General features: G+C 38.2%; 6 protein-coding genes, 1 long non-coding RNA gene and 2 other non-coding genes across 29 annotated transcripts; 5 read left to right on the top strand and 4 right to left on the bottom strand.

Annotated features, from left to right (window-relative positions):
- The first annotated feature begins 304 nt into the window (after positions 1-304).
- LOC103699773 (uncharacterized) lies at positions 305-7,241 on the top strand. The gene is made up of 6 exons (XM_089929943.1): positions 305-391; positions 512-562; positions 657-755; positions 1,049-1,108; positions 3,744-3,865; positions 5,982-7,241. The coding sequence occupies exons 1-6, from the start codon at positions 305-307 to the stop codon at positions 7,081-7,083; spliced, it is 1,521 nt and encodes a 506-aa protein (XP_089786069.1). The 3' UTR covers positions 7,084-7,241.
- A 2,838-nt stretch (positions 7,242-10,079) lies between these two features.
- On the bottom strand, positions 10,080-17,923 carry LOC103699765 (4-hydroxy-tetrahydrodipicolinate synthase, chloroplastic-like). 2 transcript variants are annotated; one of them, XR_015976399.2, is made up of 4 exons: positions 17,571-17,923; positions 13,278-13,355; positions 10,159-11,162; positions 10,080-10,121 (listed from the first exon to the last, which is right to left on the bottom strand). XR_015976399.2 is itself a non-coding variant. In XM_008781771.5 (3 exons), the coding sequence occupies exons 1-3, from the start codon at positions 17,669-17,671 to the stop codon at positions 10,235-10,237; spliced, it is 1,107 nt and encodes a 368-aa protein (XP_008779993.1). In that variant the 5' UTR covers positions 17,672-17,923; the 3' UTR covers positions 10,080-10,234. The 2 variants fall into 2 exon arrangements, 1 of the variants encoding a protein (XP_008779993.1); XM_008781771.5 differs by having other exon boundaries at positions 10,080-11,162.
- Positions 16,332-17,745, top strand: LOC149768109 (uncharacterized). Its single transcript, XR_016399903.1, has 2 exons — positions 16,332-16,396; positions 16,969-17,745. It is a non-coding gene; the product is annotated as an uncharacterized LOC149768109 (long non-coding RNA).
- Positions 17,924-19,066: 1,143 nt separating the features above from the next.
- Positions 19,067-25,329, bottom strand: LOC103700111 (bZIP transcription factor 29-like). The gene is made up of 5 exons (XM_008782083.5): positions 24,829-25,329; positions 23,499-24,722; positions 23,247-23,379; positions 23,042-23,126; positions 19,067-19,903 (listed from the first exon to the last, which is right to left on the bottom strand). The coding sequence occupies exons 2-5, from the start codon at positions 24,665-24,667 to the stop codon at positions 19,659-19,661; spliced, it is 1,632 nt and encodes a 543-aa protein (XP_008780305.3). The 5' UTR covers positions 24,668-24,722; positions 24,829-25,329; the 3' UTR covers positions 19,067-19,658.
- Positions 25,330-28,581: 3,252 nt separating this feature from the next.
- On the bottom strand, positions 28,582-37,056 carry LOC103699751 (ribosome production factor 2 homolog). 7 transcript variants are annotated; one of them, XM_089929693.1, is made up of 10 exons: positions 36,891-37,030; positions 36,021-36,068; positions 35,735-35,817; positions 31,385-31,529; positions 31,195-31,269; positions 30,871-31,074; positions 29,787-30,032; positions 29,456-29,698; positions 29,096-29,161; positions 28,582-28,995 (listed from the first exon to the last, which is right to left on the bottom strand). In XM_089929693.1, the coding sequence occupies exons 5-10, from the start codon at positions 31,261-31,263 to the stop codon at positions 28,876-28,878; spliced, it is 948 nt and encodes a 315-aa protein (XP_089785819.1). In that variant the 5' UTR covers positions 31,264-31,269; positions 31,385-31,529; positions 35,735-35,817; positions 36,021-36,068; positions 36,891-37,030; the 3' UTR covers positions 28,582-28,875. The 7 variants fall into 7 exon arrangements, with proteins under 7 accessions (XP_089785819.1, XP_017696384.3, XP_088574608.2 ...); XM_017840895.5 differs by lacking the exon at positions 35,735-35,817 and having other exon boundaries at positions 31,371-31,529; XM_088718482.2 differs by lacking the exon at positions 35,735-35,817.
- Positions 37,057-39,551: 2,495 nt separating this feature from the next.
- On the top strand, positions 39,552-39,642 carry LOC113462082 (small nucleolar RNA R38). Its single transcript, XR_003384305.3, has one exon. It is a non-coding gene; the product is annotated as a small nucleolar RNA R38 (small nucleolar RNA).
- A 144-nt stretch (positions 39,643-39,786) lies between these two features.
- On the top strand, positions 39,787-39,872 carry LOC113462087 (small nucleolar RNA snoR20a). The gene has a single exon (XR_003384308.1). It is a non-coding gene; the product is annotated as a small nucleolar RNA snoR20a (small nucleolar RNA).
- Positions 39,873-42,073: 2,201 nt separating this feature from the next.
- On the bottom strand, positions 42,074-49,737 carry LOC103699691 (barley B recombinant-like protein D). 14 transcript variants are annotated; one of them, XM_088718476.2, is made up of 5 exons: positions 49,160-49,737; positions 48,716-48,837; positions 44,862-44,912; positions 44,538-44,688; positions 42,074-43,358 (listed from the first exon to the last, which is right to left on the bottom strand). In XM_088718476.2, the coding sequence occupies exons 4-5, from the start codon at positions 44,604-44,606 to the stop codon at positions 42,372-42,374; spliced, it is 1,056 nt and encodes a 351-aa protein (XP_088574602.2). In that variant the 5' UTR covers positions 44,607-44,688; positions 44,862-44,912; positions 48,716-48,837; positions 49,160-49,737; the 3' UTR covers positions 42,074-42,371. The 14 variants fall into 14 exon arrangements, with proteins under 14 accessions (XP_088574602.2, XP_088574603.2, XP_088574600.2 ...); XM_088718477.2 differs by having other exon boundaries at positions 49,232-49,737; XM_088718474.2 differs by having other exon boundaries at positions 44,538-44,662; positions 49,160-49,736.
- A 4,543-nt stretch (positions 49,738-54,280) lies between these two features.
- Positions 54,281-55,205, top strand: LOC103699681 (uncharacterized). Its single transcript, XM_008781686.6, has 2 exons — positions 54,281-54,504; positions 54,607-55,205. Exons 1-2 carry the CDS (start codon positions 54,379-54,381, stop codon positions 55,072-55,074), a joined length of 594 nt encoding a protein of 197 aa, XP_008779908.4. The 5' UTR covers positions 54,281-54,378; the 3' UTR covers positions 55,075-55,205.
- Positions 55,206-59,984: the final 4,779 nt, after the last annotated feature.

Genomic DNA, 59,984 nt, shown 5'->3' with positions numbered 1-59,984 from the left:
CCCGGCCATCGGCTTTTTGCAGGTCCTCCGGAGGACGCCGCACGCCGACGGACCGCCACCGGCCAACTCACGCCGGAGCTCCCCCTTCTCAACCACTGGTCGCCCCCTGGTCCAATTTCCAGCAACAGTTGGCGCTAGAGGAAGGGACCGAGTCGTGGCCATGAAACTAAGGAGCAGAGGAGTCTCTGATACCTCCCGGCATCATGCTCCAAGCCCCGGACGCTTAGTCCAGAATCCACCACCAAGACCTCCGGCAGATCAAGTTCCACAAGTTCAACCCAAGCACTTCGACGCGCTTTAAGCGATGTTTACACAAGAGGAAATTAAGCGACAAGCTGATGTTTACACAAGACAACATAAAGAACAGCAGGAAGTCATCAGTAAGCTTCAGGTTTGTAGACTATTCTAATAATATTTATGTGATTGTAAAACAACATGTAGTCATACCAGTGAAGATATATTATAATATTATATATAAACAGTTACTTTTTTCCCCTCTATGCATTCTCAGGAATCAGAAAAAGAAAGTCGTTTGCTTGTGGAAACACTAAGATCTAAACTGGTAACTGCACTGCCTCCCACTTTCTTTTAACTTAACTGACATCCTGTCATGTTTATGGTACTGTTTGTAGTAATCATTTTCTTCTCTTAAATAGGAAGATGCAAGGGAAAGCCTTGTGATGTCCGAGAAAAAAGTGAGACAACTGGAAGTCCAGGTTCAAGATGAACAACTAACCTTAGCTAACTGTAGAAAGGTATGCTGAGCTGCATATAACTTTTATTTTAATGAGATTTGGAGATAAGCATGAGAAGGAATACTACTTCAGCACTCCAATTGATTTTAATTACTAATAATAAAAATTAAAATCATTTTTTGAAAATTTGGAAATGAGACAAATTTTACTCCTTGGGAGACATTACTTGAGCCTTGTCCTGATAGCAGACCTGTTCACTTTAGTGGCTCAAATAATTTATTGTTGCTAATTGTAGCACTATCTACTGTCAAGGGAAGCCTCATGCTCGGTTATTTACTTCTATTGTTGAACAGAAATCAGAAATGCTGGAGTCTGAATTAAAAGGACTGAAGAAGGAACTTGAAAGTGAAAAGGTAGACATGGTATTTTGTGAATATATTCTCGTCTAAGGATTCTGATGGTACAGAGTTTTCCTTTTTTACTGATTCATATAAGAATTTTACAGAGTTTTCTTTGTAAGGATCCTTTGAAATGGTAAGAGGTTCATTTTAAAGAAATATTACCTCATGCATGCATATGTAAACAGTTGCATGCATTTAATAACACCTGTCTGTTCTCTCATTGAGTTGGTCTTGGTATCACTGAATAGCAGAACCAGCAGGTTATATCTTATTCAATGATTTGATTGTCCAATGGAACAGCATGCTCTGAGTGCTGTAAGATGTGCAGCATGTCTACTCATGATATAGTGAGCCATGGTCCATGTATTATGTGATTCTTGGATGGGATGTGTATTATGCATTTCTCTGGATTTTGTAATTGTTCACCAGGCATAAGAGCTATGCCAGTCCAGTATATTTTTCACATTATATGTGAATATAATTGGCAGTCAGACATCTGTTTCTTTCTTTGTTCTCTTGAACCATTAAAAGAGATCAAAAAATTCAAAAAGTTATGACAGAATAAACAAACAAATCCAGAAAAATAAGGAACGGTGCATTCTTGTTTTTTAGCATTGAAAATGGACCATACACAGATATCATAAAAAAAGAAACAGAATGGTAACTTTATAAAAATTGGGGGAATTAAAACATGAAAGATGCTTTCTTTTCCATGGTTTGCTGTTGAAATATTAGAAGAAAAGGTGAAATTGGACAACTAATGGAGATTGGAAATCGGAAGCTTAAAAAATACAGAAAGTAAATAGCAGCAAAATAAAGGAAATAGGAAAGAAAAATCTGTCTTTACTAATGGAGATTCCTTTCTAAATTCCTCCTTTATTCATATACTCTTACTTATACCTGCCATGACTTTGTCTGACACAGTTGGCTTTCTGAGGCATGCACCATTGCTTATAACTGCCCCATACAAATTTTCCATCTTCATGGAATGTCCTTTCGTGAATGGAACATAACTACATAGGTAGGATATCTACTTACCAATATTGTGTTGTCATATTCTTAAAATAGCATATGATTGCACTTTCGGCTGGATCCCAGTAGACTTATCCAATTTTATGATTCAAAGATATACAAACATGGGGAAATTGCCTCCCGCTGTTCTTGCTCCACCCATGGTCTCAAATGTGTCACCCTTCAAGTTTTGTTTATCAGCTTTACAATGTTCTTTCAGCTGCACCTTACAAATATAGATGTCTGTGTAACACAAAGATAAGAATCATAGCTGTAATCTTCAAGCTTCATCTTATTGATCTTTCTTTGCTGTGCATTCTTTAAAGGCTCCATGTGTTGTTAGGTCTTCCCATCCTTTCTGACCATACTGCATTTTCCAGCCACTCCTTACAGGAGCCTTCTTGAATCTTTATTTCATGTGCTGATACACTATCATATGGTTCTTCAGTTTTTATCAATTTGTTTTCCCACTCTTCTGCTCCCTGTGCACCACCCCCTGACATGCATACTTTTAGACTCTATCCTTAGGTTTTACCAGGCATCTACCTTAGTTTTTTCATCTCCACTACTCCCATCCTACATGCAACTCAAGGAAATCTGTTAATTCTAGTTCTGCTGATGGCCTAATTAACCATGTCCCCTAGTTGACCCTATTATGTTCAGGAGGCTATCAATGTCAATGTTTTAAATTTTGGTATTAGGGCGTGTACTGGTACCTAAATGGTATGTTATGATATGCCTCCATAGTGATACATGGTACACTCGGGGAGTTGGAATAGCACCTATACTATGTGTTGGTGTGGTGGCATACTGAGCCTTTACCAGTAATATACCAGGTTGGTACAGAACACCATGCATCACCCAGTATCTTTGACACTTAAAAACCTTGATCAAAGTAATTTACATTGTTTATGATTTTTAGATCTCATTGATGCTTGTTTGTATTCATCTTTATTCATCATCTATTGTGTCTGACTAGTGAACCACTGGAAACCAGTCTCATCTTCTGCACGCAAGTTCTGATCTAAGTTAAGATTATCCTCAAAAGTTGATGGTTTTAAATAGCTCGATCTTACTTCTTCGAACCAAAAAAAAAGAAGTTAGATTTTGCTCATGCTTGTGATCTATTTTCAATGTGAATTCCATATATATCAAGTTTTCCATTTCCCATTTCCTAAATTATGACCACAATATGATTTTTCTTCCTCGAAGCTGATTTCTTTTTGTTTCAGGTTAGTCAGCATTCATGATTTTTTAAAAAGAAAAAATCGATGGAAAGAATTGAAAACATGGAAACAGCCTCTCCCTACGTGGGGGTAAGGCAGCATACATTCAACCCTCTCCAGACCCAACAATATATGGAGCTTCATGCATGGGGCTGTCCTTTTGTATTCATGATTTATTTAATGAAGTATTTCATGCTTCTATTTCTTGTACTTCTAGATACCAATACAGGCTTGATATCTTATATCAAATGCCTGATACTTTGGTTGTATTGGTCATTTGCTGCTTTTCTTGTGTATATTGAGATGGATTCTTTTTTAGCCACATCATGATATAGTACAAATCGAGTAACCTTAAGGCCTAAATGCATTTCCCTTCTGTGTCTGAGAATTTTGTATGTTATTCTTAGCAGGTGGCCCGAGAAGAGGCATGGGCAAAGGTCTCAGCCCTTGAGCTTGAAATAGCTGCTGCGATTCGTGATCTTTCTATTGAGAAACAAAGGTTCCAAGGAGCGAGGGAAAGAATAATTCTGCGGTAATCATAGAAAACATTTTTGTTAAAAAAAAATGGATACAGATTTTGTTCTTCACAGTAGTAACATTTTGTTTCTAAATCTGCATCCATTTTTGCACATACAAGTAAAACAAAACAAGATGATAATTTACATAATATGCTTGCTTTTGAGACAGTAGTAATGCATGCTAAATTTGTTATAAAATTGAAGTGCACAATGAAGTTTAGCTATAGTTTTGACACATTCTCTTCCTATTATTTCTATTACAGAACAATGGGGGACATATAAACTGTGGTACAGCAGTAAATAGAAACTGTTCAAATTTGTCTTTCTTCATTCCGGATTTCTTATAATCATTAGCTCCTATATCCTTTTATTATCTAGGTGAAGCATGGCTTGAACTGATGATGATACTTACCATATTATATTATAGTTGCGTGGAAGCACGATCTTGGCTCTCTTTTGTTTATTTGAACTGTGAATCATGTGTTTCCAAAAATAAATGACAATGCAAGCTAATGCTTTCATGCGTGCTAAGAATTTTCATATGTGATGGATGCCAAAAGTCATGAAGTAGACCATTGTACCCCAGCTGCTCTAATGAGGTTCCAAGGTGCACTGTTATCCTTCTAACAGCAAATTTTAGTAGAATTTTGTTCCGCCCTACAATTGTTTTCTATATTTTGCACCCAGAAAAACTTCAGATGTGTAATTGTTATTGCATTTTTATTATATACCTTTTTTTTTGGCACTGATGACATACTAGCCAAAATACTTCTTAGTTCCTATTATCAAAATATTTTTCTGTATGGACTTAAAACACAATGGAGCCAATCTGTAGTACTACTTTTACTGTATGGTCCGCTGAACCATAATTGATATATCTAAAACCAGTCTAATAATACATGGAATTTGATGTATGTTGACGTCCTACTGATGCTGCCTAGTATTTTGCGTACAATGGCAATCACATTCTTTTGTGAAATCAGGTGCTAATATGAGCTATGATAGTTTGACCCATGGAATGCCGTACCGGTACGGGCCGGTACGTACCGGTCCGGTCCTAGACCGGTACCGGAACTACTAAAAAACCGGTATTTCTCGGTTTTTTAGCCGAACCGACTGGTACGCACCCGTACCGGCCGGTTCAGAGCCCGTACCGGCCGGTACCGGCCTCGTACCGGCCTCATACCGGTGCGAACCGGCCGGTTCGCACCGGTATGATTTTTTTTTTTTAAGAACCACAACGCCTCGCGCTGTGGTTTTTGAAACCACCGCGTACCGGCCGGTACGGTACCGGTACCGGCCGGTACGTACCGGACCATACCGGTCCGGCCGGCCACCGATACGCCGACCGGTACCGGTACGGCGGACCTTGGTTTGACCTATAACACTTATATAGCTTATACACACACACACATACAGACATGCATACTTCATTTGCTGCACGCACACACACACATATATATTAATTGCATCTCTACCTTGTTTGCTGCATGATCTGCCTACTGGCGGTGGCCGACCGGTACCGGTACGGCGGACCTTGGTTTGATCTATAACACTTATAAGGCTTATACACACACACACATACAGACATGCATACTTCATTTGCTGCACGCGCACACACACATATATATTAATTGCATCTCTACCTTGTTTGCTGCATGATCTGCCTACTGGCTGGTTGCAATTTTTAATCATTGATTCTGACATAAGTTAAAGAAAAACCATCTGTTGTTGAATGGACCTATGATACCATTTTGTTTGGTGAACTTTGATGTCTGCCTCACCATAGAATGGTTGTTTGGTCTTTTAGTAAACACTGTGCATGTTATTTCAATTTTTGGGTTGTTAGAAATGATTTGCTAGAAAATGATATTTTTCTTCTCTTTGGTATAGTTAATCTCAAATGAGTCATTCGAAGAGTGTCTCAGTTTTTCTTTTACATATGTAGAAATTTTACTGCTAATTACATTTGGCTTTTTTCTTGCATATAAGATTTACTTTAGTCCCTCTGCGACCCACTTATGGCTAACATAAAGGGTGACCCTATTGCTTAGGATATTTGGATTTTTTCTCTATATAATAAATTACATTGTCTCCTCTGTATATAACCTTCTTATGGCTGACATCCAGGGAAACCCAATTGCGTGCTTTCTATTCAACAACTGAGGAGATTACTGCATTGTTTGCGAAACAGCAGGAACAGCTGAAGGCAATGCAGAAGACTTTGGAGGATGAGGATAATTATGATAATGCATCAATAGGCATTGATCTGAATGAACCAGCACTGAGAAATGTAAATGTGGCATTTGTCAGTCAAAGAGAAGAAGCAGCTCAACCGAGCAACAAAACAAGAGAAGCTTCCGGTGCTTCTACTCCAAAGAATGCCCAAACCATGAATGACAGTTCTGATGATGATGCCAGCACTACAGAGAAGCATGATTGTGACCTGGGAAGCCAAGATGGCAATACCCAAGATTTAGAATGCACGAATGCAGATCGATTGGTTAAAGAATTTGGTCCAGACATGTATGGTGTTAGCCCAGCAGTGGTTCCTGATGGGGAGCCTACAGACACTGAGCGAGTTCTTGGAACAGAAAGCCAAGCTGGTGATGCTTGCTTGGATGAACGAAACACTGCCTTGCAAGAATGCGGCAATCTGGGAGGAGACACGATGCAGCTTGATGATGAAGCCCAGGTCCAGGAAAACACGCAACCTACTGGGAAACTTGAAGGCCTAATTGGTGGTTGCTCCAAGTCAAGACTGGAGGATGCAGAGACTGGTACAATCAGGACTGCTGATCTTTTGGCCTCTGAAGTTGCTGGGAGCTGGGCAGTGAGCACAGCTCCTTCTGTCAATGGAGAGAATGAATCGCCATGGAGCATGGGTGATCCTGGAGCTGGTGGCGAAGACGCTGGAACTGCTGCTGCTACCGCTGCACTGTTGGCTGGCTCTGATGGCCAGGCAGCAAGGAGCCAGAGGAATGGTGTTGATGCAATCCCCAAGCTGAGAAAGGAACATCAGGTGCTGAATGCGATGATTGAAATAATTGCCCCTGATTTTAGGAAACAGTTCCAGGGTGGCAGAGGGGGAGAGAAGAATGAGTCCATGTCTGATGCAGAAACTGAGGGTAGCAACAATGGTGATGCATCTAATAGTAATACGGAAGATGCCTCCGAGGATGGTGCTGCAGATGATGACAATGAAGTGATGATTGAAGATTCTGTTGGGTGAATATGAAAATGGAGATGAGACAATGGGCAAGGTAATCATGGTTCAGGTAGGTTTTTTTTTTTTAATTGTAGATATGTGAATAAATTTTTGCCATATATGTAGTTGTCAGAAGGCAAGACTTTTTTTTTTGCAATGAAGTGAAATTTCTCATGCTTTCAGTGGTGTGTTTTGGCTCGACATAAGATGTTCCTAACCATTCAAAGTGAAAAATGGTGATGTATGAGCTGCAATTTTCAAGTATTCAAGCAATTTCAGATCTTGATAGTCAGGTTTGCTGGCTGATCAGATATGTAACAGCTCTAACCTAGGTTCATTTCTTTGGGCCCAAGCAGAATATATCTCGGTTGTTTAAGAATATATTGCCCCGGATTTGAGCTTTTGTTTGCTGTGAAATTATCATCAAATTTCTTCTCCTTGCTGCTTGTGATTCATGAAACTAATTCAAGCAGAAGGAATATTTGATCAATCGCAGGTTGCATGAACTGGTGGAATGTACTATTTTACAAACTTTTTTGCAATATGTATGTTATGTTTGTGTGTTTTACGTATGTAAGAGGTGCTCGTGATATAGTGCGAAGCAATCAAAACTTCAATAAACCAGTCCTAGGAACTCGGTATTTGGCTGTGCTCCGTATGTATATATGTAGGTACGAACATACATACATACATATGTAGGTATGTATATATGTATGTATGTATGTATGTAAAAGGGTGTTCTTCGAATGGTGCGAAGTCGGGCACTAGGATAATCTGCAATGAAAGTTGTGAAGCCATAAGTTTTTTTAAAAATGATCAAACATCAATAAAACATTGTTTGCCATGGGAGGGCAAGTGCTTTAAGAACAATGAATTTGGTTGTCTTTCCATGGACGCTCAGCTGTTGGGTTCGGTAACAAGGGTAGCCTACCTGCTTGCCTGATGGAAGTTGAAAATGATTTTCTTTTGGAGATCATGGCTTAACTAGGTCTCTAAATTCCAAACAAATCAGTACTATTACCTTATGCTACCATTCTGATGTAACAGTATGATGGAGTTGTAATTTTTTCCCAATTATCAAGTCAGGACTATCAAGTATATTCGAAAAATTTCCATGCAAGTAAACATGATTTCTGCTCATCTTTTACCCTTCTCATAATTTTTGGTATGTTTTTGGGTATATATATATAGCTCTATTTAGCAACATTCGAGTGGGTCTCCACTTAAATTTAGTTAGGTCTAGATTGGACAATAGGGGTCTCATATTGATGGTCCGAGTTGTCGAATGTAATCTATTGTCTTTAAACAGCTTACATATCGAAAATCATATGATTTGGAGACTTCTTGCCTATGGATAATTAAACTTTATGAGCCACCAAATCAAAAATATTATAATATGGAATATAAATACATGGTACTTCAATTATTTCCTCTCTTCGAAATTCTTTAAGAGCTATACAAAATTGCATAACATTGCAATGGAATAGATTGGATAGTTGTGTATCCATGGTTATACTTTTTTGATAGATGCAAATTAGAAATATTTATCATATACTAAAATTTGTAGTCATGTTAAGAAAGTTTGAAATATGAAAATGGATTCAGATTGGATGGTATCCGACCATTTTTCACCCTTCAGTATTACTGAACCTTTTTCTTTTATCAGTAGATGCTGGCCTCTTGCTAGTTTACATGGACTCCAGAGTAAATTTTATTGTTGCCATGCTTCCATCTAGGGGTTCTGATTCAACAAGCTTGAATAAGCTGAGATATATCCAAAGGTCGATTATAATTCAACTCCCAAGATCCAAAACTTGACTCTGGATTTTGATCTGATCAGCCAATTCGATCCACTCACAAGGGGCACCAAAATTTTGGTGTGACCGATACTTATAGTTGCTAGAATTTGAACCTAATTCCCTAATTATGAATATAATACAAGTAAAATCTGAAAATCAGTATTCATTAATTATTTTATACCGTATTGTTCTAAACCAGACGGTATGGGACATACCGTATCGATTCGGTACTGATAATCAATATAAATAGTGTACCAATACTCGATACGTCAAAAAAAATTCGTAATGTACCATATTAATACTGTGCTAGTATGGTACCGATATGGAGTTCAACAAACCTTGATCGATTTACATGCTTGTTAAAGCTATTTAAGCTATTTATATAATAAAACTTCGATTTGAGCATCACACTTAGATGCATACAACATAACTGCAGTTATTTGCACATATTACACTCAAATAACAACAAAACAATTATTAGTTGGTGCCCCACAATCCGATCTAATCATTAAACTTTATCAGATTATAATTGGACTCTCGACTAATATCTAGTATTAACCTTGAATAAAGAATTATATCATCCAATTCTAATTTAATCATAATTATGATTCAGTTCAGATCGAGACACCCTTATTTCTGCCACCTATTGTTGTATCAAAGGCAAGCCAAACTAGTTGACAGAAAACCACCTAACCTTAAAATTATTTTGGCAGTTACAAAAAGAATAACAGATGTTAGTAGACAGAGAATTCAAACAATTTTTTGATAAAAAAATCAACTTTCATAAGATAGTATGAGAAAACATTTGGCAGTGATTTTAGTTTTAAAATAGGAAACAACCAACACGGATATCCCAGTTTTACCAGAAAATTTATAGTCATAAGATCAACATTACTGAGAAATTTAGACACCACTATAGTCTGCTTTCCAAGATCAACAAGAGTATTCAATGCGCTATATTAAATAAAATTGCATAATTTCTCTCTCCTCTCTCTCTCTCTATCACTCTCTCAAAGCTTCATAAAAAAGATCATATACCTCAATTGACAGTTAGGCTGATGAATTTCCTCTGTAGTGCTAGGAAGTATGAAGCACTTCCATACTACAATTTATCAGCGATTGATGAAGGGTCAGGGAAGATCCTTGATAAGAAAGCAATGTCCAAAATTCTCACACCACTCATAAGATAACATTTTAATGGTGAGGAGTATTGCCGGCCAGTTCAAGTCTAATCAGTTTCATTTGTGATTACAAGTCATACAAGTCTAATCAGTTTCATTTGTGATTACAAGTCATACAGCACTATTATCCAGTCATCAATTCACCAAACAACAGTTAAAAAAGTTGTCAAAATGCCAAGCATAATAAAGCATATGCTAATATCGACCCACCAGTATAAAGTCATCATCATCGAGGACTTGTACATCCTTATCTCCAACAAAATTCTCCCTTCCAATGGCCTCCACTATACCGACAAATTCGACCCTTCTTTCAAGGGGAAGAGGAACATATGGCAACCTGAAAACGGGTCTTATTACTCCCAGTTGAGCCAGAGCAGTGTTAAGGCCTATAGGATTTGGCTCACAAAACAACCAATCAATCAAAGGCATCAGCTTTGAGTTCAGAGAAGGATTTTTTCCTCGAAACATAAGATCATGCATCAGACCTGGAACAAGGTTGCTAACAACAGATATCACTCCATTCGCCCCATAAGTCCACCTAGAATCATGACATTCATTGTCGTTACCACTCCATATTACTATCCCCTTGTGCGTATACTCCTTAACTCGGTTATTTCCGACACATTCCTTGACACCTGCCATGTTAGGATTCTGTGAAACCATATGTATAACGGACGGAGGAATATCTTGTCCAGTTCTTGACGGCACATTGTAGATGATGGTTGGGCCCATGGAGAGAACAACCTCAAAATGTGAGACTAGTCCTTGGGTGGACGTCTTCCCATAATAAGGATTGATATGAAGGGCTGCATGCATGCCTACAGCAAAGCCCTGTTCGGATGCATGGATTGCCTCTCTTGTTGAGTTACTTCCAGTGTTCCCTATCACTTTAATTGACGTACCAAAGCAATTGACAGTATGCCCGATGAGCATGATGTGTTCATCCCAGCTCATGAGATGGCCCTCTCCTGTTGTACCTCCCACAATGACACCCCCAACACCATTGACAATCTGCATGTGCATCAGGGAATCATAAGCTTCAAGGTCAAATCTTCCATCAGGCAAATATGGGGTCTTGATGGCTGTGATTAATCTGAGGCTCTTAATGTCATCCACCGATGTCCTGAAGCAGCAAATACCAAGAGAATTATTAGGAGCAGAAGAATATGCATTTGGCCATTAAAGCCCTTGAATATTATGGCAACTCAAGGCAAACATTAATCCCTTGAACTACGAGGGAAAATGAGGGAAAATGAAATAAGCGAATGTCAAGCTCCAAGACAGTATCTTCCAACAGACCTATAGGAAAACGAATAAATTGGTACATATCATGATCTCACAAAACTATTCTTCCTTAATCAGCTACAAAGGTATCTGATGATAAAGAGGATGTTAACCAGGTCTACCTGAGTCACCATAATTGATTGTGCTGCTTATGTTATGATCAGTAGAACTGTCAGATTGGGATCAATGATTATGCAGTTCTCTTTCACATAGAAGCATGATTATGAAACTATCTTGAGAAGGAAAACTCTTAAACATGAAACAAGAAGGGCAAGTTTATCCTTTTTGTCAAGGCAGGCAGGCATGCATGTGTGTGAGAGAGAGATTCCTATTGGTAGCATCGGAGCCTAAACCATATCAATGCAGAGTACACAACTGGCAATCAGAATTGAGAACCCTTTAATAATGATCCACAAAATATTTAAAAATATAAAATAACAAACCAAATGCTCTAAAGGTTTCCTACCACCATATCAAGAGAAAGCCAAATGGATCACAATTGTAGATCAATCGATCTGTAATGGCAAAATGCTTGGTAGTTCACATAAATTTAAAATCCAAAACAGTGATCAAGAACTGCACATCTTGGAAAAGATGAGGACCCAGATTCAGTGAACTTGTACATTTCCAGAGCATAAAAATATTATTCCATTCCAATGAAAACTTTTCATTTTGTCTCAAGTTAATTCAAAGCAAGAACTTTTGGTTCTTAGATATTTTAAGTTGAAAATCATGATTGATGGTTTGGATTCCAAATATACATGACCTTCAGGCAATTTAGACATATAAGATTTGGCACAAAGCCTACTTACTGAACAGTAGCTTGACCCCACTAGTTAATTGTAGCTCAAATTGTACAAGAGAAGATCCATAAAATTACATGGTACAAGCAATATGGCAACAGATCGTTGACTCATAAAGCATTAACCTCTCTTAAATTTTATATTTGCTCAAATTAAAAGAAACTGTAAAAGTGGACAATTTGGTGGATTGTGCCCTTAGAAATATTGCAGGAAGGAGAATTTTTAACAGATAATGAAGAGAAAGAAATAGGAATAGGAAAAATATCAGAATCATAGTAATGATGTGTCCACATGTATAAGATAGTGTTAGTCCCTTGGAAGGAAATATATGGGCAACTGAAACAAAATAAGGGTGAAATGGATCTCACAGATAGTTAAGTTGATCCATGCAAACAATAGGTGGAAAGAATATATTATTGACAGCCACGATTTAGAAAAGGTGATTTACAGAATTGAAGCAGCAATAAAATCGTCGTCTAGAAAATATAAAGCTGGAAGACATGGAAGGAAAGGTGAAGACAACCTCAAATGTATGATATGGAAAGGTAGGACCTACCCGAACAGCAGGAATAAGTCGCATGAGTGGAAGTAATAGAAAGGTGGCTTGTGAATTACTCTGACTATTCAACATGGCTTGTATTGTCAAGTGGGCATAAATGCCGTAAAGGTGACTTGTCAGCCTCAATCATAGAGAAGGTAGAACATTTTATAAAGCAAATGGAAGTCAGGCATGCATGTCATGTTTGAAATTTATTCTTTGTATAAATTATAAGTTTTGAAAATGATATAGTGGAATTTGCCTTCCTAGAACCTTCAACTACAGTCTTTGATTGCAGTTGAATAGCACAATCACAAACCTTTAGCAGTTTAGTGGACAGACTGGCAGAATATAGTTAAATAATAAATACATAAGAAGACTAATCATTAACTCCATATCCTGGACAGATGGGTATATATATATATATATATATATATATATATATATATATATATATATATATATATATATATATATATATATATATATATATATATATATATATATATATATATATATATATATATATTTTTATAATAATAAATATATAAGAAGACTAATCATGAACTCCATATCTCCATGCATAAGCAAAACCCTAACATCTTCAGCTAACCTGTTTTTATCTTCAAGGCTCCGCATAGGAAGATAATTTGAAACAACAGCTGCTTCTGGAGACCTCCATCTTCCTGTCCTGCATGTGTACATATATGGAAAACAAAATATTAGTTGAGACTTGAGAATATGCACAACCAGTCATCCATGCAAATGAACTAGAGCTGCACAAACTGTCTTGTAACAATAAATAGCCTTAAGAGCTTCTGCAGTCTCATGTAACCACTGCAAGTATTATGTCCATCAATGCAAACACTGCAGAATTTATTTTGGCTTCTGTAAACAGAACACAAACAGACAAAAGCTTTTATTTCTTCATGAAGAGCATGGTGAATCGCATGTAAAAGCCAAATTCTCCACCAGTCCATTATTATCATGTTTCCGTATTGGACTGGACAAGCAACAGGAACTTTCCTTCAGGTTTGCTATTAATGTAAAACAAGAAAAGAAAAAAAGGGCAGCAGTAAAAACAGATATGGAATAGGGGGAAGAAAGAGCAGCAAAACAGTTCTCAAACCCAAATATGTGTTTTTTCTTTTAAATTTTTTAAACCATGGTTAGCTTTCAAAATGAATATGAGGTTTGCAATTTACTTGTAAAATAGAACTTTATATTCAATATTTTTCCCCTTCTTGACCATAATTTTCCTTTTTGTTTGTTCATTCTGTGTCTGCTAATTGAAGATTTATCAACTGACATGCCCACATGGTTGCATTTCATTTAGCTATGTAACATAAATTTTTCATATTACTAGATTGGTTGTAGTTCTGGAACAAGAGTCACAACTTCATCTAACACCATTTACATCATGCCACAGCAATAACTACAATGACAACTTCAAAACCTGATTTTTGTAATAAGGACCCCAGCAAATTGCACTGAGTTCTTGGTGCTGAAGTTAATCAACAGATAGTTGATGTCTTCACCTAGTCAAGTATGCTTGAAGCTTGTTATCAATTTTAGCAATGTAAACATCCAAAACAATCAAGAACCCCATTTACTTACATACAAATTTGGCAATAACAAAAATAATTTCCCCTCGTTCACTCTTTATATAACAAAACTGTGGATACACTCCAACACCTCCCTATCCACTTCGTCTTGTATGATGCTCACCACAATTAAAGTGTATCCTTTCTTTTGCTCCCTCCCATCTCATTTTCTAGAAGCTGAATGAATCGTGAATCTTGGTCATATAATCAATTGGAAGCTTAATCTTTTTCACTTAATCTAGTTTTGTACAGGAGACTTACAAACTCACGACTGTGACTAGTTATCAGCATTTCTTAGTTGCAACCTTATCTTTTGCACAACCGGGAAAAAAAAACAAAAGACAAACAAGCTCCAAGAATCCATTCTCTTCCCTAATATACGAGCACATTTTGGTCATATAAGAAATATGTTCAATCTCTAAGAGCACATTTTGATCATCCATTCTCTTATCCCTATTATTCATGGATAAGATAAATCACTTAATTATCAGAATTTCTCATCCCTATTCTTAAGGATGAGCCTTCAGCAGCCTTTGGGGATCATTGGAGTTTTTTCCCACGCAGGGCTGTTGCCCTCAACAGCTCCCTTTCATGGGGAGAAGCTATTCTAAGATAGGTCAGTTAGGCAACCAAATAGGCCCTTTATGAGAAAGTAGAGACCATGGGTCTTGTACTTTCATATATTCGTTTTGATGAGCAACTAATTGGTGCATGCACAACACAACTTCTGCAAGCTTATGTTTATCCCGAAAAAAACTGCCTTAGCTTGAGGATCAAATTATACCATTAACATTGCCATTTAAAGTTGCCTATTGCAACATAGCTGTCATTTTGCTCCTGACATACATACGTGTCTTATCTAATTTTCACAAATTTATCATTTAACCTCTTCTTTTTCATATAAAGAATATTTCAAAGCTTATCAACTATACATTGGTGCTGATGTATTGTAAGAATTATGTCCTTCACTCTGCCCTAAAGGTCCTATAATGAAAGGATTAAAGTATCTCATCCATGCCAGGTCGACAGTGGCATGGTATGTGCCATGTTTGCACCATGCCATGCCAGTCCCTGGCAGCATTGCCAGCCACTGATACAAGTGTCATACAACAGTCTTCCAAACATGAGCACGCAGCCATGTTGTATGCTGACAAGGCACTAGCAAGATACATGCCAGTCCACTAGCATGGATGACACTTTAATTCATGCCTCGATTAATGTAATAACACCTATAAAGCTTTCACTACCAGCCTCCAATAATGCTGATATCAGTTCAATCCATTGGAAGCCTCTAAACAAAGCCATCTATAGCAACACTTCAGTTTTGGAGTAGTTATACACAAATCAATACTAGGTTCAACATCCTATTCTACGTTGGTTTAGTTCCAAATTTGAATAGAAGTTATAAATACATGTGACCTGTCTCGAATAGTCTCAGATAACTAGGCAGACCCAACTATTTGGGCATCCAATTGCAAGCTAGCATGGAATAACAAAATGTAGGGCATATTTCGCTGTCCATAAGTGAATGAGTGGGAACTTACTTCATTGAAGAGCTAACCGAAGTTAATTATTGTATGTACAAACCCAAATTCTCTCACAATGGGAACTCACTTCGGGCCACTTTGAGACAACCAAATGCCTGAAGCGACTTCTCGCATACCTGAAGCGACTTCATGTGCCCACTTAACGGCAACCAAACATGCGATTAGTGATTTTTCTTTCATTACTGGTGAATCTGAATCGTACATGAACTGTTGAGCCATTCCAAACATGCCTAATCCTATGAAAACTATAAAATGAAATTTTCACTAAATTTGCTAAGGACAAATTCATTGTACATTCTCAAAGTCTTCAAGCTTTTATTTCTATCTTGGTTTGAGGTATATATACATACACATACATTTGTACATAAGTACCATGATATATATATTATATATGGAGAGAGAGAGAGAGGGATCATCAATCTCATAATTGCACAGAAATTCGTCTTAGTTGTTAGCACATGTGGCAGGGAAACCTCAAAGCATGGAAGATGGTTGTGCTATTCACTGTACACACAGTAGTAGTTTTCTCTTGTTCTTACTTTATTTCAACTATCACCGTCCCACATTCTCTTGTTGAAGAGGTGATGCAACTCATTTGGTGTTTTTCACCTGGGAGCCCCCATCTCCGAGTTTCCTTAATGTCAATTTCGATGGATGCGTCCTAGAGGAAGGTAGGAGGGGTGGCGTGGGCTTTATCATTAGGGGCCTGGACTCCAGGGTGATTGTTGCCGGGGGCTGCCACTTGTTTGATACCTCGATGCTTGAGGCAGAGCTGCGAGCGGCCTGAAAGGGTTTGTGCTACGTTCGGCGTGCCTGGCATGGGGGAGAGATTTTGCTGGAGGGCGACTCTGCGACAATCATTGGATAGATCCAGCAGGTGTTCGGGGGAGTCGGAGATTACCATCCGCTGCTAAGAGATATTCAAGCCAAGATTTCTGATGGGTTGGTGCTTCATGCGAAGCACGTGTTTAGAGAGGCTAACGGGGCCGCAGATTGGGTGGCCTCTTTTTTGCCAACCATTCGGAGGACCACCTCTGGGTGGGGGAGGCGGAGTTGCCCCGTGCACTCCGTGATGTACAGTTTTTTGATTTTTTTGGCTGTATCCGTACATATTATGTATGATACTCCCGTTTTCAGCCAAAAAAAGAAGAAGGTGATGCAACTTCCTTACCTTTTCTCTTCCATTGATGGTTGCTCATGGCCTCTAGATTAACTCGTTTTCCGATGGAGCTGAAAGTATATCACTTGTAAATAAAATAAAGTTTCTCACTCCAAGACCAAACCCATTCACTTATGCAATTTCCCATTTTCACCAAGACAGAACTTTGCTCTTCAAAACCATCATATTATCCACAACATCCCCATCGATCACTGATCTACCATCACTCCCTACAACATCAAACGAAAAACAGAGGGGGGAAGAAAAACTTCTAACCTTGCAGAGCACCTTCATACAGCAACCATCACATGCTACCGCCAGCAAAGATTTTTCTTTTGCCCCTCATTATCTTCCTTTTTTAAAAAAAGAAAGGGGGCACTCCTCAAATAATCCGGGTCATCTAAATCTTAAAAGGATTAAAAATGTAATTTTTCTGCCGCAAAGTGGAACCGTAAATCTTCAAAAAATAAAAAAGAACATAAAAGAGAATTTTTTTACCATAAAGTGGAACCACACCGTGCCATGATTCATTGATTCAGTTCAGGACCTTTCAGTTCAATGGCATGAAAACATTGCGATCAAAACCAAAAACTAACCTTATATTGGTCCCGGCGGCCGGACGGCGAAAATTCAGGCCAAAGCTCAGCGCCGCGTTCCTGGAACCCAGCCCTTGGTTTATCAACAGCGACGACGCCATCCCCTCCCTCTCTCTTTCCCTTCTCGTCAAGTCGAAGACCGGAGCAAAAACCAAAAAAAAAAAAAAATCAAAAAGCTATCGACTTTCTAACAGCCAAGTGATCAAACAGCTAGGCGACGCGAACGGAGCAGGGGAGGTGGCTTTTGGCTGTCTAGGGTTTTATTGGCTTTTGCAGCGTGTGGGAAGCCGCAGAGAACTCGGGTTGGAACGGCGTTTTGACGTATTAGAAGTAGGGCCCCGCCCATGGGTTGCGCGACAAACCGCATGTGCTCTGGTGGTGGATTCTTTCACGTTGCAATATGTGGCTGATGGTGGATTAGGAGATACCTGATGAGATCCGGTACATGTATCGCACCCGTCTTCACCGCACTCTGAAAGTCGTGCAATACGAAGATGCATCAGACCTCGTACATAGTGGTGCGAACCATTTCTTATAATTTGACTAGAAAAGTAATAAATTTGCACTACTATTCCAGCATTAGATATATACGTTCTAGTGTTATGCATATGCCGTACGTGCATGCGAGGAAGAAACATGCATGGTTGTCATCACGTCGACCAAAGAGGTGATGGTTGGAATCCAACTAATGAATTCACTTAAAACTTTTTTTGTCTCCCTCCTCCAAGCAAGAAATAGTGCTTTCTTTTTCAATTAAACTAGCTGATGGCAACGTCTCAGCGTGGATGCAGGCCTCCAAGACCATGGACAAATGGTAGAGATGTAGTATGCATTATAAAATAGTGATTTTTTTAGCTCATTGCCAATAATATAATAATACATGCAGAAGTGAGACATTTGATGTCACCATCCAATCAAGAATTTCTTAGTTCAATATTAGATCTGCAGATGTTATCTTAAGTTAGCTCACGTGTATTCTCTAGAAGGTATATATATAGGTATGGATTGCACTACTGCTTCATGGAATATAGTTTAGCAAACGGCTCATTAACTTATCCTATCTTTAAATATAAAATAAAAAAGAAGACTTTAGAACTAGACTTTATGCTTAAAAATTTCTAAAAGGTGGTGATGGGTGAGTTCATGAAGGCTTTATGCATGGTGGAGGAATAGGACCAAGGGATCTTTGCTTCAAAGCAGCAACCCCTTGGTAATCCAAACTTTGCTGCATTGTGCCAGTAAATAGGAAATAGCAAGAGTGATACTACTTAATTTTCCTCAGAAAATAAGAATGCTACTACTACCTTTGAAACTGTACAAATGGTAGGCATGTTTCGTGAGGACAATGAGGCAGCAGCGAAAGAAGATAAGCTGACGACAAGAAGTCATAATAGTATCGCAACAGCAGGTCACCAAAACAGGCATCAGTGGCTTGATCTAGAAATTTTATCAGAGAATCATCATCTAAAGAACAACACATAAGCCATGCAACCAACGCCACACTATACCAGCCTTTGTCACCAAAGTAATTGCCAATAATAATAAGACATCATCCTCAGCAACCTGGTCATCCATGGAAGGCATGCAGGAGCTCTTTTAAGTTACATGTTACAGTGTCTCTTAGGGACAGGCCAAATTCAGGGAAATTCTTACACCTGAACAACAAGCTAAAACTTAGCTATTTCCTATAACAGCTTGAAGCAGAGATTTCAGTTATGCAGGCTAAGCACCTCAAGAGAAATAAAACAAGTCTGCAAAGAATACTGCAGATTTGTTGAAAGATAAACAGTTATATAACTAAAATAATTTCATCCAGAAGAACATCTTTTTTTCTAAGTCCTCTCTTCCATGACATATAAAGCAAATATCGTAATTACAAAAGATATAAAAAAAATCAATACCCCATATCCATATTAAAATCCAACAAACAGAAAAAAGGCATGTCTGAAGAAAAAAAAAAAATAAACGTACGGGATAATCTGCATATGACCTCCTCCCAAGAAATCAGATTAACAAATGATCAAATTTCACTCATTTACCTAAAATGGTGGAATAAATGCTTGGATGATACTTTCATTAAGTTCTGCCTTATAATGCCTTCAAGTTGTCTGATTCATGATTCTTGCCAGCACTGCTGTTCTGCTTCTGCTGCAGCTGCAATTGGTAGAGAGGGAGCTGTGCAGGTTGCTGCTGCTGCTGCTGCCGCCGCAGCTGAAACATGTGACGGTTGATTGAAAGTTGCTGATTCAAGTTGTTCGATGCACAACCATCAACCAGCTCTCCAGTAGCAAGTTTCAGTCGCCGAACTTCCGCAGTCAGTGCCTCGTTCAAAGCTACATGATATATTACCAAACAGTTTAGTTGTGGTATTCAAATGGAGGACTCTTATAGCGAAGCATCTATATGGTAGGGAGGGGGTGGGGTGGTACTGAAAATAATCTTGCAGATGTTCGATTACAAACATAGCTATTGAGTACATGTTGTGCCTCAAAACATGACATTATTCTATTCTGTATGTGTCTATATGTATTATCCTATTAAGTGTATGTATGCATGTAATAATCTTATGTCTGACAAATTTTAAGGTTTAGTTGTGCCCTATGTAGTCGACATGGACATGGTGTCATTATGTCTTGGGGTTGACATTCATGCAGGTAACTAAAATAAAGGCAGTGGCACTGGTAAACCAGGAAGCATGACATGACCTAAGCAAGCAGACATAGCATGTAACCAACAAAGCTTTTGGTTCTGAGATTTGAGGGAAATGCAGATAGAAATAGCTGAATCAAAAGACAGAATTTTGGTTAAATTACTGAGCATCAGGAAAAAAAAAGGACTTTTCTAGCTTGCTTAATTCCAAAAATGCTGCAGATACTACAAATGTTTTTCAGCATTGGTCAAGAAAAGGCGAACAGATTATAGACAACATGAGAAGCTGCTGGGACTGGAAGAAGTTCTCTCCTGACAGTCAGTGCACATATGGCTTAATCCAATTCAACTTTTATCCAGAAGAGGTTAAAATGGATCAGTGAAAGAAATTAGGGAACACAGCCCTAAGAATAAAAGTAGGACAAGCAGAAAATTCAGTATGCACACACAGCACTGAGCCTGTGACAAAATGCAAAGTAAATATTCAAGTTGGTAATCCACACTCTTCATCATGTTCTCCATATCCTAAGACATGTGGACCAACTGAATACTTTCCAACCTTGACTCATGTTCCTGTTAATTTGCTGACCACAGGACGCATCAGTAACAGCTAACAAATGTTTGGAGACTTCATATTTAGGTATTTTGAACATTGTGGTGCGTACTATGGATAATTAGTTTATATGTTTCTCCATGCATTTTAGCACCAGGGTATAACTAATGCAGTCATGCTCTGAGAACATCAAAACCACCATCAAGCAATAACAAGATACATTACTCATCTTTCTACTAGTGCTTCCATAACTGCTATTCCTCACCATTGATATGACGAAGCAAACTAAGAAAAATTCGAGCAAAAACCTTAAAGAGCAATTTTCAGAAGGTCAATTATCATCAAGTCATAAAAGATGGAATAAGAAGGCTTCCTTTGGAAATCCCAGGAGAAAGAAATATAAGCAGGGCAAATAACTATATGAAGAACATATATATGCTGTATTATAGGAGAATAAAGCTTGCCCCTAGGCCAGGACCTATCTACATGCAAATGACTACAAGTCATGAGCTACGAGGAGGAAACAGAGACCTGAAAACAGGAAATGAGACCGAGTTAGTGAAATGGGAGAAGATACGATGAAGCACGCTGTAACTTTTGTCACATTGCAGCACAAAACAAACTAAGGGGGGTGATTAGAGGTGACAGATGACCCTTCCCCATAGGCCAAATGCAATTGGTAACACTACACATCAAGTATCAAGAATGGAAGTTCTATGAACCTATTAGGGAAGTTGTACAGAATGTAGACCTTTGTACGATCAGTATAAAGGCCAGCATTATTATGTGGACAGAGCGCCTACTCAATTCTCCTTTTGTCCCTTACTACGAGTGAGGATTTGATGCGACAATGCACCTGTCACCAACGCATATCCTCTCGGATTACTACGAGTGCAGACTTGATGTGAAGCAGTGTCCATCACGAAAACTCAAGGATCAGTTTGCAGTTGAACAAGATGTAAATAGAAATGAAGCATTTTCTCAAAAAACAAATTCGTTGGAGCTGAATGCTTTTGGTTTGGATGATATGACGTGACTAGGAGAGGACAGCTTAATAAAGCCAAAACGTCGGACTGCCGAATGCAAGAAGATAAATACCATGGTTGGTTCTAGCTAGTTCTCACAAGGAATCAAAAGTTGAATGCCTATTGCTTTGAGTGGTGGTACAAAATTTAGCTGATATTTGATATCAGGTGAAGATTATATTATCTAAAGGGCCATAAGAACGAAATATAAGATTAGTAGACTCATACGTTGATTGACACCATTTTTCAAAGTAATCACCCTCTAGGAGCAATTGAACCATGTTGGGTCACATACAGTGCCTAAAATTTCAGTTGTTAAGATAATAAAATCAACTAAAGTAGGATTTATTTTTCCTTTTTCTACCAAAAAACCAAACTAGGTTTTTTTAAACTACATTCTAAACCATACGTTGAACAATGTTATGATGCCTATTCCGTGAGTGCAAACATCCATTTTTCCTACTTTTTTGAGTAAACATCCACAAAGTTAATCATTATCTCTATTCACTCTAATTTCTGACCCTTCTAATGCAGCCAGCAAATACTACGATTAGCTGGATTAGGCCAAGCTTTGGCTCATAAGTGAAGAGTTCGACAAGCAAATAATTTTGCCAGAATTTTCTATGAATTTTTGTCATTGGAGGTAGTATCAATTTTTCATTGGGTTTTTATATTTGTAGTTGAGGGTGATCTTTGATGCAACGGTCATGTTGCTCCATTTTGACCTCAAGGTCACGGGATTGAAATATGGAAATAACTTCTCCATATGCAGGAATAGGAGACCCTTCCTAGACCCTGCAATGGCAAGAACCTCATACACTAGGCCGCTCTTTTTTTCTATATCTGTAGTTGAATAATTCTAGTATGTTTCATTATTACTAAGTTCTATTTATAGTATGATTTCATATTGCCCAAATTGGGGGTCGAGTCCTATATATGCTGCTAGTGCATTGTATATAGGGGGTGGGCGAGTTTTACATATTAATAAAACTTCGGAGCGAACTTCCTCCATCCAATTTCCCTTCGTTTTTTGTGGTAAACTCTGAGCACTAATATCAGCGATCGAACCACCCTTCACTCTGTACTCTGCATTACCTTCCCACTCCCAATCCTAATTTACTAAGGTCCTTCACATGTCCATTCATCATTGCGACTTAAGAATTAAGACTTCAACATTTTTTTTTTATCAACTAGTGTGGTATCAATACCAAACATCTCTGGTGAGAGTCAGAGAGTATTATTACCATCTCTTAATTGTGCCTGTTGCTCCATGGCTTGAAGCCGAAACTTCAACTCATTGTTCTGACTTGTAAGTCCAGCAGAGTCATTCTGGAAGCAGATTAGAAGAAAGTTAAAGAATGCATCATATATCTCATATATTCGATCTGGGGTTGCCACTATTTTGGTTTTACCAGTAGTTACCAATAAAAAAAGATTCAGATAATTGACCTGTAACAAAGTCAGCTGTGCGGATAACGTGGTTGCCTCAGTTTTCAAGATCTGCACCTTGTGCTCCAATTCTGCGATATACTTGAACTTGCGTTCCTTGGAACGCGCCGCTGACTGCCGGTTTGCCAGAATCCTGACATCAAGAGAACAAAAAGCAAGCAGGAAGTTTTATCTCCATCCACGATCACTATCTCACTTCACTTCTCGCTTGCAAATAGAAAATCTACGGAAAGAATTAACGTATCAAAGCACCTCTTGACGCGCTTCGGATCCATCGATGCCATCTCAGCAAGCTTTTCATTCGCCGCGATCTTCTTCATCTCAGCTGGACTAAACTCCCCATTTCCAAACTCCAAGCTAAACACGTTCGATGCCCCATCCTTTAAGTTGCCGGTTTGAGCCGTCAGGAATCCCGGGGAAGGTGGCAGCTTCGGCGAGTCCTCCCCAAAGTTCAACCTGCCGATGGAACCATCCATCGAAAGTCTCATGCAATGCCGATTGCTGGTTCCAATGTGGCCGGGGTCGCCCGCCGCACTGTGCTTGGTCCCTTCCGTCGTCTCCACCAACGGGCTATGATGTGGCGGGAATTTGACTCCGCGACCACCACCTTCATTCACACTGCTCTCAGCTTCGTTCTCACTGCTATCGCCATTCGTCTTGGTTCCACTAGCCCTGCTATTCAAATCCTCGCGCTTGTCCTCGGAAGAATCCAGTGTATCCAAGCTATCCAAATCCAAATAAGCGTTGAACAAATCGTCGCCTGAATCTCCTTCTAGTTTCTTGTCACCGGCTCCCTTGGCATTCGTGCACCAATCCCAATCGTGCTCCAGCTTCACTAGCTGCGGCGCCGCCGCCGACGCCGGTGGCAGCAGAGGAGAGGTCGCCAGTGAGGATGAAGACTGGAAGAACGCGAAGGGGATCTCGCTCTGCGAGTGGCGGCGGGCCTTGGGGGGAGGGAGGCCATCCCCGGCAGCTACCGCCCGGGCAGCGCGGCCGGCCTTCGGGGGGAGCGGTGGGGAGCGGGAGCTGGCATCGTGGTCCTCCATGGAGACGTCGGCGGACACCAAGTCGGAGTGCGAGGCTGTCGGCGTGGAGTCCCGGCACGGCGGATGGCTCAGCGGAGACAGGGAGTCGAGAGAGAAGAAGGCCGGCTGAGAGAGAGACCGCGAGTGGTGGAAAGGGCCGCCGGCGGCGAGGGACGGCGGCGAGCGAGCGGCGGAGGGCGGGAAAGGGGAGAAGTGGGAGGCCCGGGGAATGCCGGGCCGGCGGCCGGGCTCCGTGCTGAGAGGCGGGCCCAAGTGGCGGTAGGCCCCACCGATTTGCGGGCCGTCGGGAACATTCCGCTGTGAATTGGAAATAGATAGCGAAGGATTTCTCCAGAACTGCCGCCGCGTTAGATCGTTTCTACCAGCATCTTCCATTTCTCCTCCTCTTCTATTCTCTCCTCCTTCACGTATCCAAGTTTCAGCCAAAAGTCTATAATAGCCAAAGGTGGAAGTAACATGAGCCTTGGTGGATGCACGGTAGAAATATTACATAGAAGAAGATAACAAAATTTAAGCAAGAAGGGAGCGATGGGTACCTGCTACTGCTAAAGTTACAGCATTGACGACCAACTGCAACTCGTAGAATGGCCTCGCGCTTGGTTGGTCTTGCAGTAGGTTGCTTTGCCTCTCAGTCGGAGAAGAGCTTTAGATAGACCGCGTGGGGCCCAAAATAAAGATGGCGTGAGCTTCGCGATTTGATGCAAATAGAGAAGAAAGGAAGCCCGTGATTGGATCTCCAAAGGAGGAAAGGAGCCCGTAATGACTTCCCTTCTTAGCTCCAGAGATGCAAGCATATTTTAACGTCGTATCTTTAGTTACCAAAAAGAAAATATCGTATCTTTTGGATTTTAGGGGGGTGAATCTCTCGAAGATGCAGCGATAGTGATACGGTAGCTTGGTGAGTGGTGGATTTCACATTAGATCGATGTGGGGTTTGGCATCAAGTAAAGATAGGTAATTATATACTTAATATCTTGTAGGGTGGTGGGTTTGATATCCTTCGGCTTTATTATTACAGAACATGGGCGCCTCGAATCGGTTCCCTCGGAGTCACCGATGCCATGCCGCTGACCTCGACGCGAAGGAAGCATGCATGTTCTGGGGACACGTGGCGGGCGGCGAGAGGAGCCGTCCTCGTGAATCTTCGTGTGAGAATATGGAGAGGGTGGGCCCCGGGGATGGCTTTATCTTTACCGAGGCTTGCGAATGTGCTGTAGAGATGGGAGGGAGAGGAATGGCATCCATGCATCAGGAGGTCAGTATGATTCGGATAAGAAAACTACGGATAAAGCAAGTTGATGCATGAGAATAAAAATAAGGGGGGCCACCTTAATTGCTGTTGCTAATGTGAGTTATGAGGCGGATTCAGATTGGCCCTACTAACTAAATATGTTGGATTATGATATCATACTTTTGAGTTCTCACATCTTTGATGATGGTGGAAACAAAATGAGCATGATCCTACGTGGATTGCCATTGAGAGGAGAAGGTATGAAAAATTTGTAAGCAGAGTTGTAGAGATTAAAAAGCTTTCACAGATGGAAGTTCATTATAAGTATCCGATCGCAATAAAATGCGTATATCTGTTTGATTATTGACCTTTGTATAAATGAATGCTCTAGATTATTCATTGATTATCTAATGGTTTTAGACATTTAGTTACTTTTAGATGAGGTATAGTTTAATCGGTCGGTTTATATGAAATCGAAAAAAGTTGGGAGTACATAGCTTGGTTTTGTGCTTCATGTGCAGTTATTTGGCCATGAAAGTTAAACTCAATATGTCAAAATTGTTTGTGACGCTTGGGCTGCACATCTAGTTTAGGCTAAAATCGGGCTTGTCCTACCCTAATCTGAGTTTGGCCGAATTAATTTCTTCTTGTACTAGCACTCTACCAAAAAAATTAGTATGGATTAACGACACAAGAAATTAAAAATCGAGACAATCAATCTGGGTTGGACTTGGACTATAGATCTAGCTTGAGCTTAGACTGGATAATTACGCGATCTTGTTTGCATGTTTTAGTTGCAAACTTGGTTGGACATCTTCCATGGATTTCAACTCTAGCGTACAGTCAGATCCACAACGTATTTCTCTATGGAACCAAGACCGTTTCCAAGGGAATGGTTGGAATTGGTTTGTTACATAAACTCGAGAATCGTGCATGGGCCCAAACAAGATATAGGATAGGATTTTGGGAAGGAGAGACATTACCTGCACACTGATATAGTATTTGTATTTTATGATTGATGTTGGAATTTATTAATAATTATGGATTGAGTAAAAGGTACGATTCTCTTCTCCACCTCTTAACTCATGAGCCCCAAGCCCAGTCTAATCATAGCCATTGTGGCAATCACATAGAGTAATCATTGTAGAAATAGTCCTCCCCAATTTATGTACGAAAATGGAGAGGATCCCGACCCAGCCCTTCTCAGTTTCTCCAAAGGACATCGATCGCCGGGGTAATTCTGTGTGTTCCCTTTGAATTTTTAACAGTTTGATCTTTTCGGTCACCTCTCACGGGATTTATTTGTTATTGATCATTGTTTAGAAATTTTTCTGGAACTTCACTGATTAAGTTTATTGGTAAAGTTCAAATTAGGGCTTGTGGAAGGAATTTTTGTTGATGAATAGTGGGCATCATCGCCGGCCAAAGTTGAGCTGAATCCATATGGTTTTTGAGTATCACCAAAGCCTATATAAAATTCTAACAGGATCGGATGAGATTTGAAAATTTGAAAATTTAGACGGGGCTACGCCGATGTATAAAATTTATCATAAAAGCCATATAAAAATAGATGGAAGAACAATTTTTCCATTTTCCTAGTCATACATAGTATCTACAAAAATTTTAGTTTAAATAGATGAAGTCTCTATATATTGCTTTACAAACTATGAACTTACAAAAACTTCCGTTATATTATTGTGCTAAGTTCAGTGAAATGACAACATGCACTTCACAAATTCTCATACAATTATTAATATTAGTTAATACTTTAATACAATCTCATATAATTAAAATTATAATAATATAATTATTATATTGAAAAACTCATACTAGAATTATAGTTTAGGTATTTATTAGATTCAATGTTTGAAGTCTATCGCAATCTACATGGAATCCATCATTTTTAGCAAAGGTGCAACTTTTCATATAAATATCTAATTTAATTATATTGAATTTTTTTTTCTAAGACCTACAAATGATATTTCGTGGCCTCTTACAAAAGATAAAAATCCATTGAAAGCCATAACTCTAATTTAGCGACAATTTTCTTGTAACCTTTGAAAATGCATAACTTTTCACAGAATGATGGAATTTTGATAATCTTGAAATTATTCAATCGAATTTTTCAAGAACTAAAATTCATAATTCACATCCTTGGAAAAATTCTGAAAATTTTTAAGTCAAAAAATGATTGAAAACTATAATTATATTTTTTTAACATTCTTTTCAGTTTTGAAATTTTAATGATGGTAAGAGTCCTTCAGAATGATGCCTTATATCTAGCATAGGTATATTTTAATTAATTAAGACACTGAGGAAGAGAATTGCTCGGCTAGAAGTGAAAGCACATCTTTTAGAAGTGTAATCCAACGGTTAATGCTGCTTCTTGCAAGATCATGGCCACAAATGCCTTCCCCCGCACCTCACATGCCAAATACTATTGAATGTACACAGACCGAATCCGTTCCTTGGACATGGGGAGATAATGCCTGGTTCGATCAAAAGCAGGATTTATAAATTCTCCACCAAAATTACTAAAATGGCATTTTTAAGTTAAAATGAAGAGGTAGCATTTCTCAAAAAATATCCATGACTACTGTACCTGATTCATTGATAACACTAAAGAAGACGCACCCAATCTTTGAATTGTGGATCCATGCAAACCTCTACTCACGCCTTTCACGGCAATCTTCAAACCAGACTCACATCTTGCACAAGACATCTATGAACATGATCACCTCCCATCCAAGGCCCAAGCAGGCCCTTAAAATCCCTGGAATAACATATATCAGAGAAAAAGTAACACCATATCTTAGAAGGAAGAAAACCAATTCTGCACATTGTAAACTTGTAATGTATGGATGAGGTGAAAAGGTCCTTGGAAAAACCTGCAGTCATGCATGTAATCCATTTGAAACATCCATCAGTCAGCATACTCTGCATTGAAAGCAAAATTACATACAAAAGCACTCCAGCCGCTAGATATCCTAGATTCAAACGGAATAAAATACGAACAATCCTGATTATATAAAATATTTGACATCAAAAAATTTGCCCATGGATCATGAACTGCAACTTTCATATTAATTCCATCCAGCATATGCTTTCTTGAAATACCTACAGGCATCCAATTCCGATGCTAATGTCAAAATCAATTCAGCAATAACTAAAAGTCAAAATTTCCATTGCCTCATCTTCCAGAAATTCCGATTGCTTTCGCTTTGATAACTTGGAAGGTCATGCATAATCAGGGGTAATGTTTATCTGGAATTCAGCGCCAATGCACAATTTCTTCGCATATATTGCAGTGTCTCACAAGGCCAGTAGTGTGAGAGGGAGCCACCTCTGAGGATTATTGAGGGTCCATCTTTCTTTTCTTTGATTGATCCTCTCCATTAACCTTGTTTTTCTTGGCTTCACGCCGCTCCCTCTTCAGTCCCCTTATGTCATTAGATAAAGGCATATTTCCAACCTAAACAAAAGACAGCATTCATGAAAGGAATACACAGTGTTGATAATGATACTGGATATCGTTGAACTAATTATCGAACATGGGAAACTTGAATTTGAACCTGTTGATCCGGAATGTAGATTTTCCCTATCTTTCCTTGCACAATGTCGCTGCTCACATTTTTGATCTGCAGGAAAATCAAAGCATCAACCTTGAGGAATAAAAGTACTATGAAATCAGGTTAAAACTGCAAATAATGCAGCCTGTTTCAGAATAGCGGTAGCCCACCAATTGGTGTAGGATTTTGCAGAGAAAATTGGCAAAATATGCAAATGTGGCAGTCAATTTCTTGCAATCCCATGAAACAACCATTAGATCTTAGCCACAAAGTGCAAAGTTGGAAAACACACATCATGGGTTGCCCTGAGTCCAGTATATCCCATATAAAAAGAAATTAGGATTGAGGAACCATTTTTATTACCTTCTTCTTAGGCTGATCGGAAGCAGTTTTCATTGCTTCTTTCTTTAAGCTGTCATTGGGAAGACGGTGACGCCGAACTACCAAGTCCATGGATGGCCCAACTTCTACCAACTCCATTCTAGGAAGAGATGTGCCTGACCTTTTTAGGCGGAGAGCACAATGCATAAAGAGGATTGTAGTCGACGAGGTGGCTGTGCATACAAATACGCGGTCTATACCACCAAGGTTCAAATTTTCCACAACCTGCATGAGCCAAAGCCATGAATTTCTATAATTTGTTCCACAGAACCAAGTGATTGTGATAATGTAGACATGATATTGAAAGACCAACCTCTCCTCCAAAAAGATCAAGCAATACTTCCTTCAGGTGTTTTAACTCTTCAACACTCTCAAAGCCTTCTCCTATAAAAGCAAAGAAAGGTTTTGACCCAATACGTGGTGTTATTTTCTTGTCATACTCGAAGGACTCAATGGGTCTGAAGTTCTCCACTCCTACTTCAACAAGATCATAAACGTGATGATCATACATCCGCCCAAGAACTAGATTATTGGGTCTTTTCTTTGAATGAGAACCAAACTGCAAAGCAAATTACAGTAGTTATCTTTAGGAACAGGGAAAAATAATATGAAGAAACTAAGATAATGTATTTGAAATAGTTATTTTCATGCAATCATAAGGTCAGATAGTTCCCAACTAGCTACTAGGGGCATTCAAAAATTTGCATTCGATTTGCAACAATTTCTCTATGCCAGATATTAATTAGGAGTATTCCTTTGGATAATGAACTTCTTTTTGCGTGTGATTGTGCACATGCATGTATGCATAAGAGAGAGGTGGGTGGCCAATGTGGAAGCCAGAAGAAGAACATTCTTAACATATTGAGTGCCGCTGTGCCTTAGTTGCTGAGATTTCAAAATTGACATACCTATTAAATTAAAAGAGTGACACGGGCTTACACAAAAGGATGACATCACCATATAGAAAATTGATGAAATGATGCCTGACAGAATGGGAAAATACAGTACAGTAGCCACAGGGAGAAAGTTCTAGAAAAAATTATTAACTAACAGTTGCTAATAGCATGTATCAAGGACCTTGAAATGCCACCAAAGGCCATTAACAGGTATTTTGCTCTTTCTAGCGAACTTGTGAATCTTATGATATTATAACTGAAGGAAGCAGGATAATGGATATGGAACAATCAGATGCATTTCAGTAATACTCACAAGACATGCTAGGCAATCTTGAGATCTGAGTTTTAAATGTTGAATTATGTTGCACAACAGTTGTTGACAACAAGAATTACATGAGAACAGTGATATAAAAACCAAATGGAATACAGGAATTGGAGGATAAAAGGACAGCATTTGTAGATGAAAAGATCTTTTAAAATGGTCTTTTGTACTTAGCTTACCACAAAGAGACTGCAGTCAGTTTTGAGAGAGAAAAATTCCAAAGATGTTTCGCCACCACTTTCAAAAGGTCTGATGTTTTCATTTTTCTTGGTGTACTTTACAGCACTATCTCGTTTTAAATGATAAATCTGAGTTAACACAGAGTTCAGTAAGTTGCTGGTCTTGGTACCATGAAGAATGAGTGTTTTCTTGCCATTCTCAACCTGCAGAAATGCACAAAATGACCATCAACAATCAGATTCCCCTTAAAAATGCACCCATGGGACCGTACAGATATACCAAAGAAGACCATGCAAAGATGAAAACATTCAAGAAGAACTTACGAGTTTAGGGGCGCGCTTTTCAAGTGCCCGTTGAGCACGATGTGTTCTTGGAGTTTTTATTTTCAACATTATCAGCTGAAACCAAGAGGACACCAATTTAACTGCCTGAGAAGCATGTAACAAACTTGAAAAAGAAAGAAGACAAAAAAGATCAACAGAAATAAATAGTAGGCTGCCTGTTTCAAAGAACCTCAAGCAAACGAGCAGTGAATGCCAACAACTTGTGTGAAGGCAAAGAGCTTTTTCTTTTCCAGAAGTGCAATCAAGAAAACTTCTTCCCCAGCTTGCCTCCCAGTTCTTATAACAGCCGTGTGTGAGCTTCCAACCTGGAATTACTGACATAAGAAGGAACAACCGAATTTTAATCCTAATTGAGCATATCCAACATAACATATGCTGAAGAAGAGAGCAGAAGGAAAAACGAGCATGATTAAACATAGCATCCATGATAGCATTTTAATTCAGCTTTTCTTTAAAACTGTATACAAGTATCACATGACATGAACAGAATTATTAGTACAAGCTAGCACACCTAATCCATTGTTAATTTGCTTAGAGCTTGTTGCACCTAGAGGATTGCATCGACATTCAATTTTCCCTTTAGAATTAGAAACAACTTTTAGACAAGAGTAGATAAAATTATGAGGAGAATGAATACTGCACATAAGATGAGTAGCGCAGAGTGGTCAAGGAAGACAAGTCCCGTTACATGTGAGTTTCCCACAGCATGACTCTATACGGGTGTCCACATGACTAAACATAAATACCAGTGGGATAGACCCTGAGCCGTACAAACAAGTCCGAAGGTCCCCTCCTGCCAGTCACCCACGCTTTGACATTTTCTTGAGTCGAATATACAATGAACACAACCCAGATATCTTAATCATGTAACAAACTTTTCTTGACATATCCAGTTTCAATTTTGTTGTAAATGATTTTTGTCGATGTCCCCATTTTTCTATTCCTCTAAATTTCAAGAGAAGCCTCAGACTTTTAATGTGAACATAATCCATTTGTCGAACTTGTCCACAAGTGCGGATAAGAAACATATGCATAAGGAACCAAATACTAGAAATTTTAAAGTGGAAAGACATTGCTCCCTAATGAGTTAAATACTAATTTTTTCCTTAAAAAACAAGTAAAACACTGATGCGCTTAAAATTCCTCTTGCATTCCCAAACTCCTCTCCATCAACAAATTTCATCTTTAAATAACTGCCTATTTGGCGTTCTAACCCCAACGTGAAGCCTTAATCCATTTGAGATAACTGCCTATTTCACAACATAGAAAAGCCTCCAACAGTACATCCAATTCAACCAAACAAGAATGTTGCACAATGACATGGCTGAGAAACTTGAGAAGCCACAATGAGAACCAGAAATACACCTAAAGATTATCTCAAAATTTAAGCCACAAACACACAACTATGCAATCTATCAATTCAACAACAGCAGACATCAACTAGTAAAAACAATAAGGGAACAATTAATAGAGCAAGTACCAACTGGTCATGATAAGCAGCAACACAAACAGCAAACAAGGAATGTTCATATACAAAAAGAGATGCTAGCAAGACCACAAGGAATGGTCAGGGAAGCAGGAGGGGGCATAATCAGATTTTAGAAAAGGAAGAAAGGAAGAGAGAAAGAAAATTCATTCAAAATGCACAGGCACTCAAAAGTCCAGCCTCCACAGAGAACATTTAAAATATCTGCCTCCACATCCTATACAATTAATTTCAAGTACCATCTGCTCTGAAATCCCAAACAAGTACTCTTTGAACTTTCCCCTAGTGTAAACCTTATAAAGATAAAGAAGATACATAAAGATCTATTTGCAATCAATTACATGAATCACCTCCTTTCTAGTTGCTGTATAAAAGAAGTTCATATGTAACTTTAAAATCCAAAGTGGAAGGTTAAAAAGAAACAGTTACATATAGGAAATAGACCAAGAGTCTTCGGTGGATAAAACATTTTATGTTTATTCCATCAACCATAGGATCATGATCACCTTCACTGATCTACCTGCAAAAAGCTGCAAATCAAGAAATTGCTGACCCACCTCCCAACCTTTGAGTCAATATAATACAGAACCTATTTAACTAACTCATTCTCCAATCTGGTAACCAGTAAAGAAATTTTATCCATATTGACCCTTTTGCATGAGATAAATTTCAACCAGTGAAGGACAGCGCATAAACTACCCAACTCATGAAATCATCCTTTATACAGAACCACTAATATCATCCATAACCAGCATTATAAATGTCGGTATTGAAATATTATGAAGCTTAGAGTCATTTATATGTCCCATTGCCTTACGTGAACTCGATCTAATACTAAACAAACAAACAGTTATAAGAATATCAACAGAAAAAAATATACGGACATTGAAGTATCACAAAACTTAAAGTCAATAAAATGTCCCATCACCTTATAATATAAAGAAAACCACACATCAACCTTATCCACCTAACATCAAAGACCACTCAGCCCAAAAAACAACTATGAACTCACAATCAAATCAACCTCCAAGCTCCCTTCCCCTAGTTAATAGAGATCAAACTCAATCCCTAAATAAAATTTCTGGACACCCCTTAAACCTATGAGCAAACTGTATCTGTCAAATTGCCAAAGGGACCCTAGGCAATTGACACTCTTATAGCCTAGCCAATTGCCTAGGTGATTAGGCACAACCCAGGTGACCGAATTGGTACAAATTTATAAAATAATTTACACCTCCATACACTTACATTATTAATCAAAATTTGCATTTCTTACAATAAATTATCCATATTACATGAATCTAGTGTAAATTGCTAACAAATCTCTAACAAATCAGTTTTGCATGGAACAGAAATGCGAATAGGATTCAGGCACATGCCAAAGTATCTAATTTGACAAGATGAGAAAAAAGATACATGTATATGCAGGAATGTAATTTTCATTGATGTATATTTATTATCGAAATGATTAATATACATTTTTAAATATCATACATAAGAAAATATTAAAACATTTTATTTATTGAGTTCTTCCAATGTGCATGTTTCTCATCCAAACTTATCAATTAGTTTAGGTTTTTTTTGCATGTATACCTTCCAAAATATACAAAATTATATGAATACCCTCATAAATTTGTATTTTGCATATATACCCCCATAAAATACTTATTTTGCATGTATACGCTTTTCTTTCTTTCTTTTTTATATATGTACCCATGTCATCTAACATCGTTAAAAAATAAACGATTTAAATTTGAAATGACAAGAAAGTTTCATAAGGATACACATGCAAATAACAATTTTGTGAGGGTATTCATGTAATTATGCACATTTAGGAGGGTATGCAGTTAAAAAAAATAAAAATGATCAAAAATTAGTAAAGATAATTCAATTGTTCTTACTAAAAAATGATGGCAAAAAAAGATTAATATTATCATGTCACATGATCTCATGTTAATATCAACTCTTACAAAATGAATCATATTGCTTTTACGAAATTCTTGCCTCAAATGCAAACAACTCGACATTTACGGATCACTAAAAAAATATTTTACTAATCGAAGCATCTATAATTAATTTAAATTTGATATGCTTTATTTTTAAAAAAAATAACGAAAATATATAGATGTCATATATTCAATAATGATAATTATATCAAAATCAAATGAAAAATAGTATTACTAAAATAATCACCTAATATTCTAACTTGACCGAGTCATGATCTTAAAAAATAAAATTGACATTGTGGCTTAATCTTTTTTTGACTTGTTGATTCAACTGAATCATAAAACACTGAGCAAGTTCCAGCCGAGTTTTGATCTTTTTTTCTAATGAATTTTTTGAATGTATACACTTCTAAATATGAAAAATTGCATGAATACCCTTATAAAGTTGTTATTTGCACGTATACCCATATAACTTTTTTTACATATCTACCCATAAGGGTATTTCAATCATTTTAGTTTTAAGCCGCTTATTTTTTAACGACGTTAGATGGTACGGATATATATGCAAAAAAAGGACATACATGCAAATAGTAATTTCATAAATCTACATTCTTGGCCAATCTCTAAAAAGAACAAAAGCTTACTTTTGACAGTATCATATTGGATCAAACTCTTTGTTGGCCTCCAACTTTCTAGCAATTTCTAAAAGCGAGAATTACAAAAAAAAATGATGAAAGTATTCAAGCATTTGATGCAAATCCATCTCAGATACACACTCTAACACGGTTCTAGGAGCTGGACACAAGGGTCCAAGTAAGATAGTCAAAAATTCATTCCATATGGAACTTAAAAAGTATACATCATCATCATTATCTTGGCTCAAGTGGTAGAGTAAACATTCTTTATTCGACGTTTCTAATATGATAACGGTAGTAATGGTAGAACATTACTTCTATTAATGAATTACAATAAAAAGCATATGAAAACAGATCATAATACAAGAGAAAAGGTGTAGAAAATGAAACAGATAAGCTCTACTTTTATGAAAACATCGAACAAATAGAATCACATTAAATAGCTGCAAGACCTGTGGAAGAATCATTATGCAGCATAATCAGATGAACATGAAGACAAACCCATCTGAATGTACATCGCAATTCCTGACTTTAACTGTGGACTAATATATCAAATCATTTTGGAAGACTGCAGAGATGTATCAGCTAGGAAAAGCAAAGCAGATAATGAAAAATTATAACAATTGCAGCACTATGAAATAAAAATTCCCATGCCGACAATAACACAATAGCACAGCAAACAGCTAATAACCTCAAACATAATAAACAACAGCTATAAAAACCAAACTGGAGACCGACCTAGCCAAGGGTCCTGGTCACCGGGTCGCTGACCAACCACTGGGTCAACTGGTTAGGAAAAAAAAATTATATAAAAAAATGCATAATTAGGTATAAATTATCTTTAACAATAATTCATATTTCATAAATAAACTAAAGAGGCCGCTCATAAGCTATCTCGAGAGGTTCAAATAACAAATCCATCACATTTTATTATACAAAATGTAAACTACAAAGATATCATCAATGTTGCAAAAAGAACAAAATAATGAATCATAAATGGACGATGGATCTACATTGTAAAATATAAAGTACTCTTAATTGCCACATAAACATGAAATAATCATGAACCATCTATTGTAAAAATGTAACAAAAAAAAAAACTAAATCACCAATTGAATTAACAAATATTTAATATCTCTATTTAGCTAATAGACCAATCTCAAATTTTCTACGAAGGCATTATAACTAAGGAGTGTTGTCCCCCACAGTTCCACCTGTTCACGAGAAGAGAACATGATTGTTACTCTGTTAAAGATGGATATACCCGAGGGCGGGGTGAAATACCGGGAAGGATGGCGTGGAGAGAGAGACGCCGCCGCCGCCTTCGTTGCCGACCGTTGGAGAGAGATGGAGCTCAGGGTGAGAGCCCAGGGTTTTCGGCGGAGTCGAAAGAGGGATCGGAGGAAGGAGAGGGGGGTTTCGATTAGATGTAGGGATTTCTTTTTTTCTCTTTTTCTTTAGTGTTATTAAATTATTTGTAAAGACGTTTACCCAAAATCCACCGTAAAAAGATTCTTTAAAAAAAAAAAAAAAAAATCTATTCAAGCACGTCAATTGTAACTCGGAAGAAATTCAAATTCGTTAAAACAGGGCGTTTAGAGACTCTACTCGCTTTGAGGTCGAGCGTTCGCCGCCGTTCTCCGTCGTCGGAGCGTCTCGCCGGCCCCTGTTCCACTGCCGTCGCCGCCGAGAGGGGAGATCGGAAGGGAGCCCCTCTGTCGTGCCCTAGGCTAAGGTCTGAGGGAGAGCGGAGGGTTTAGTTTAGAGATTTTCCTTTTTCATTTTTTTTATATTTTATTTAAGTTTAGGTTCAGCTGAGTTGGCTGAATCGAGCTTGGGCTCGATAGATTGGACATCTGAGTCATGTGAATGCCGACTACTTGGGCTGGGCTGGGGAACGGTTGATAAACAAGGGACGGCCCAGGAGCAACCCCTCTCATTGGATTAGGGTAACGAAATGGCAGATCCAAGTAGAGTCAAAACTTTTGATGCACGCCTCTCGTTTTCAGTTGGACGGATCCAGCATTCTCAAGTGTTCATGTGAGGACTCGTGCGGGCATGTGTTTAGTCTCATATCGGTTATTCGCTGGATAAATCTTGGATACTTATACAGGATCAAGGAACCCAAATAATAACTTCCGGCTAGCCATTTTGGGTGAGGTCCTGGGTTGTTACAAATGGTATCAGAGCGGACCCAGCCCATAACCTATGTGGACTAGAGGACACTGCAGCACGGATCCATTAGGGCTAACCACGGGCCAATCATGGTTTTGTGATTAGATTTGAACCCTTAGCCTGACGAGGAAATCAGGGCTTGAACGGGAGGAGTATGTGAGGACCCGTGCAGGCGTGTGTTTAGTCCCACATCGATTATTCGCTGGATAGATCTTAGGTACTTATATAGGATCAAGGAACCCAAATAATAACTTCCGATTAGCCATTTTGGGTGAGATCTTGAGTTGTTACAGCTCATGAATTCCCACGTTTATGCAATCAGTGGTGCTGAAACTTATGAAGGGACCATTACTTTTTTTTTCATTTTTTTTAAATATAAAAGCTTTTATTTTTGGTCTTTGTTTCATTCTTTATTCCTCGATATTACTAGACCTATATGTAATTAGTATCTTCTATGCATGGTTGAATGGACGGTAACTATTGCTCCTCCCAAAATGGAAAAAAAGAGAACTCATTTGTGGAATCCTTCTCTATCCATGATTAGAGAAATAAAGGTAAATAAGTTGCTTAGAAACCTTTCTAATTCCTAAACAAAAAATAAAAAATTAACCAGTGCAATGATAGGAAAGAGATAGGGTAACTACAATAAAAAAGAATTGTTTTTTTTTTCAGTTTTTGATGCAACGCCTATCTAGATGATTACATTCAATAAAATCAAAAAATAGAATATTTCGAAAGAGAAATATCGGCGTGACTCTCCTGCAACATACTACCTAAGTGCTTCACGATGAAGGATGCAACTCAATCGGCTGCTCTATCTGCCTCATAATGCACGTCAGTAAATAGTAATATTGAACGAACCACTGTTCGAAGCTAGTTTTCAAGTGTCCAACGGTAAAGGATAGTCGCGCCTTAACTAGAGCAGTATAGATGATCAATGAATCACTGCTGCAAAATCATCTTCGAGAGGGATGTGGTTAGCATGCAGGAGTTTTGCATATCGGACTCCGTGCCACCCTCCTCTTAACTCAACACTAGAAACAAAGATATCCATCAATCTACTATCGCCCACCGTAATGAAAGCAAAATCTAGCCCTTTAACTACAAACCCTACTGTTCCTCTGCCTCCATCCAACATAAATTTGACCTTAACAAAGCTAGACAATAGGAGCTAGTCTAGAGGCAATCATAGGCACAACCATTGGATGGTGGACACCATAGAGGTGGCTTGATGGTAGAAGTTGAAAAACAAAAAATCCATATAAAAATTTGTTATTCAGAAGATTTGGGCATGTTGAAAACTAGATCTCATTATAGTAACAGGATCCATGGGCCATTGGTTGAACTACAAGTCTGATTTTTCAAATTAAATACTCAGAGAAATTGCATCAAATAATACGGAAATTATACAAAACCAATATTGCCAGCTTTGCAATTTTTGGGTTCCGTATCTGGACAGAGATGGGTTTCCACATATAGGCTTATTTCGGCTCATACTCCAACCCGATCGTTTTAGGCCCACAGAGGCCGTTAAGTAAAACCATCATCGGTCACTGGCCATTGGATCGCCCTCACACGCCGCTCGACGGCCTAGATTAGTATCTCATCAAAGAAGAAACCCTAGGTCCCTGATATCGCCGTCTCCTCTAAATATCGATATCCTCCTCCCCGTAACCTGCATTCGCTCCGCTCGCTCTTCCTCTCTCCCTACCATCTCTCTGTTTCCCGGCTGCCAACTTCCCATCCCAAAGATATTGCTGTGCCCGCTTCTTACGTGCAGCAAAAGCTCGTTTTCTCCTTCGCTCTCCACCATATTTTTCTTTGATCCGTTTATATAGCAGATAGTTGTATGGAGTGCCTAAATGATGAGCAGTCATTGGAAGGGATGCATCCAATCCATTGATTGGGTGTGATGATGCTCACTTTCGCATGAATAGGAAGATCTGATAGGCTTTCCTCCATTTTTCATCCTGTTGCACCTATATTATTTTTCTCTTTCCCCACTGCGTTTTTTAAAAAATTTCTATTTGTAATGTATTTTTATTTTATGGAGTCTGATCAATATGATATGTATAGTTTTATATGCAATAACAGCAGTGTGGATGATGAGAACATGAAAAAAATTACAGTTATCCCTGTCTGACAAGTTTACATGGATGCTGACAATGTTCGATCTGACACATCTCTGCTGTTTATTTTTGATTTTTTTTTCATATTTTTATGTTAACCGTAAACCATGCTTGAACTTTTATTTTTTTTGTTATTATGAATTTCCTTTTCAGTGTTGGTGAATGGCGTAGTGTGTGTTTTTTTTAATTTAATTTGTAATGCCAATGATGACAAGTTTAATGGCTGAAAGCAGGTTCTTTCACTTGCTTCTTGTTGAAAATTGCAAGAACTAGGACGGTCTGAGGCATAGATTTTCCGAATAAAAGAAATTGATATGTTTTAAAGAAATTTTGTTTTATAAAGAGAGGAGAAGTTTATATTTAAGCCTGTGATTGTTGATACTAACACCAACTATTCCAAACATTGATCCTGGAGTTATTTTTCTTCGTATATGGGATCAAGCAATCTCACCTTATGACCTGCATTGAGTACAGTACAGTCATGGAGTTGGCTATGGATTGTCTTTTTTGGTTCTGTTAAATTGTTTAGATTCTTCATTGAGGTTTTTCTGTTTTTGAAACCAGCGAAAGAGTCAGAATGAAAATAGAGAGAAATGAGGTCTGTGCACCTGTTGAAGACTTCTGCTATTGAAGAGCTTTGTAAGAATGGACCAAGAATATAAGATGATGCAAGCTCGCAAAGGATTTTATGCTGTAGGCTATAATTTGTTTTACTGTTTTAACTTGTTGCTCTAAACCTCTATTGGTATCTGAACTGCTTTTCCCCTGGTTGATGGTTTTGATCCTGCTTTTTTGTGGGAGAAATTTTAAACCTGTTTATTTTGATGCTAGAAGTAATAGGTAGTGCAGAAATATGTTTAAGAACCACCTCTTCACGACAAAGTTTCCCTCTAGAATCTAGCTATCATGACCAAGTCAGCTACTACAAAGTTTCCCTCTTTTTCTCTCTTGAATGCAAATCTTACATTCTTTGGCGAATTGAGATTGCATCTCTCTCTCTCTCTCTCCCCCCCCCTTCATCATGGAATTTTACTTCATGCTTCACTCTAGATAATGAAGATCAATAAGATTGCTTCTGGTTGCTTAATTGTTGGAATTGGAGAACAAACCTTGGCCATCCAAGATATAAAACAAGGAAGCCAGATGCTTGGAGAGAATGTTACAATCAAGCAGAGCCTGCCCCCCCATGTCTTTCTCCACAAGGGAATTATTTCATCTTTCTTACCTTCTGATAATGGCTGAATCTAGCCATGAAAAATTCTTGTCTATTTATTCCAAATAAAATGAAACGCATGTATTGTAGTATGAAACGTAATTGAACATAATGGAACAAGGCCAGATCTTCTCCCAAAATGAAAACGAGCAACTTCTCCAGACCCAATAAAGAGTAGGAAATTCACTTCTATGTTGCAACTTGGATTAATGGCCGCATCAGATGCCAGTGTCCAATGAGTTTGTGCTGTGGATGCGTACCTGTAACATAGTTTGATTGGATTTAAACAATGGGGTCTGGTGCTAGGCCTTGCTAAAGAAGCCATATGATATCAATACTCCAGTATGAACGAGCACACTGAGTGGATAATTTGGTGTTCCACCTGGATTAAAGCAGAGGCTCGTTACTTAGATCATTCCTATAGTTGTCTTGTTCTGAAACAAGAATGATGAGTAACACAATAGTTATGGAATGGCATTTGAACCTCATGATCTTATTAAACCTATTGTTGCTGTAGTGGAAAGAACGCTTAAACCTACATTGTGTTGTCTGGTCTACACCAATGCTGAAATGGAACGTAACCACAAAGAATAGCCATAACCATCAAATGTACTGTCATTTACCCATTATCCCTTGCTGCAAGCCTTTTCAAATGTATTCCCTCCCAATTTCCATCTACTTCCCTTCATCCACAATTCTTAGAAATTAGCCAAGATTTCATGGAGCCCTTTAGAGAATTTTAAAAAGAATTCTGACATGTTTTACAGTACTCTAGGTTTTAATTGACATTAAAACTTACAAAAACATAGAATTTAGCAAGTTGTGCATGTTTTTTTCAGAATAGTAGATTCACAATCTCCATTGTGAAAAAAATTTGATCAGTGCTTGCCATGAATGGCGATTTTGTTGCTTAGGAGATGTCTCCTGAAGTCAAAACAGCAGCAGAATTTTCCAGGGCATGAGAAAACATGTAACCTTGCAACAGAAGAAAAGTCATCACATTGTTAACGATCACAGATGGATTAATAAGGATGGCTGAAGTTCCCGACAACAGCATCAAGCAGATGAATCTGATTTCCTAGTCAAAACAATTTTCCACATCTGAAATTCGGCTATTTCTTGATGCTTCTCCTTTGACCAAATGTACATTTCACTGCAGTACATTGAATAATAACCTACCAACTATTTATTTTTTTCCGAATGCCGTTTCCCATCTAATTAAGAAATCTCTGAAGAAGATCCATCTAGCAATAATAATCAAAGTGTTTCTGTGCTGAAGAAAATACCACCTCATCGTCTCCGGCGAAATTAAATATATACAGATAACTTACATATTCAGCATTCCTAAGTTTTCACTCCCAGGGCAATGACATAAAGACAGAGTAACCAACCACCTAACATCAGCACACTACCCTTATGTTCATTAGATGCTGATCCTATGCTCCTCTGGAGCCATCATATTCCTCTAGGGGAACAAAAAAAGACTTGGCAGGGAAGAGAAAGATCAATCACAAAAACTGCTCTTTTCCCTACCCTAATTCTAAAAATCTAAGTCTCATCATAGTATTTACCTCACTTGATTGTGATATAGCGATTAGTTCCATGCTTAGCCCAATTGTCCTTGAGGTCCACTGGCTGCGAGAGATCGTGGCCCTCTGCTGCCAGCCGGCTGAGCAGCTTTCTGAATGCACCGCCGCTCATCTTGCGCCCTCCCACACGGGCATGCCGCTTGTTGGGCATTACCGGCAGCGGGTACATGGATAGTGTGGTGGTGCAGCAAGCCGACTGCCACCCTCCGTTCCCCCACTTGTAACACGGCTGGTATTTTCCTGTGCATGAGCAGACAGGCGTAGGCATTGTTGCTTCGTCAAAGGTGACCTGGTTCAGACCCAGATCCTGACCCTTCCACTCTTGATGCTTTGTCAGAGCTACCTGCTTGTTCAGATCATCCCCACCTCTGATTTCATTCCTCCACTCGCTGGCTGGCTTAGCAATAGTGACTTGCCTGTTCAAGTCTTCACCTCCACCCTTTCTACTCTTTCTCGGGGACTTTGAAGACTTTTTGGATGGAGAATTCTGGGCTTTGGTCTCTTTCCTTGGCCGTTTAGCCTTCCGGCCCTTTGCAATGCTCTCGGAAGCTGTTGAGATGGGAAATGCCTCAGTTATATGCATCTCTCTTGTGTGGTTGTAGGGAGCATCTGATAGTTGTGGTGGTGAGGGGTGAATATGCTGAAGGTGTTGCTGCTGGTGGCGGTGAATGTGTTTCGTCCCACGAGGAGCTGTGCACCCAGGAGGGCATGCGGATGCTCCGTTGCCATTCAAGCCATTCTCACGAGCATACTGAAGAGCTGCAATAGCATTGTCTCGTTCCATGATGGCATTATTCCGCTCGGCAATTGCAGCATCACGTTGGAGGATTGCCATGTCTCGTTCAGCCAAAGCAGCTTTCTTCTCAGCAAGGGCTATATTGCGTTCTTGAATAGCATTGTCACGCTCAGCCATGATGGCCATAATCTTTATAGTATGGTTCTCCTTTAGCTGATGTTGAGGCATCATCCACTATCATATCATGCAAAACAGAATGATCAGAAGTGCAATCTAACCATTAAAACAAGGGTGGGGTATGCTAGTACAGTGTTGTTACAGCAAATTGTATGCGAAGTGAAAAATTTTAGGTACCCAACGCGAGGGAGTAATGATCTGCAGGTTAGGTTTACTTTTCACAAAATCAAGTGATGCCAATACTTAAAAGGATTCACAACTCAAAACTGCAGCAACTCACACTCATGCTTACTGGGCTATTAACAATGAACAGAACTGAGCACATCTTTACATTTTAATGCAAAAAACTATAAAGAATTATGGATAACACTCCTAAAATTCATATCCTAAAAAAGTTGAGAGTCGCAAGGAAACAAAAAAATGGTCCAGAAAACACACCATTCTTGCACTCAAGAATACTTGCATCATTTATATAGCCACAAGTTTAGGTCTCATTTAATAACACCCTTGAATATGTTAGAGCACCATCATGAATTTCATGAAAACAAAAATCAGTAATTACACAAAATTAGACAAAAAATATCACATACATCAGAAGATCCAAAGTCATGATAAAACAACAATAAGTAAAGATTCTTGGACTTCTATTTGTCAAAATTTCCTTCAGGCAAGACAAGGGGAAAAAATAAAGGTCCTGGCATGCAGGTTCTAACTTAAACTGAAAACCTATAGAGATCATTAGAGAACATTGAGATACTTGACCCAGGTGGCCAGGTGCACAAGGCAAAAGCAAGCTTGAAAAGTGTAAGATCGGATTAAATTGTTTGAGAGGATAGGAAGACTTAACAAAAACTGAAATCAAGAAGGATATGAAGAAGAATACCGGATGTAGGACATGGACTTGGTAAGGAAAAAATACCAAGATATGCTTCATTAAATTGACCATACCTGAATGGGATAAGGCAGGCTGGTTACAAACTTAACAACTGAGATTATGAACAGATAGAGAAGAGAATAGGAAAAGAGAAGTTTGTGCTACGAGAACATTAGGGCATGGGCATTAGAATACTTTTTGGCCTGCAGTTTCAAGCTATAGTCATAGTTATACTCAATGACATGAGCACTAGAGCAGATAGTAAGGAAAAAAAAAAGAGTGATGCTGAAATATCACTTCTTGATATGGTCCGATAAAAAGCAAAGATGAATAGATATTTTTTCGTATATTTTCTTCATTACCTGTGCGTGCACTTGTTTATATTGATCTGTCTTGTGCCTCACGTTCTCCCTCTGCCCACCGTCATCCATATCTGCATTCACTTGCAGCAATAAACGTATAAAGCTTCTGATGCCTGTTGCAGGTTCTGGGTATTGTTCATTCAGCAACAAACTGCCAATTAGATAGTTGACAAGCTATGTTTATAAGAGAGAGACACACACAGAGAGTGAGAGAGAGCATCATTGGAGTAAAAACCGAAGAATGCTTTCAAGGAAAACTTATTAGCAAATGGAATAAAGAATTTCTGTGAAAAATGACTCGTGGGCTAAAGTTCAAGAGCTCACCATTTCAGTGAGAAGTCAAAGCTATGTTCCCCTTGAAAAGCAGATAAAAGTCTGACACAAAAAAATGCTTATGAGTAAAATTATTAACTCAAAATTGACTAATAAATAAACCAAGATAAACCACCCAATATGATTAATAAATTGTGCTTTTTTTATTGCCATTTTTCCTTAAGGAGATTGGAAGTCAAATACATCATGGGACAGGGAACAGAAGGGCAGCTTTGGTCAGATAAAGTCTTACTCAGTGTTTAGCAACCCATGGACTCTTAATTGAAAAAAAACATCTATGCACTATGAATAATCATAATAAACTCATAAGTTGCCATCATTGGTGTTCTCAGAGTTATATTATGGCGATCCTCATCTTACTAATATTAAACTCATTAGTTAACCCTATTGCTACAGGTTGATATCAATATCGGTTCCATTTAAAAAGAAAGATGGACTGCAATCCATTTTTTCCTTCTTTTTTTCGGGAGATGTTATTAGAATTTATCTCTTTGTCACTCCTAAGAAGCAGCTTAAATGTACCCAACAACTCTAGATTGGTCTCCACTGAAATTCTTTTCCCATATCATGCTTTTGCATTGTCACCTTAAGGCCTCTAGGAGGCTATCGCATATGCTGCTACAAATGTGGCATGGATGAAAAGAGGCTGCACCTAAACTTAATTAAGACATGGATGTGACTGACTTGCCAACTTAAAAAGGCTAATCATTGGGTATAATTAATATTAGATCAGATGGATAGGATAATATCTTTTCATCCATGTGGGAAATGAGACTGCAAGAGATTCACTAGGAAAGAATTTTATGCAATTAAGAATCTAAAGTACAGTTATGCTAGGTTTCTTATCTCGCCCAAATGGGGTTTCTAGACAAGGATGGCAACATGCATGCTCATGACCATATATACTGCAAATGATTATGAGAACTCGGTATATATTTCTGCATGATGTTAATCATTGGATGTTTTCCACTTGACTTCATCCTAGCCACTTTTGTTTGTCTAGCATATCCACATAAAGGTGAGGATCCACTAATTTCTGCCCCAGACTGTTTGAAATTAAGTTGAAATGGAATATGTGAGGTTAATGTCACAAGTGCACTTGGTCATTTGCAGGTGCCTTAGGTCTAAAAGTACTAGGTTTGCCTTGTTCTTTACAAAAAAAGCCTAAAGACCTAAGAATGACAGCATTGACTTAGATCAATTCATGCGAATGAGAGAGTGAAATGATCACTGCATAGATTTGGAACAGCCAGTCTGTGATAGATAGTATGGGGCCAATGACGCAAACCATGTTGTGGGAGAGTCATGCCACTCATGTTGATATTGAAAGAGGCAATTGTTGCAATAGTACATGAGAAGAGGATCAACTCTGAACAGGTCAGAAAGAACAAGTTTGATGTGCAAAAGAGATGACAATATGAGAAATAGGCTAGGCATGAGAACTGTAATGTGGTTAGAAGCAACTGTGGCAAACGACAAGCTGTGACTTGCAACTTAAAGGAGACAATGGAGATCAAACAAGGCAGTCCCAAGTAAGAAGGTCAGATGAATAAGGACTCATAAACCCAGTGCCAAATAGTTTTAATAAAGCTTGAAGAACGTGGTTATAAATTTAAATACAAATCGCATATGTGCTATATAGTACCAAGGAGGTGGCCACTTTTTCAAACCCTAATTGTTTCTTCATATATCACATCATTATCCAGGAAGATTATTCGCCATAATGATATCTTAGCATCTTTCAATAACATTTTACATTTGCTTCGATCTTAAAAGAGCAGATTTTTCCCATTTTTGTTTGTTTTTTTATCTAGCATAGTTAATGTTGTACATTAGCAATTCTCATGCACATTTTGCACAGTTTTGGGTGTTAGAATTTTGGGCGTTCAAAGTATGTTCATTTCCTTGTCCAGAGCAATTGGGAATATTTTAGAGAAAAAGAAAAGGTCTAAAAATGATTTCCTTGAATGTCCGTACTGCATTGTTCGATGTCACTATATGTGACGTAAGCCCTTAATTATTGCAGCCAGTGGGCAAGTTAGTCACTTGTTAGCACGATGCCAAGATTAAAATATATATTTTATACCCATTTTTGATTAATAACTTATCAAAACAATTTAAATAAGTGTTGTGCCAATCTGTGCCAAGTGATGAAACTGGGCCGATAGTATGTGCCAGCCAGCATGGCCCAGTGTTAGCATGGCACAGCAAAATATGCTTATCTTGTCCATCCTTTGCTATCAGGGACATAACTCTCATTTGGACATCATGGCATATAGCTTTCTCTGAACAAGCTTAGATAGAAACTATGATTTATTTAATGCTCAACTTACTGTGCATTTATAGAGAGTAGAAATGGAATATTAGTGACTCACTAGCAAACAGATTCATTGCATTGATTGCTGGGTTATCCCTCGCATTAAGTTTCTGTATAAAATTACAAATGCACTAAATTAATATCATATGTTGAATTGTCATTATCCATAATTGCTACTTTAGAGGGAGGTAATGGCTTATTTAGTCATTTCAAGCCAAATCCCACCAACTGAGGGACAACTTTGAAAGTCAACTTAGATGTTGGAGAGCAAGTTAAGTACAATCTCTTTGGTGAACCTATAGACAAATATAACGTTATGAGTTATGACCGTATCAACTATAAAGAAAATGAAATTTGAAATTAAAATCTTAAAAGTGAATGCTTTGTTTTCCTTTTTCTCAATACTGTTTTCTTTCTTTGTTTTTGACCCGGTTTAAGAAAAGCTATCACATAGCTAAGATTCTGCAAGATAGTTAGATATTGACTTGACTCTAGAGAAATGAAATTATTTAAATTCATGGAGCAGAGGCAAAAAGGTGTCTGAAACTATGAGAAAGGTACAGCATCAAAACATTAATAATTTAGGTTTTGGAAATTAGAGTGAGATTGTTACATAAACCCTCTCCAAGGTTGAACGGGATATTGCAAACAGGATATACCTCCAAGGTTGACTATCTCGAGGAAGAAATTCTGTATTTGGCATTGCAAATGAAGAACTTAAGTTCCTAAATTTAGTACATGGAATGATTTGCATCAGGTACTGTACCCACTTTAAAAACTCTATGGAATCTAAACCCGTCACCCACAATATGAGTGCCTCCTTATTATAATCTTTTGTGAGCACCCTTCCCCATTCACACACTTGAAGCTAATCCCAGACCTAAGTGCATGTAAAATGCCAGTGGTAGTGACCATGGGATTTAAATTTAAAACAAGATCAAAGAAAAATGGACAATAGGATCTAAAGTAGTCCTAGTAAGTTAAAAAATGTCACAAGATTCTTAATTCTTCTTACACAAAGTTACAGTATAATAAGTGAAATTTCAGAACAGATCGACATGAAGAAAGATTATAGAGAGTGCCAACGCAAAGTTTCTAATGCAGCCACATCAATATCATCAAAATGAGTTAAAAGTTTTATGGTTCATGTGGTAACTTCAGAATACACATGGGCAAACTTGCAATAATTATTAGCTTACAATTTAAAGACAGTTTCCATCTACACTTGTCTGTTTTTCATTGTTTACTACCCAGAGCTAATAAAGAAGATGACGATGCCGTTTTGACCAAAAAAAAAAAAAAGACGACGATGAATGTTAACCAGTCATTAGTTTTTGACACCCTACTCTCCAATGGTAGTATTAGCAATCTGATTTTTGAGCATTACAATCCAGAGAAAAGCCAACATTTTGCACACCTAATACTTTCTTACATGATATTCACTAAGAATCAACCCAATATGCACCAGATCGACAAGTTGTCAATTAAACTCTGTGTTGGATAAGTCAGCCCAAGTTAACGGGTTCACCTGCACTCCTATACAAGTACCAAGAACAATAGTCTGGTCCATCTCCAAGCAAATCGTTTAGCTCCCACATAGCTTTAAGGTGCCATCATTCCCAAAATCCCTAAAGATATTTACATGAATCTCTGCTACAAAAAGAAAAGGCCCATGCATTAATCAAACACCAACAACGTCTACTCCCGATTTAATCCAAACCACAACCACATGAGAACCAATGAATCAGATCCAAACAGCAGATAAATTGGAAGCCAACAACGCGGGATTCAACTCAAGTTTCATCGGGTCCAGAAAACGCATAAAAGGTCCGATTTTTTTACAACAATTAACCATACATGAAGTCATCAGAAAGCTAAACAAAAGACATGCGTAAAATCCAGCAAGGAAATCATAAGTTTCGATACAAATAGATAGATAGAGAAAAGAAGAGGGCTGAGGGAGAACTCTTACCTCCGGGAGACAAGAGGGGGGTGGGGGTGGGGGTGGGGGTGGGGTAATCAAGAGAAGAAGAAAAGAAAATACCCCAAATTTCCTTTCTTCCTCCCCTCCTCGTCGTCCTCTTCTTGGGATTAATACCTTGGGGAAAATTGCTCCTTTCCTTCTTCTTTTCTACTGTTACTTTCTTTTGTTTGCTTCCCTTCGCTAGTTCCGAGTCTCCTGACCCCTGGGGTCCGCTTACCCAGCTCTCTGACGAACTGGATTAACCCCAGGAGAAGGGTTTGAATGCCCGGAGATACCACTCCTTTGTCCCCCAAGTCCCCAACTCATTTCTTTCTTTTTTTTCCGGGGATGAGGAAGGAGGCAGGGGGCTAGGTTCTTAATAAGAAGAGGGAAAGGATTTCCAGGCCTTCCTCTTGGGTTCACTCTGGATGACTGGGTTCAGACGAAGCCTTCCATTCCCTTGGGACCAGAGTTTGGATACGGGCCTAGATGTTAGGGCATGGGAGATCTAGTAAAGATTATGGTAAGAGAGAGAAGGGGGAGGAGGAAGTCCATTGGTTGAGCCCTCATGCCTTAGGGTTAGGGTTCCAGCATGGTTTGATTGATTAATTAGGGGTAAAAAGAGAGGAATCTAGCTAAGTGAATGAACAGTTTGAAAATTTTGGTCAAATAATTTTATTTAGGTCAGAGAAGAATGAATATCTGAAACATGCTTTTTCTATTTTACTAAAATCCTTCAAAAGTATACTTTCTTTAACTTCTTTATTCTGGTGCCAAACAAATAAAAACTTTTGCTTCACAAAACAAAATTGATTACATGGATTTTATTCAAGTTTGTTTTAGCTTATTTTCGAATCAAGCATGCCTTAATGACCTTCTCTAGTTACACCAAGGAATTGTTTCAGGCATAAATCCCTACGAACCAGCCAAAAGAATATTTTTAATTTAAGGAGGAAAATGCAAAATCCATCATTTACACTCTTACAATCTCTTATGATTTTTTTCTTTTTTATTTCCTGCTCACGTTAAATAACCCTTATTTGATTGGGCTCTTTTGGTATTGAACACAGTCTTGATCATGTGTATATTTCTCTCGTTTATATGTTGCAATCAGTATGGTACCAGAGACTAAAGGAGCAATAGGAAATTCTCTGAGTGGTTTTCTTGATGAAGTTAATGTTCCTTGTCCCTATCCTCTCGATTTGTTTTTGGTAGCATATGTTGTTCAACTCTACTGAACATTCTTTCAATCCTTGTCCCAAGGCAATCTGAATCCTATTATCTGTAATGGTTGATAACTCTCATTATCAAGCAAGCAACAACTATTAATTTTACTTGAGGTCACATATTTATTATAACTATTACATACTCACCGTTAACAAGCCTTTTGGCTAGCATTTCTTTAATAGGTCCCAAGCGAACATCCAAATACTTGAAATTTTATCATGCAATAATCTCAAAAAATGATTTCATTTACTAAATTTAGGGTATGTTCGATATTGCTTTTGTTCTCTATTTTTGTTTTCAAAAATTCAGAAAGAAATGGACCAGACCGAGCAACCTATAGGATGAAACTTAGAGTCTTTTGATCTTTTGGAAGCAAAGATTGATGTCTTTCAAAAAGAGTGAAAATAAAAATAAGGAATGGTAGAAGTTTCATTGAAATACTATCTTCAACACTAATCCCTATGTAGAAAACTTCACTAATCTGCAAAGAAATATAAATATGGGAACAATTATGATTTCAAAAAAACCTTTGGGTTTATATTTCTTATTGCCAATGTGCCTAAACTAAGTTAGCCAGCATTCCTCTTCTTATGGGAGGTACCTAGAGATCAAAGCCGTCCAGCCCATCATTTTTTATAAGAGAAAAATTGCTTACCATGTTTTTCGGTAGCGACAGTTATCTTTAAACCTTACGACAAATGTGGTAATTGAAACATTTGTTTTGTTCTTCTATAGATGCATACTATTTAGACATGTAAGTGTGGAAAGCTTGGAAAAATTGAAAATTTTTCAATACGGTCTTCATCAGGGATAACTTACCATAGCTATGGCATCCCACATAATATTAGATATAAAGCAAGTCAATGGCAAAAGTATACATGACCATCATTTGCAATATATAACGCACGCAAAGTCAGAACTCCATTGTGCTGCATGCACAAAATTAAAACTCCTTATATAAATAATTTCTTGAAAAATTATCCTCTACCTTTTAGTTTTTACACTGATCTCATTTACAGTTCAAAGAGTCTATATATAACTATATTCTTAGAAATCCCCCCAAAAAAAAAGTCACATAAAAGGCTATTGCTAGGGTATTATGAAGGTTGCACCATGGTTACATTTCTCAAAATGCATCAAGGACAAATTGTAGTGTTTGAATTGTGACTAAGATATTGCTAGCAGGTCAAGAAATCAGGCTATTTATATTTTATTATTCTATAGTTAACTATTAGAATGGCATATATGAATTCATAACAACAATACGATGACCTTATAACTTTATAGTGTAATAGTTTTATTTGTATTTAAATGATATTGTTTTGAGTACAATTCTATTTAACTAGTGCAGTCTTCCTTTACCTACTATAATGTCCTGGATCTTCTTAAAAAATTTGATCTTTCGGCATGTCCATCAAATGACGGACTCTCATCCTTGATCATTATTCTCTCTCAACTTATGGGATTCTAGTTTTATTTTGTTTTCTTGAACTATGAATAATGATACTTGGATTTTTTTTTTTTCATTAATGGCCAAAAAATTACGTATAGTTGACTCTACATAACTAGAACAAATAATATTAGCATCTTGAAACAAATAAGAATGTTAGGAAATACCGATCAGAACTTTTGAATGTTGTCATTTTAAAAGGTCATAGCGTATGTGCAGTGGCTATAAATTTTTGAAGTTAAGCACAATATATTGCAAGATTAATTAAAGAACTGGTATTATTCTAGATTTGCAAAGTAATTAGTCCTTTACGGATGCTCCAAGTTTCTAATGCCATAAAGTACACGACAAGTAAAAGATAAGATGACAGTTGGAAACCATTCAACATGATGCAAACACCAATATCAGAACATGTATTTTTCTATCATATGGATTGTGATATAATCTTTTCACTGATGTAACTTGCTTGTCTCGACAATTTATTTATTTATTTATTTGTAAATCCCCAAACATTTTGGTGCTATAAGAAAAATGAATATCATGCTATAATGAGTTGCTGATGTCCATTACGAATTGCTTAATTTCATGTATCTTAGATATAAGAGAAAGAAAAGTTAATTAACCATAGTGCACATGATATTTACGCTTAGCTTGCCTTACTTGCTTTAGATAATCAAAACTAAATATATTGAATGACAATAGATGCTAAAGATATGCTAGCACTTAATCAAATGACATGGCATATACCATATCTTGCCTCCTTAAACCCTAGGTCCCACATGTATCACATGCAAGGCCGGCATTAAAAAGAAATTGGCATTGCTTTTGCATTGTATCGATAGGGCTCTTGCATTCTATTGATAAAGCTCTTGCATCGAAGTTATAATTGGTTCAAAAATAGTAATTGATATGGCCTAGATTTGGTCTACCTATTATGGGCCGACACATGGCTTAGTAGGAGGCCAATTTCAATGGAACTTTTATTTTCAAATTGATCTAGATAGGAAAAGCGAAGAGATAGTCTCACTCTCAAATTCGAATTTTAAAGAGTCCAACTCCGATGGAATAGGAACTCTTCATCCTAGGTATGTAAAAGACGGGTTATTCTACACACTTCTTTTTCTCTCGTTGTTTCCAATACTTTGTCTGACTTAGACATCAAAGTGCCCGACTGAAGCCCATTCGACAAGCTTTTTTTCTTCCTTTTGTGTATAGATCAGCATTTCTCTATAGTAGATTGACACTCTATCTTCTATAGTAAGTTGCTCGGCACACCCCAAGCTTCCTTTTGTGTGCAGTTTGCCTCGCAATCTCGGATTTTAAAGAGTCTAACTTTGTATAGAACATAAACTTTTCATTTATAAAAGGAGCTCAAGCTCCTAGGTATGTAGAAGATAAATTATTCTATGTTTTGCTCTCTTTTCTCTTGTTGTTCCCAATATCCTGTTTAACTTAGGTATCGTAGGGCATGAGCGGAGCTAATCCGCCGAGCTTTTTTTTTTAATATATATTAGCATCTCTCCATGGTAGATCAACACTCCATCCTCTACAACAGGTTGCTCGACACACCCCAAACTTCCACCATCATCGGATAGGATTTGGGCATCAATATTAACATGATGGCTTCAATCATTAATTCACGCTCTCTTAAAGTCATGTACGGAGCAATTGATTGTTCTTATAAGAGATGCATATCAATGGTTAAAGTTGATAAATTGTTGATTCTGTATTAAATAACAAGATACAACGAGGTTAAAGCATAACACATTTGTGACCAAACCTCAACCTTTTGGATGATGACACAACTTTCTACCGTTGCAATTTAGCTTATCAAGGATCACTATGAGGTACGTACCGGAAGATTACTAATTAGCCATTATGATATTTAATTTTTGTTTTTTTTCCAATTTTAGTTCCATTTCTTACTAAAAGAATAATTATGAAACCTAGGGTAAAAGCTATATAATCCATCAATCAGAAGAAAAAAATACCCCTCTATAATCTGGATTTTCATTATTAGTACAAACATAAGCTACAAAACCACTCTCACTAAAACCAGCCTCCATAATCCGCAGTTTGCAACCTTATAACCCGCATAAAATCCCTTTTAAAAAAACACAAACCCATTGGCGCCGGGGAAATCCAGTGTAATTGTAAATGAACGGTTACCAGACCCACAATCAAACACGAAAGAGCACGTGACCCGCTCAACTCCAACGTCATGCAAATCCTTCCATCCTTGCCGTTGCCAAAAGATAAGAACCAAACGGAAATCCCGAAAGGAAAGTTTTAAAGAGCTCTCCTCGACATCCACCGTTCATTCCGACGGCACGGATGCATCCCCCACCCTTTGGTGATCGATCCGTGTGCTTTTCTCTTCACCAATCACAGCTCGCCTTCCCCTCTCCCCCAAGATCCCCACTGCCCTCCTATAAATACTGCTTCCAGGTCGGGATCCTGCCATCATTCGAGTTCGGTTCCATTTCTCCCTCTTTGTCTCTCTTTCTCTCTCGCTCGCTCTCGTTTTCGAATTTGCCCGAGGTCTGTCGCGATGCCTGCCATCGGGAAGGCTCCGAAGCCGGCCGAGGAGAAGAGGCCCCGAGCCCCGAAGGTCGCGAAGGAGAAAAAGGCCAAGGTCTCCAAGCCTACTTCCCCGTCCCATCCCCCTTATTTCCAGGTAAAAAAATCCCGCCTTTTCCCTTCTTCTCGATCTCTCTCCGATCGTCTCCAGTTTCCAATTTGAAATTTTGGTTGTGAAAATTTTTTGATGGTGGTGTAGATGATCAAAGAAGCGCTTTTGGCATTGAACGAGAAGACTGGGTCGAGCCCCTACGCTATCGCCAAGTTCATGGAGGAGAAGCACAAGGGGGTCCTCCCGGCGAACTACAAGAAGATGCTGGCGATCCAGTTGAAGAACTTCGCCGGCAAGGGGAAGCTCGTGAAGGTCAAGGCCTCGTTCAAGCTGTCCGAGGCCGCGAAGAAGGATGAAAAGCCGGCGAAGAAGGAGAAGAAGCCGGCCAAGGCGCAGAAGCCCAAGGAGGCGTCTTCTGGTGCTACCAAGCGCAATGCTCCGTCCGCCGTTGCTGCAGCGAAGAGGAAGAAGCCTGCGGCCTCTTCCAAGGCTCCCAAGTCCCCCAAGAAGGCAGCAGGAGCTAAGAAGCCAAAGAAGGCGGCTCCGGCGAAGCCCAAGCAACCCAAATCCATTAAATCCCCTGCTGCGAAGAAGTCTAGGAAGACCACTGCCTGATGCTTCTAATTTTTGATATATTGTAAAAATTTTGGACTTAATTCTTCTGCTGTCGGTCTCTGTAAATCTCGCCTGCTATATATCTTTTCCCTTATGAATGAAATATAAGCAGTGCTTCCCTTCTTCTCTCCTATGGCAGGGCTCTTCCAAGATTCTATCATACTCCTATCATCTCATAGATTTTATATTATAATAGATTGATCGATATATTTTTTTTAGTTGCAAGACACGATGGTGGTTGGTTGGTGATGTTTCGAACTTTAGGAAATGTGATCAAACTGGGTTCTCTTGTAATGGGGGGGCTGTCACATTTTTTTTTCTTCAAGGGTGGAAAGGGAGTGTTGATAGTGGTTAGTCCGATGGCTATTTGTGTACAACGTATCTGACCGTCTTTATTCGCTTGGTGAATGTTTTAGAGAGCATGCAATCTGCTGTCACTTTCTAAAATTGGAAGAACAGCATTAGGTGTGGTCTGTATCTCAACTCTGTCATGGTGGTGCAGTGCTGATTTTTTTAAATTATTTTTTTAAAATTAGAAAAATTATTAGATAGACCAAATCTAGTGGACCAATCCAAATTTTGGGGCATGTGTATTTCTATCGTGAAATAGTTTAAATGCAAGGGAGAGGGGGAGGGGGGAGGTAATATAACGGGTGACTATTGGTTTGGTTCATTGGATGTGGTGCATCTACTAATTTGGCCGGTCCAAGAGGAACTGGGATTTGTTGTACCTTGAATATGACAGTCTTGTAAACTTGAATAAGTCAACCATGCTGCAGGCAAGCTTGAAAACATAATTTACTAGTGTTTGTTTTAATAACTTGGTCTAATCATCCAAGCATTACATATGTGGTTTAGTGGTTATTGTTTTCCGGTACAGGTTTACTGGTTGTTGTTACTAATTTTAACTTTTAACCAGGTTTATTTGGTACCTAGAGTAGTTTCCAACTGTTCATGCATCGTAAGCTGTGTGGTTAAGTCCTGAACTGGTTATTTGACGGAAGGTACTGATTTTGGTTTATCAAAAATAATCATGACTGCATATATGAGGTTAACGTGCAGTTCTTATTAGAAAAGGGAATTAAAGATGTAGAACCATCCCTTTTTTCTTCTTCTTGTTTTCTTTTTTTGATTCGTTCTGAATCTAGGATCCGTGGAGTAAGGAACACTCTTGGTTAAGGTAGTACTGAGAATACCTATGACTCAAGGTCGGAGATCTATATGTACTTAATTATTTAAAATCAAATTTCTGGAGGTGTATCATCAAGGAATAATTATCACTAGAGCAAGCCCAAGTTCACGAGATCTTACGAAATGTTAGTTTTTTTTTTCCTCTCTATCTGATCAGCATGTGTGGAATACTGGAATTGTTTGTGAACCATGAGTTGGCAAGAACAGTGACGGAAGATAGTAGTAAGATGGGCCTGGCAAACAACTCGATTTTTGTGTTAGTTTCTAGTTCTTCATGGCATCCTTCCATTTTGCGCTCCAAATACTGGTGAATCGATGCTCTCAACCGGCAAAAGGTTGTATCTGCCTTCTTATGTTAGTGACTCTTAAAAGGGTGTTGGTTGCAATTCTTCACAATTACTAATCTGTTCCCATTCGAGTTTCGCATCTCCTCTTTGTGCCTTTGTCCACTTTGGTACAGGGTTGCCTGTGATACCGTTAGAATTTTTTTTTTTTTTGGTACATCGGCTGCTCACACTAAGCTCGCGTAAACACAACCAGCTAAATCAATGAAAAGAAGACTATACAGTGGCAGAGGGACAGAAACATGTCGAGTTCAAAGATTCTCTTCAGAATGTTGGGCAGCAAATGAGACGATTCAATCAGCAGCTCTGTTCGTCTCACGAAACACATGCACGATCTGAAAAGTACAATACTCTTTCAGCAGCAGCTGAATGCCGCCATCCGAATCTCTCCAGTTGGAATCAATGGTGAGTGATTGAACTAGAGAGAAAAAGCATCATATGAGAGTAGCTTGAATGGATGGTAAATGCTTTAACAGGACAAGACACGGATAGAGACTTAGAGAGATTCCAAACTCCATATTCTATGATCAAGAATGAACATCTAGAAACAAAAACTCTTTTATCAGGCTTAGGATGAGGTTGACGAGTTATGGGCATACAAAGGAGGTCTGTTGGGCCGACCAGCCCACGAGTTGGATTGATAGTTTGGAACTGCTGAATGGGAATATTTATTTTAGTCGGAATATACAGCTCGTATCACGTAATGAGTAACTGTGTTTTGTGGAAAGGGTTTCAGGTCTTCACCCAAGGTGACGGTAATCCAAACAACGAAAGGAGATGTGAGGATCCGTGTGGGCGTGTGTTTAGTCCCACATCGATTATTCACTGGGTAGATCTTGGGTACTTATACAGGATTAAAGAACCCAAATAATACCTTCCGGCTAGCCATTTTGGATGAGGTTCTGGGTTGTTACAAATGGTATCAGAGCGGACCCGGCCCATAACCTATGTGGACTAGGGGACACTGCAGCACGGATCTATTGGGGTTGACCACGGACCGATCGTGGTGTTTGTGATTAGATTTGAATGGATTTGAACCCTTAGCCTGACGAGGACGTCAGGACTTGAACGGGGGGAGTATGTAAGGATCCGTGCGGGCGTGTATTAAGTCCCACATCGGTTATTCGCTGGGTAGATCTTGGGTACTTATACAGGATCAAGGAACTCAAATAATACCTTCCGGCTAGCCATTTTGGATGAGGTTCTGGATTGTTACCGGAGATTAAGGGGGCAGGGCTCAGCTGCCATGTACCTCCTCTCCTATCCCCCACCCCTGCATGCTGTACCGTTCTCCCTCCCTCCCAAGTTCGTATGGGGTGGCGGGTCTAAATGACACCCCCTTGATCTTCCCTCAGTTGCAGTTGCTTGGATAAAATTTTCACTCTCGACTATCTCTATCTAATAAAGTATGTCTCCGTTTAAGTGGCTTACTTTTTCGCTAATGAAGTTAGTTTTGGTTGGTTATGCATACATGCATGCGTATACATATATTCGTATATAACACCTGCATAAATTATCATCTACCACATATATAAATGATTTTTAAATCCACACGAAAATGCTTCTTTAGTAGATTTCGCATTAGTTTTTTTGGGGATGCATTGCCTCTCAAGAGTAATGGAGATATTATAGGCTCATTCTTCGTGGGTAAATATCATAAAAAAATTGGTCATTTTTTTTTTTTTTGACCAACTTACTCATATTTTTATGTTTTTTAGATGGATATATAAGTTATTTTTTCATAAGCTGTTTTTACCCATTAAATAGGGAGAAAGTTTTACCAAGGAGGCGGCTAAGTTATTTTTCCATCAGCTGAAAAAATAAATTTTTATTTTGCTCCTAAAATATTCTTAACCCAATAATAATATAATATAATATAATATAATATAACTATATTATAAAATAAAATAATATATAATATATAATATAATGTATATACTCTATGTTATATTTATATTCATATATTATACTATATATAATATAATACAAAAATATAATAATTATATTATACTATATAATAGATAATAATATAATATAATCTATCTATATAATATTATTATTTATTATAATATACATTAAATAATAATATATATTATATATAATTATATTTTTGCAATAAGGGGTATTATGGGAAATATGGATATATCTCAGCAAATTATCGGGAAAGGTGCTAACATAAAAATATATAGATAATAGATTCTAAAGTTATTTTCTAATATTTAAAAAAATATAAATAAATTATTTTTATCTAAATATTATTTAAAATATATTTATCCCAAAAAATGTGGATTCCGGATAAGAACGGATCCTTCGGGTAACTGACAACTCCTGAAAAATGGGACAGTTTTAAAAGTATTTGATTAGACGGAACTCATTAAGACCCGTCATGACCTTTTTCTTTTTTTTTGTCTTACCTTTCAAGACTCGCAGGCAAGTGGTAACGGCACCGTCGCCCAGCTTGGTCTTCACGCAATAAAATAATAAATTAAAATAATAGAGATGTAAACTACGGATTAAGTAACGGCAAAATTTTTGAGCAACGTTTAAAATAATGACCCGAATAGCGTTGTAAAGGGCGTTATGGCGAACAATTATGTTTCCCTCCTCCTCCTCCTCCTCCTTCTTCTTCTTCTTTCTTTTCTTTTCTTTTCTTTTCTTTTTTTTTTTTTTTTTTTGAAAACGGATATTTCATAAAGAAAGTCAAAATACAACAACTCACGGAGAGCATGTGGAAGCTCCCCCTCCCCTCTCCACAGAGTGTACTCTGAGTGGTGGGCCGCATAGGTCGCCACCCAGTCGGCCGCCCCATTAGCTTCCCTAAATACATGCTTAACCAAAAAAGCCCTCCCATCTCCCATCATCATCCGAATATCACGGATCAAGGGTGGTCTGTACCATCAGCTGTCTCCCTAATTATGTTTCCCTTTTGGCTCTATGTAAAATAACAATAAAGGATAAAACTTAATGAATAGGATTTAAACAAATAATGCTACTCTCATGCAGGTAACTAGTTTTATTAAATTTTTTTATTAACAACTAATGATAGCTACTGTTTGATGACGTGGTAAAAATGTAATAATTTGTTCACGTGGGGCCCATGTGCAGTAACTGAATCCACACAGCAGATGCCACGTCAGCAGATAGCAGTCAAAGAGTTTTGAGGTGGGACAGAAGCGCAGGTATTGATTCCCGGAGGATCTCATAAGACATTCTCAAAGCAAATGACAGCTTAATTTAGATAATATTTTATAAATTTAAAGACAAAGCTCTACACAAATCAAACAAACAACAAAAACAATATTTTATTTTAATCTTCAGCAAAGAGAAAAAAATAAAACAAAAGGCTCAAAATAAAAATAATTCTGTGGAGTGATT

Source organism: Phoenix dactylifera, chromosome 3 (genome assembly GCF_051530095.1).
Source record: "Phoenix dactylifera cultivar Ajwa chromosome 3, Ajwa_hap1_PhDact_Kaust_v1.1, whole genome shotgun sequence".
NCBI classification, from domain to species: Eukaryota; Viridiplantae; Streptophyta; class Magnoliopsida; order Arecales; family Arecaceae; genus Phoenix; species Phoenix dactylifera.
Note: the sequence above shows the minus strand (reverse complement) of the source record. Positions and strands in the feature narration are given on the sequence as shown.

Coding starts and splice junctions, on each gene's coding strand:
- LOC103699773 (XM_089929943.1), top strand. CDS start 305: ATGTTTACACAAGAGGAAATTAAGCGACAAGCTGATGTTTACACAAGA. Junction 756..1,048: donor CCTTAGCTAACTGTAGAAAG/GTATGCTGAGCT, acceptor ATTGTTGAACAG/AAATCAGAAATGCTGGAGTC. Junction 1,109..3,743: donor AGGAACTTGAAAGTGAAAAG/GTAGACATGGTA, acceptor TATTCTTAGCAG/GTGGCCCGAGAAGAGGCATG.
- LOC103699765 (XM_008781771.5), bottom strand. CDS start 17,671: ATGGCGTCGTCGCTGTTGATAAACCAAGGGCTGGGTTCCAGGAACGCG. Junction 13,356..17,570: donor GCCGCCGGGACCAATATAAG/GTTAGTTTTTGG, acceptor GTACACATGCAG/GACAGGAAGATGGAGGTCTC. Junction 11,163..13,277: donor AGCCTTGAAGATAAAAACAG/GTTAGCTGAAGA, acceptor TTGCTGCTTCAG/GACATCGGTGGATGACATTA.
- LOC103700111 (XM_008782083.5), bottom strand. CDS start 24,667: ATGGAAGATGCTGGTAGAAACGATCTAACGCGGCGGCAGTTCTGGAGA. Junction 23,380..23,498: donor GATCCGAAGCGCGTCAAGAG/GTGCTTTGATAC, acceptor TCTTGATGTCAG/GATTCTGGCAAACCGGCAGT. Junction 23,127..23,246: donor CACAGCTGACTTTGTTACAG/GTCAATTATCTG, acceptor ATCTGCTTCCAG/AATGACTCTGCTGGACTTAC.
- LOC103699751 (XM_017840901.5), bottom strand. CDS start 31,263: ATGTTGAAAATAAAAACTCCAAGAACACATCGTGCTCAACGGGCACTT. Junction 31,075..31,194: donor AAAAGCGCGCCCCTAAACTC/GTAAGTTCTTCT, acceptor GCATTTCTGCAG/GTTGAGAATGGCAAGAAAAC. Junction 28,996..29,095: donor TCTACATTCCGGATCAACAG/GTTCAAATTCAA, acceptor TCTTTTGTTTAG/GTTGGAAATATGCCTTTATC.
- LOC103699691 (XM_088718476.2), bottom strand. CDS start 44,606: ATGGATGACGGTGGGCAGAGGGAGAACGTGAGGCACAAGACAGATCAA. Junction 43,359..44,537: donor ATAAACAAGTGCACGCACAG/GTAATGAAGAAA, acceptor ATGATATGATAG/TGGATGATGCCTCAACATCA.
- LOC103699681 (XM_008781686.6), top strand. CDS start 54,379: ATGCCTGCCATCGGGAAGGCTCCGAAGCCGGCCGAGGAGAAGAGGCCC. Junction 54,505..54,606: donor CCCATCCCCCTTATTTCCAG/GTAAAAAAATCC, acceptor ATGGTGGTGTAG/ATGATCAAAGAAGCGCTTTT.